We start from the raw sequence: 60765 nt of genomic DNA, 5'->3' as shown, positions 1-60765 counted from the left end.
CCAAACCATGTCATAGATACGGTTTTGGACAGAAGGACAACACCAAAAGCTATATCCCTCTGCCTTTGGCATGAGATAAAAAATTAAATTTCTGGATACTTCCATGATATTTAAGCAAATTGTTATTTCTATAATTTTTTCAAAATATGATTGTGCTTCAGGACTTTTCAAATACTGTGTGAACTCAAATTGATATTGAAATTTTTTGTACTTGCAAAAATCTGTTAAATTCAAACCTTGTACCACACTTTTCTTCAATATATATAATGAAAAGTCAAAATATTTTATTGTGTACAAGTTATCTTTAATTAGATTTATACCAGTATTTATTTAACTTATTCACAACTGTAATGTGGTTTGTCACAGCATGCATATACTCTTGTAAACAGGCAAAAGCTGCAAGTACAATATTTTCAAAATCTCAGATAAATGAGAACACAAGAAATATATATTGTTTTCCATTTGGTCCAAAGTTTCATTTTTTAAAGTAAGTCTTGTTTCCATAAAATGATATTATTATTATATATATATATATATATATATGTATATATATTTCTACACTGCAGATCCATCTGGAATATCACCATCAAATCAACCAGTAGATGATGAGCTTCTAAGCTTCAAAACTCTGGATAAATAGATTTATGTGTTTAGCTTCAAAATTTGGATAATAGACTGTGTTCAGCTTTAAACTTTGAATAAATATATGTGTTTAGCTTCAGGATTTGGACAAATAGACTATAGTATGCATTTAGCTAAAAGCTTTAGATAGATTGATAGATATAGAGAATCTGTCATTGGTGTTCGGTTAAGATCAGAAAATCCCAACCCGAGGGTGCACTGCTCAAGGCTTAAACGAGGCTGTGCCGAGTTTAAGACTTGAGCGGTGGGCCCGAGGGCTGGGATTTCCGATCTTCACCGAACACCAATGATGGATTCTATTTCTCACTTACCACAACAGAAACAATAAAAACAAGCATGAAAATATGAAACTATTTAAAACGCGGGAAATTGACGTCCGTAAGCAGAAGTGACGTCATGACATTTCAGTGACGCACAGTAACAAAGTTCCGCCTTAGTTTTATCGTTTGTAGCGTAATGGTACATTTTTGTCATAAAGTAATGAATTTTGAATCGAGAAATACAGTATAAGGAATGGAGAGAAAAGATAAAGGTAGCTGATCTTTAATTATTTTACATAAATAATATGTATATTCAGTGCATGAAGTAGTCCGTCACAGGAGTGTGGGATAACCCATGTGAGATAAGATTTTCCAGCATTTCTAAAAATAGAGATTTTTCTGTCCGATAAGTGAGAAAGATATGTATTTAGCTTTGGATTTAGATTTGGATAAACAGACATAGTCATAGATATGTGTTCCACGGTATGTTTTCTTATGACCACCAAGTAAATGTAGCAATATTTAATTTCTGCTTGTTTCTTGTGAGAGGAAGAGGATACACACATGTACAAAACATTCAGGAACAAAGCATTTATGTCCAAGCTAAAATTAAAGCATTATTAACTTTTTTTAATGATTTGACCTACTGACCTTGTTTTTCACCGAAGTGGTCAAGTTAGTTAAACAGGCAAACTGTCTGAGACCAAGTAGATAATGCCACTAGACATTGAGTTAAAAGATTTTTCTATGACATGGATTTTTTATTCAAAACATATGCCTTTAAAATTTTACACAGATTTCATAGAGACAAACATTCTGACAAAGATAAATGGTGATCCAGTTGAAAATGTGGCCTGTAGAATGTAAGATTTTTCAATGATTTGACATTGTGACCTAGTTTAGGATCCCAGATAACCAAGTTCTAAACTTGACATAAATTTCGTAGAGACAAACATTCTGGCAAAGCTTTATGAAGATCAAGTAGAAAATGTGGCCTCTAGAGTGTAAACAAGGCTTTTCTGATTTGACCTAGTTACCAAGTTTAAGATATACATATCATACATTTTGACACATTTAAACACTGTGGCTTTAGAGTGCTTTTAAGGTTGCTCTATGATTTGACCTAGTGAATTAGTTGAACTTGGATAAACCAGTTTTAAATTTGACCTAGACTTTATAGAGACAAACATTCTCACAAAGTTTTATAAAGATCAAGGCTTATTAGAAAATGTGGCCTAGAGGTTTTCAAGATTTTTCAAGGATATGAGCCAGTGACCTAGTTCTTGACTTAGGTAATCCAATTTTGATTTTTGCCTTAAACATTCTGACAGATATGTCTGATGATCAAGTAGAAAATGAGTGTTAATGGCCTAGTGACCTAGTGTAAAAACTAGAAATGTGTCCATGGGACACAGATGCCCCAACTATATGACAAAGGACACAAATTTTTTCCTAGGTCAGGGGCCATAACTCCTACAATACTGAATGAATCCTGACGCACAACCCCAGATACACAACTGCACATGCTGATCAACATTCCTGTAAACTTTGGTGATTGTAGGTCAAATAATTTTGGAGCTACGCTCGACGCAACATTAAAATGACCAATTTTTAACTAAGTCAGGGGCCATAACTCCTACATGACTGAATGAATCCAGAAGCGAAACCCCAGGTGCACAACTGCACATGCTGACCAACATTCCTATAAACTTTGGTGACTCTAGGTCAAATACTTTTGGAGCTATGTGCGACACAACATTAAAATGACCAATTTTTTACAAAGTCGGGGCCCATAACTCATACAAAACTGAATGAATCCGGACACGAAACCCCAGGTGCACAACTACACATGCTGACCAACATTCTTGTAAAGTTTTGTGACTCTATGTCAAATACTTTTGCAGCTAGGCACGACACAACATTTTCGGAAGGACGGACAGACGGAAAGACGGAAGGATGGACGGACAAGGGCAATTCTATATGCCCCCCCCCCACAAAGTGGGTGCATAAAAATATATTTTTTTGTTAATCCATGTGTAAAGCCTGCCTATATAATGTACATCCTAAATGGGTGTGCCTAATCAGGTAAGATTTTCACATGCATGAACCAAAAAAAAATTAGTTTAATCCTTACGGTTCCAACCAACCATTTGATCCACCTTTTCGATACCACCATTATAGTTTTATTACAACTGCAATCAGTTAACAACAGTGCAATCTACTGGGTCATTTCTATATTTACTGTGCTATTTTTCATATTTATGTATTAGCAAACATCTAGTCCCCGTTTTATTTTGCATATTCTATAAATGACTGGAATCAATCTACTTAAATTCAGCATCCTGTACACATTAAAAATGTTTCAAAATGTGTTATCAAAGTATGTAAAAGCTTTTATAGCTTATACAGGCCAACTTTTAATGTAAAAAACTGATGAATTTCACAGAAAAGAAGTTTTTCATGAGCCATCATTTTACACATAATCATAGAAATTATGTTTTGGAAATAAAACTGAAATTATATAAAATATCTTTTTAATTCAGAAAGTTCCTTCTATTTATAAAAGTACTAAAAGGGTAATGAAGCAGCTTTTTATTCAAGCAGATTTTTTTCATACAAACCTTAATATTAATAATATCTGTCATGTGTTTACGAATCGGATAGAAATATCTGTCCCGAGGGCACCTGCGCATTGGTCGGTAATGAGGCTTGCCGAATTACCATCCATGCGCAGGTGGCCGAGGGACAGATATTTCCATCCGATTCGTAAACACGACTGATATTTTTTCTTGCATATCGTCTACATGTTAGCATTTTATTCTGGCAGATTATTTTTCTTGCATGCCGTATTTTACAAATAACGGGTAGAAATATTTTCTTTGTAGCACTCTTTCTTTAGTAGAGCGCGGGAAATTAACGTCCGTAAGCAGAAGTGACATCATGATGTTTTGCGTTACGCACAATAACAAAGTTCAACTTAAGTTTTATCGTTTGTAGCGAAACGTTATGTTCTTATGGTGAACTAACGTATTTTGAATCGAGAAATATACTATAAGGAAGGGAGAGAAACTATCACGGTACCTGCTTTTTTTCGTAGTTTACATAAACAATATATTATCAGTGCATGAACCACTAGTTGTCATTAACAGCACGAGAGTCATCTGGCATGGGGATGCCAGATGGGTTTTGCCGGCATGGGTAAAATCACCGGAAACGCCAGTCCGGTGTGCAAGAAATTATTGTGTTCATGTCCATATTTTAGCCATTTAAGTTTGGAAGATGTTCTATAGTGCTGACTTGTCAGACAAAACAATATCTCATTAAAGATAAATGACCCCTATTATTCTTTGTATTTTATGTGGTTAATAGGTCAGTTAGTAGTTAGTACTAGTCTACGGACAAGAAACTTAAAAAATTTACTTGTCAGTACTGAAAATTTGCTTGTTTGTGTTTGAAATTTTTATGTTGATATTAATTTTGTTTAATGATAACTTTTAATCAACTTTTACTGTTGATATTTGATTAATTTTATTTTGCTTTGTACAAATTTTCTACTATTTGCAATAAGACAGCTTTATTATGCCATAAAAAAAAAAAAACAGTAATGAAATCAGTGTTTTTATATTTTCTGGTCCTTTGGGATCAGTGAGTCCATTCAATAGATGTATAAGAGTCAGGGACTGCGTTTTGGGCGAAGTTGAGTGATAACTTCACCTTAAAATATTTCACTTCACCCTTCCTGTCCAGAAAAGCAAAGTTCCAGTCGCCCTAATATTGGATGAAAGAAAAACATAATCGGCAATAAAAAAAGTGTGCTGAGATTATGATATGTCTTGGTTATGTAAAGTCTGTAATCACAATATGCAATACACCGTGAGGCACCTGCGGCGAAAAGTGTCCATGACAACAAAAGATGATCACTCAATTTCAGGTTGATGCTGCTGGATTAGCTGCTAATTGTTTGCAGTTAGTGTGATTGCCGTAAACGATGATAAAAGAATAAAAGAGTAGTAATTAAAGTTGACCGAAATCGGAGATCAGAGAGCCTGAAAAATTTGTGAAACGGAGATAACTTCCAAATTAATCACAGTGTCAAACTCAGTACTTAATAACGTGTCAGTCAGCGCATGGCATGATTGACATCTGTCAGTAGCTAATCAATATATACGATGCTCTGCCTAATGCTATACTTCTGCTTGTGGTGGCAAACAATATTGAAATTCACCGAGATTTTGATTGATAAGGGGCAGAACTTTCGAACTCGAGACGCATCAAAGAAAATTCCTGTGGGTCAAGCCAACGCATGGGACATTTTTCGTGCAGGTCGATTACAAGTTTTTCTCGATGTTCGCAGGTCAAACCTCAGAACCTCAGGTCAACCTAACTCCGACTCAGTACTTAATTACTGAATTAGATATCCTATCCAGTAATCATGGTTTGGGAAAATAATTGTTTCGAAATTTTGGTTGCCGGGTATAGATCTAGAAAACAATGAAGACTACCCATTACTCCAGACATTTATTTCTCCATCCGGATCTGCTTACTAACAATTTTTTATCTTTATTTTTCGGTCTGTATTTCTTTCATCAAAAACACATAAGTTAAATATAATGCCGTTGACAAACTATTAAATTTGTTGTTTGATAAAATTAGCAGATGACTCTTAAAGTTCATTTTGATATGTATAAAGGGAAGTAATACATTTAACTAATTATTAGATTTTTTATGCTGTTTTCAAAAATATTGCCCCTGATTTTTAAGTCTTTATCTACTGACCAATACAAATAATATTTCACTGAAAGTTCGATAAAACTCCCTAGTTTGTCAAATTAAAGGAAGTACATAAAATAATTTTTAAACTTTTTTTAAAAGGTAGCATGGTACACTTAGATTCGAAAATTTTGGGCTTGGACAGTCTTACATGTAGCGAGTCGCAATATTGCACTTCCCTTATGAGCAGAATCAGGGGGGCCATTTTATAAATTGCGTGCATGTTTTGTGCTTTTAATTAATGGCACAATCAGGATTCTCACACAAGAATAAAGAAAGTTATCAAAACGAAAGTTTTACATCATCCATGAAAAACAACATGCCAAAATCATCAATTTTGCACTTTTTGAACAGCCTGCAATGATCCTGCTGCAAGAACAATGCCCAATTTTATTGCATTTCTCAATTTAATAGTCCTTACTGAACTTCAGGATATCAAAGGAATGGGGGCCCATCCAGCTTGTTTTTTCACAAAATAGCTAAAATGTTCCCGAGTATCCATCAACAAGCACAGAACCCTTCTGTGGTTTGAATTTTCCGCGAAAAGTGCCGCATTGATTCATACAAAGCTACCAGCAGTTAGTTTTACAACTGACATCAGAATTTTACATGTGTCAGTTGTATACATTTTCTAAAGAATTAACAATCATTATCTCTCACCTTAATTTACAGACATCCAAAATCACGAAGTTCTAATTATTACAAATATTGACAGGGGCCAAAATTCGAAGTGTACCCTGCTACCTTAAGATTTTTCAGTTAATGAACAAAAGAGGGTTTTACTAGTTCTGAACTTTTACATGTCTTTCACAAATTAAACCATATAAAAATGTTTTCAATAGCATGAAAAGAAGTCTGTACGAGAGTCTAAACTTGCCCACCCCTAATGCGCAAATTTAGCCAAAATTTACAAATTGTCGCCACGAGACAAAGAACGTAAAATCATCCATTTTACGATTTTCTGGCATGATTTAACGTATTTTGTCATTAGGAATGATATAAGGGCAATTTTATATCATTTTGCGAAAATAAAATGTCCTCACCCCCTATTTTCCTATTTCATGGGGCCCAACAGTCCAAACATCCCCCTGATTGACGAAATGCATAGCTGGTGGGCCAAATATGCGCTGTGTGGGTTAATAATGATAAAAATGCTGTTTTTACTGTACCAGAAACCTGTTACTGGAGCTAGAATCTAAAAAAATTGTATGCATGTATATTGACTTTTATGCTTTTATGTGTCCCCACCTTAACATTTTTCAGCTGCTGTGCTGTCAGGTAGCGTTTTAAGTCCCCAGAAAGTTTAGAATATCGAAGAAGAGGTTCTAAACCATGTGAAACTGCACAAATTTAAGAGTTCTTTCGAAATTTAATTTTGGCAGATTTCCCTTAAGGTAGCAAGGTACACTTAGATTCGAAAATTCCGGGCACGGACAGTCTTACATGTAGCGAGTCGCAATATTGCACTTCCCTTATGAGCAGAATCAGGGTGGCCATTTTATAAATTGCGTGCATGTTTTGTACTTTTAATTGATGGCAAGATCAGGATTCTCATACAAGTATAAAGAAAGTTATCAAAACGAAAGTTTTACATCATCCATGAAAAACAACATGCCAAAATCATCAATTTTACACTTTTAGAACAGCCTGCAATGATCCCGCTGCAAGAACAATGCCCAATTTTATTGCATTTCTCAATTTAATAGTCCTTACTGAACTTCAGGATATAAACGGTATCTGCATTCGGGTAAGTATTCTCCATCCAAAAAAAGGTTGGTGCAAAATATGTTAAAGATTTTTATTTCTGTAAAAAGAAGCATGAACGAAGAACATGCCATGCCCTTCCCGTTTAAAAGTAACCTATATTTAGTAAATTATGACGAGTGTGATTTTGTTGAAAAAATGTGAAAACGAAAGTTTATCACGGAATATTTAATTCACTTTTCAACTTAGGTCTATTGTATTAACGTCAACCTTTAAAATGATGTTTGCCCTGAATATTGTCCAATTTTTAAGCAACAAAACGCAATATATAACGAGTTTATAATAGACATTCAAACATGACATGGTCGAAATAAAGTGTGGTGGCATTGCACAGCTCAAAATTATTTGTGTGGCGAGCAAGAGCAGTCCTGTGTCTTTTGTAATTTTACTTTAATAAATGGTCTAAATAGTGACATCAAGCTCGTAAGTCTTAAAAAATAAAGTTTGTAATCAGACAACTGGAATTTACACTAATTTTTATTAACAAACAGATGTAAATCAAAGCATATATGAATCATACAACCGCCTAACAATGCAATATATCATCAACACGTCTTCCTACATTTTTCAATTATGTTTACAGTGGTACGGTAGTTTGATGTGATGCCTTCCCATTTAGGAACGTTCCACTTACTTTATTATATCATTTGTGATTTCTTTCACGATCCCAATGCATATGTACCTGTGCTACTACTGCAATGCAACAGCTGACGTATTTTATCCGTTGATGAAAAAAATCAGTTACACATATCTCTTCTTGAAGAAAACAACACTGAAAATTCTTTTTTATCTGAAGTAGCAGAAGACAATCTTTCTCTAAACGTTTACGAAAACAAGGAATTAGGAAACACTTTAACATTCAAATTAGAATTCTCTCCCTGTTTTTCAGAAGAAACAGACCCACCTGAAGTAAATTTAACTGATATTTATAACAATATACCTAAGGTAATAGAAACATTACATGAACATGGTCAATTAGAATTATATAAACAAGAGGACCATGATGGTCCTGAATCGCTCACCTGTTCCCACATGACCCAGTTTTGAGTATGACATCGTTTTTTCTATTATTTGACATAGTGACCTAGTTTTTGAGCTCATGTGACCCAGTTTTGAACTTGACCTAGATATTATCAAGATAAAAATTCTGACCAATTTTCATGAAGATCCATTGAAAAATATGGCCTCTAGAGAGGTCACAAGGTTTTTCTACTATTTGACCTAACTGACCTAGTTTTCGAAGGTACGTGACCCTGTTTTGAAGTTTATCTAGATATCATCAAGGTGAACATTCTCACTAATTTTCATGAAGATCTCATGAAAAATATGGCCTCTAGAGAGGTCACAAGGTTTTTCTATTTTTATACCTACTGGCCTAGTTTTTGACCGCACATGACCCAGTTTCGAAACTGACCTAGATATCATCAAGGTGAACATTCAGACCAATTTTCATGAAGATCCATTGAAAAAAAATGGCCTCTAGAGAGGTCAAAAGATTTTTCTAATTTTAGACCTTGACCTTGTTTTTGACCGCAGTTGACCCAATTTCAAACTTGACCTAGATATCATCAAGATGAACATTCAGACCAACCTTCATACAGATCCCATGAAAAGTATGGCCTCTAGAGAGATCACAAGTTTTTTTTATTATTTGACCTACTGACCTAGTTTTTGATGGCACGTGACCCAGTTTCAAACTTGACCTAGATATCATCAAGTTGAATATTCTGATTTTCATGAAGATCCATTCAAGGGTATGGCCTCTAGAGAGGTCACAAGGTTTTTCTATTTTAAGTCCTACTGACCTAGTTTTTGATCGCAGTTGACCCAGTTTCAAACTTGATCTATATATCATCAAGATAAACATTCAGACCAACTTTCATACAGTTCCCATGAAAAATATGGTCACAACGTTTTTTCATTATTTGACCTACTGACCTACTTTTTGATGGCACGTGACCCACTTTCGAACTTGACCTAGATATCATCAAGATAAAAATTCTGACCAATTTTTATAGAGATCCATTCACAAGTATGGCCTCTAGAGAGGTCACAAGGTTTTTCTATTATTTGACCTACTGACCTAGTTTTTGAAGGCACGTGACCCACTTTCGAACTTGACCTAGATATCATCGAGATGAACATTCAGACCAATTTTCATGAAGATCTTGTGAAATATATGGCCTCTAGAGAGGTCACAAGGTTTTTCTATTTTTAGACCTACTGACCTAGTTTTTGACTGCACGTGACCCAGTTTCGAACTTGATCTAGATATCATCAAGATGAACATTCTGACCAATTTTCATAAAGACCCCATGAAAAATGTGACCTCTAGAGTGGTCACAAGCAAAAGTTTACGCACAGACGCACGCACGGACAGCGGACGCTGCGCGATCACAAAAGCTCACCTTGTCACTTTGCTAAAAATGGCTATCACTAGTCGCTAGTAAACAGTTCCAAGTGGAAAACATATGAGCTGCGCCATGAGAAAACAAACATAGAGCGTTTGCGACCAGCATTGATCCAGACCAGCCTGCGCATCCCAAAGTCTGGTCAAGATCCATGCTGTTCGCTTTTAAAGCCTATTGCAAGTAGAGAAACCAGTAACGAACAGCATGGACCCTGAACAGACTGCGCGGATGCGCAGGCTGGTCTGGATCCATGCAAGTCGCAAACGCAGTATGTTGGTTTTCTCATGGTGCGGCTCATATATTTTTTGTTGTTCCTTGATATTGTAGAATGGTTTTCGAAATCCTCTTCATCCAAGATGAGATATATGCACGAAAAAGCTTTAAATTTTTGGGAAGTTGGTTACAAACTGTTCCATGGGAAAGTTTGCGCTCCCGAAATACAAGTTGTAAGTGGGCAGCAAGTTCCAGGTGATTGTTCTATACAAAACTCAAGTATAAACTTTGCAGTGCCTTCTAAACCAATCATAGCTCAGGAAGCATTGGAACCAATTCTACAAGGTGTTTTTGTAGACACTATGAAGATGTTTGCAAGCTATGTAGGGGAAAAACCTAAAATTGCAAGGGGTAAAGGCAAAACAATGGGAGACATAGATTGCTGGGGGTTCAAGCCTGCTCCAACACTAACTGACAGAAAAGCCCGATTAAAATCCCAAAATATGTTTCTTATACAAAATACATGTGCTGGTTTAATAGTGCCAACTATTGATTGGCGATATGTATAATCATTATACGCGTATTTTACATCGCTATATGCATACGAATTGCATCATTTTATCTCCGTTGAATTTTCTGAACATTGCTCTGCTAGTACCACTTGTTTTTGTCAGATTACAATAAGTAACAAGGCAGTCTGAAAGACAGCTAAATCCCCCGCAACTGCTATGGATAGTGAAAGGGTAAACCTTTGACCTTTAGCTTAGACCTTGACCTTGAACTGACATGGCTGACTCATGAATTCTGTACAATGTCTTGATGAGGTGATCATTTGACCAAAGTTTCAAGAAAATCCTTCAAGGGGTTTAGGAGATACAGAGCTCAAACCTTTGACCTTGAGTTGTGACCTTGACCTTGAGTTGACATGGCTGACTCATGAGTTCTTGATGAGGTGATCATTTGACCCAAGTTTGATGAAAATCCTTCAAGGGGTTTACGAGATATAGAGTGGACACAAAATGGAAGGCTCAAACCTTTGACCCTAAGTTGTGACCTTGACCTTGAGCCGGCATGGCTGACTCATAAGTTCTGCACATCGTTTTGATGAGGTGATCATTTGACCCAAGTTTTATAAAATTCCTTCAAGGGGTTTAGGAGATATAGAGCAGACACAAAATGGAAGGCTAAAACCTGTGACCTTCAGTTGTGACTTTGACCTTGAGCTGGCATGGCTGACTCATGGGTTCTGCACATCGTCTTGATGAGGTGATCATTTGACCCAAGTTTCATGATTATCCTTCAAAGGGTTTAGGAGATACAGAGCGGACACAAAATGGAAGACTCAAACCTTTGACCTTGAGTTGTGACCTTGACCTTGAACCGACATGGCTGACTCATGAGTTCTGCACATCGTCTTGATGAGGTGATCATTTGACCCAAGTTTCATGATCATCCTTCAATGGGTTTAGGAGATATAGAGCGGACACAAAATTGAAGGCTCAAACCTTTCACCCTAAGTTGTGACCTTGACCTTGAGCTGGCATGGCTGACTCATGGGTTCTGCACATCAACCTGATGAGGTGATCATTTGACCCAAGTTTTATAAAATTCCTTCAAGGGGTTTAGGAGATATAGAGTGGACAAGAAATGGAAGGCTCAAACCTTTGACCTTGAGTTGTGACCTTGACCTTGAGTCGACTAGGCTGACTCATGGGTTCTGCACATCGTCTTGATGAGGTGATCATTTGACCCATTAGTTTCATGAAAATCCTTCAAGGGGTTTAGGAGATATGGAGCGGACACGAAAGTGTTACGGAAGGACGGACGGAGACCATTCCTATAACCCCCCACCATTTGTGGCGGGGGATTAACAAGCTTGATATCACTATGTTTTTTTGTTTGATATGAAATAAGTAATAAAATGCTATTTTCACATGTATTTCAGTGAAGAAACAGTGGTCAATTAGCCAATGCAATGTTCTTGTATTCTGTACCACTGTACAGTCTTGCTGACCATTGTCTTAGAACAATCAGATTTATAAATAAAGTCTTCAGTACATGGATTATTTTATTAAAATATTTTTTTTTTATTCTAACAACACAGTGTATACCCATATCGGATCCCTCTCTGTAGAAAATGAGAAATCGGATCCCTCTCTGTTCGCGCACAGGACACTCTGTGCTAAACAATGAACTCCAACGTCAATCAGCTCGGAAAATCAAATTTTTCAACCTAAACACATTTTTGTGTATAAAAACATATGGCCCACAGAATGGCGTAGCTATATACCATTGCTTTTTTATTGTTAAATTTGTTTAATCAGTTGACACAAGTCCAAATGAAGATGGAATGTAGCCGGAAGGTACTGGCTTTGATGAACATCGTGCGATATTTATGAAACTTAAATACAACTTGCTTAAATATAGCAAATATCTGGTACCTTAGATGTGAAGTCGTTGATGACCCATCTTACTTGTAAACATACTTTATATGCTGCACATGCTGACCAACATTCCTGTAAACTTTGGTGACTCTAGGTCAAATACTTTTGGAGCTATGTGCGACACAACATTAAAATAACCAATTTTTACTAAGTCAGGGGCCTAACTCCTACACAACTGAATGAATCTGGACGCAAAACCCCAGGTGCACAACTACACATGCTGACCAACATTCCTGTAAAGTTCTGTGACTCCACATCAAATACTTTTGGAGCTAGGCACAACACAACACTAAAATGACCAATTTTTACAAAGTCAGGGGCCATAACTCCGACATGACTGAATGAATCCAGATGCAAAACCCCAGCTGCACAACTACACATGCTGTCCAACATTCCTGTAAAGTTCTGTGACTCTTCATCAAATACTTTTGGAGCTAGGCACAACACAACATTCTCGGAAGGACGGACGAAAAAGAGCAAATCTTTATGCCCCCACCACTCATGGGGGAGTGGGGGGCACAACTAGGTAAGGCAGCTATTCTTCTTTGATACTGCACAATTTTTTTGTCTCATTGGACTCTATGATTATGTGAAGTTTCAATCAAATGCCATTAATACTTTTTTAAGTTATACTCCAGACAAAAGTTTGATGGACGGACTGTGTAATATGCATTTTCAAAGTATTTGTGACAATTACCAAGACGAGTATAAGTGTAAAACAAGCAAATTCGATGAATTGGTATCCCCCGCCGAAAGGGCTTGAGGTGAGAAATGGCAAAAAAATAATTCTGGCAAAAATTTAAGGATGTTACTTAGAAGCAAATAATTTCATTAGTCAAATTCATTTTAACAGAAAATGAATGTTTTTTTTTGTGGGGGGGGGGGGGGGGCAGGTGGGCAGCGGGGGTGACCGGGTGAGGGCACAAAATTTCACCTGTTGATTATAAATATTGATGGAAAAATTAATATGAAAAAAAAACCAACAAAACTGGGTGGGGGATGGGGACGCATGATCGGGGTGGTGGGCAAGACCGAGTGGAGAGTGAGGTGGGGAAATGGTACAACTTCATGCTAATAAATATTCACAGAAGGTTTGAAAGAAAATAATAAAAAGGAATGATTTTTTTATTATTTTTTTTTTGGTGGGGGGGAAGGGGGGGGGGAAAGAGAGAGGGGGAGGGTGTGTGGCCAAGGCAAGGTGGTCACCAGGTATGGGTACAAAACTTCACATGTTTATACTAAATGTTCATGAAAAAGAAAAGAAGTTTAATGAAATTCTACCAATGGGTTGGTTTGTTATGTACAAATCTGTAAATTAAAAAACAAGTAAAGGGCAATAACTCTATGGAAAATTGACCAATTGAAAAAAAAAAAGACCAGCATCATCGAAGTATGTTGGTTCATATTATTTACAAGTTTCAAGATATTCTACTAGTTTGTTACTGAGAAATGGCTGCAGATGTAGATTTTTCATTAAATCATGGGCAATAACTCTAAGGGAAATTGACCAATCCGATAAAAAATTTGATGGGCATCATCGCAGTATGCTGATGCATGTTTATGTCAAGTTTTATGAAATTCTACCTGATAGTTACTGAGAAATGGCTGCGGACAGACATTTTTGATTAAATCAAGGGCAATAACTCTAAGGGAAATTGACCAATCAAAAAAAAACCTTGACGGGCATCATCGCAGTATGTTGGTTCATGTTTATTTGAAGTTTCATGAAATTCTACCTGCTAGTTACTGAGAAATGGCTGCGGACGGACCGACTGACAACGCCATTTCAATACCCTCCTCCCGATTTCATCGGCGGGGGATAACAAATGGCTTACAGTCAGTAGCTGTGAGTGAATACAAACACAATAACCAAAAACATCAAATTTACTGAAGCTCCATCAAGCAGTTCATCTTCAAGGTCTTTAAGAAGTTGTTAAAGAAGCCCAAAAGGCTCCTTAAAGCAGTCAAGTTTTTGTGTGTGTGTGTTCGGGTTTAACGTCTTTTTCAACATTTTTTCAGTCATATAAACGACGGTGTTTACTTGTAGCAGTGAGCACAGTGCCCAGCTTTATAGTGCTGCCTCACTGGAAAATCATGCCATAGACATGATACCCCATCCAGTCACATATACTGACATCAGGTCGACCAGTCCTTTAAAGCAGTCACGTGAAAGTGAAACAATTTACACTTACTGCAGCCCTAGAAACCACTGATTCTGAGGAGCTAAAAAGAAGTTCTAAGGAGGCCTTTCCACTTAAACATGAAAAATATGTGACAAAATAAAGTAACTGAATCTTGTAATGATCTGTCAAAAAAATCTTTTTAGGTAGTCAATCACATTTGAGTAACATTTTGTGGCATTTTTTAGTTTTCATATATTCTGTTAGAGATTTATTTACGGAACAAAAATACCCATTCTAGCATAAAACTGATGTTCTTGTCACTTTTTAGGAGTATTTTAACAGGAGAGAAAATGTGTGTTAACAGAGAGATTCTCACGCTCACATGCAGTTAAAACATCTTTTATACCTGCATGCTCCGTGGCAAAGCGTAAAACCATTACGATCCCGAAACGGATAATTCAAAAGGAAATGATGTCAATGTGAAAAATAACGCAGACGTTACTGCGTATTTAATGGAAATTTAATGATGTTAAGGGATAATTAATTTGTTTATTAGTTTTTTTACACATTTTATGCTTGAATAGCTTTAGCTCATGTTCATTTCTTGTCATAACATCTTCAGAATCCCTCGGGATATGTTGAAACCCTCTCCCTAATGGGCTCGGGCACCAACTAATCCCTTGAAATTGTGCAGATGTTATAAACGAAAAAACATGATAAAATATTGGGATATTTCAGCTACCTCAAACAAAAGGCATGTTTTAAAACTGTTGCAGCTTTGGAGTTGAAACCCTCTCCCTAATGGGCTCGGGCACCAACTAATCCCTTGAAATTCTGCAGATGTTATAAACCAAAAAACATGATAAAATACTGGGATATTTCAGCTACTTCAAACAAAAGGCATGTTTTAAAACAGTTGCAGCTTTGGAATTCATTTATTTTCAATCTATATTGCATGCATAACCAAGATGGGAAAAGGAAGGCAATTTTTATATTAATTCAATAAATTAACATTTCTTATCAATTGTGGAGAAAATATAATTGTCAGTGCAAATAATAGTTTTTATATTCATGTTATTCCCTTAGCAAAAAATGTTTATTAAATTTATGCTCATGCTAAAACAATCTTGGTTGGACAACTAGGATAGGAAAATTGCATTTTAAGAATACTTCCACTGAAAATTAAATATGTATTACAAACTCACTGAAAACAAATAAGCGTAAAATATCAGTTGCTTAAGTTTTGAACAAATCTATTACTTGACCAAAATCTGATTAACCACCTTTAAAACCAAAAAGTAATTGTACAAAGTTAAATTGTGAATAGTTTAGATATACATGATTGTATAAATTTGTCATATCTATCTGTCTGTAATATTTTACACCCAATTGTTAATACAATTGTGAATAAGCCCATACAAAAAAATTTGGAAATGGCATGAATAAGTAATCTGAGACATACCTTTTACAAAATACATAGAGAATATATAATTGATAATTATGACAAGCTTTTTGAAATTGAATAAAGAGGCATATTCAAGTCTACTGAACTTCAAAAGAAACACAGGGGGGTCCAATTGTAGAGATATTATTGATATTTTTAAGGTAGCTCCACAAGCAGTGGAAGTACCATATGTTAAGATACACCTGCACAAAAATAAGAAGTTCTATAGCAGTCAAATAACAGCACTATAAATAGAAGTTAGTGTGTAAAATGCCAATTAAAAGTTTATAATGAAAAGTGCTATATAAATCAGTACAACATAATAAACATACAAAACATTTAAGCAACAAGATTGCTAAAAAAATACTTTGTGGACAGACCATCAGGACAGGTAACTCAGGGCTTTGGACAAGGCTTTACCCAAGGGTGACCCATGCACCACACATGTTCTGCTCACATCATGGTTCCAGCTCATGAAAATATATGTTCATTTCAGGGAAAGTATGCTGAATGAAACACTGTTCTTATTTCTTTAGTTTGGTTGGTTGTTTCATGACACAAATTATGTACACTAAGCTTCAGATATAAATTTCTATAATAAACTCTTCCATCTTTCAATTTGGACAGTAACATTAACTGTTAAAAGGTGTGCATAACAAAAAGATAGTGCAGATCATGATCAGACTTCACAGATGTGCAGGCTGATCATGATCTACACTGGTTGCAAAGGCAGAATCAATCGTGTCCAGCATGATAAGGGTTAGCTAAATTTTGTTCTTCCTTTCTTAAAACAACAACAAATCTGATAAAACTGCTTAATTTTGTTTAACCTACCAACTAGTATTTAAATTTGTTCATATTTATAGGTTATTAGATTTGTATCGAGAAATATGCACAAGTTTCGCAGCTGAAATATTGCACGACTTTATATATAACAGAAGCACAATATCAAACAAGTGTATATTTCTCAATGCAAATCTAATAATCTTTTTATTTCATACACATACTACACTTATAATTAATATATAAATAATACAAATTTATTTTTAGCCCGAGTAAAATTGAAAATATTGTCGTTAAAGAACTTTTAAACACGACGTCATATTGCATGAAACTGACATCACAAATGACGTCACGCACCGATATGAAATTTGGACATCAATATGGAAAAATATTGACACTTTAGGTTCCACTGTAACTCAACGAAGTTTATGAATGAGTATGTTATAAGCGCTTATAGACTGCAGCACAATTCCAATCATATGTATAACCACCTTAATGTTCTTCAATTTATACTAACATGAGTCAATGTAATTCCTGTGACAACCTCTCTACATACAAGAACAAATGAAATCAAACTTGGAGTCTGGATGTTGAACTCATGGATTAAGTTTTTGGCAAACAAGAATAAAAAGGTATTTTCCTACTTTTATAAATATGTACTTTTATAAATATGTCTTATGGGTTTCCATTATTAACTAAAATAAATAGATACTCATTTGTACAGTGTTCTGTTTGGACCATTGCATTTTTAGCTCACCTGTCACAAAGTGACAAGGTGAGCTTTTGTGATCGCGTGGCGTCCGTCGTCCGTCCGTCAGTCCGTGCGTAAACTTTTGCTTGTGACCACTCTAGAGGTCACATTTTTCAAGGGATCTTTATGAAAATTGGTCAGAATGTTCATCTTGATGATATCTAGGTCAAGTTCGAAACTGGGTCATGTGCGGTCAAAAACTAGGTCAGTAGGTCTAAAAATAGAAAAACCTTGTGACCTCTCTAGAGGCCATATATTTCACAAGATCTTCATGAAAATTGGTCAGAATGTTCATCTTGATAATATCTAGGTCAAGTTCGAAACTGGTCACGTGCCATTAAAAACTAGGTCAGTAGGTCAAATAATAGAAAAACCTTGTGACCTCTCTAAAGGCCATAATTTTCATGGGATCTGTATGAAAGTTGGTCTGAATGTTCATCTTGATGATATCTAGGTCAAGTTCGAAAGTGGGTCACGTGCGGTCAAAAACTAGGTCAGTAGGTCTAAAAATAGAAAAACCTTGTGACCTCTCTAGAGGCCAAACTTGTGAATGGATCTTCATAAAAATTGGTCAGAATGTTCATCTTAATGATATCTAGGTCAAGTTTGAAACTGGGTTAAGTGCGGTCAAAAACTAGGTCAGTAGGTCTAAAAAAAGAAAAACCTTGTGACCTCCCTAGGGGCCATATTTTTCAATGGATCTTCATGAAAATTGGTCAGAATGTTTATCTTGATAATATCTAAGTCAAGTTTGAAACTGGGTCAAGTGCAGTCCAAAACTAGGTCAGTAGGTCTAAAAATAGAAAATCTTTGTGACCTCTCTAGAGGCCAAATTTTTCAATGGATCTTCATGAAAATTGATCAGAATGTTCATCTTGATGATATCTAGGTCAGCTTCGAAACTGGGTCACATGCGGTCAAAAACTAGGTCATTAGGTCTAAAAACAGAAAAACCTTGTGACCTCTCTAGAGACCATATTTTTCAATGGATCTTCATGAAAGTTGGTCTGAATGTTCACCTTGATGATATCTAGATCAAGTTTGAAAGTGGGTCACGTGCGATCAAAAACTAGGTCATTAGGTCTAAAAATAGAAAAACCTAGTGACCTCTCTAGAAGCCATATTTTTCAATGGATCTTCATGAAAATTGGTCAGAATGTTCACCTTGATGATATCTAGGTCAAGTTTGAAAGTGGGTCACATGCTGTCAAAAACTAGGTCATTAGGTCTAAAAATAGAAAAACCTTGTGACCTCTCTAGAGGCCATATTTTTCAATGGATCTTCATGAAAATTGGTCAGAATGTTCACCTTGATGATATCTAGATCAGGTTTGAAAGTGGGTCATGTGCGGTCAAAAACTAGGTCAGTAGGTCTAAAAATAGAAAAACCTTGTGACCTCTTTAGAGGCCGTATTTTTCAATGGATCTTCATGAAAGTTGGTCTGAATGTTCACCTTGATGATATCTTGGTCAAGTTCGAAAGTGGGTCATGTGCGGTCAAAAACTTGGTCAGTAGGTCTAAAAATAGAAAACCTTGTGACCTCTCTAGAGGCCATACTGTTCAGGAGATCTTCATGAAAATTGGTGAGAATGTTCACCTTGATGATACCTAGGTCAAGTTCGAAACTGGGTCACGTGCCTTCAAAAACTAGGTCATTAGGTCAAATAATAGAAAAACCTTGTGACCTCTCTAGAGGCCATATTTTTTCAAATGATCTTCATGAAAATTGGTCAGAATTTTTATCTCGATGATGTCTAGGTCAAGTTCAAAACTGGGTCACATGAGCTCTAAAACTAGGTCACTGTGTCAAATAATAGAAAAAACGACGTCATGCTCAGTTCAAAACTGGGTCATGTGGGGACAGGCGAGCGATTCAGGACCATCATGGTCCTCTTGTTTATTTTTCTTTCTAAACAACTATTCTTCAAACAATTACGATGAAAGTTGAAACCAGTGAAAACTCAATTATACCACAATCATTTTTTTCTTTGTTTTTTTTATTGCTTTAAGGTTTAGGAGTACTGTGAAATCATTTAATTTTGTCGGCACAAAATTTTGTGGTTTGGGCCAAAACATCTGTTTCGTGGGGATGTAGTCGTGGATTTTCAATTTTTGAAATTTTGTTTTCATAATTTCCACAGGATTAGATCTAGTATATCATTGTGTTCTTACATGTGAAACCTAAACGTGTTAAACAGCGCTACCATGGTTACCGAATTTCCTATCTAAGCCGCAGGAGATTAGCGAGTGATCATGACAGTGCCAATTAACGACTGCATTATCCTAATTTGCAAATCTTGGTGAAACTGAGAAATGTTCAATAAGGAAAGTCAGCGCCAATTAAAAAGTGTTAAAACTAGACTTTCATCCGGATGTTTTTTGCAAAATGAATGCGCGTCTGAATCTAAAATTACATACATGTGTAATTTCCTGCCGAGAAATGTGTAATGTGAATTAGGTAATAATGCATCGGACGCAAATCTAGCAATTAATTTATAATACTAGAGATGCTTTTGAGAAAAGCGCATGTCTCCCACAACTGCCCCTATGAAAAATGTTAGTTTCTCTAGATGTTTTAGACGAGTGGATCCAAAATTAGATGGTCTGGATGAGTGGATCCAATCAGTAATTCAAGGGCGATAAATCAAAAGTGCCTGGGCGGATTTGGCTAGTTATCGAACTTGGGTAAGGTCTTATGGCCAAACACATTTTGTTCAAGTTTGGTGAAGATCGGATGAGAAATGTTCGACTTAGAGTGCAGACAAGAGTAGAACTGGCAATTTTCGATAATTCAAGGGCCGTAACTCCAAAATGCACACCTTGCACGACCTGTATCGTATTATCTGCAAATGACTGACCTGAAACACATGCTAATCTTTAAAGCATGAAGATTCGGCCCAAATTGTGACCTCTAGAGTGTTAACAAGCTTTTCCTTTGATTTTGACCTGTTGACCTGGTTTTTGACCCCAGATGACCCAATATCAAACTCTTCCAAGATTATATTAAAGGTAACATTCTGACCAAGTTTCATTAAGATTGAACCAAAATTGTGACCTCTAGAGTGTTAACAAGCTTTTCCTTTGATTTGATCTGGTGACCTAGTTTTAAACCCCAGATGACCCAATATCGAACTTGTCCAAGATTTTATTGAGGGTAACATTCTGACCAAGTTTTATTAAGATTGGGCCAAAATTGTGACCTCTAGCATGTTAACAGTCAAATTGTTGACGATGACGGACGGACTGACGACGGACACAGAGCGATCACAAAAGCTCACCTTTGAGCACTTCGTGCTCAGGTGAGCTAATAATTCCTAGAGGTAACTGACTGCCAAGCACCAGCCTATCAGTACTCTCAGTACTTTGATTGAACATTATATTCATATGATTGTAAGGTTACAACACACTAAATAGCTGTTCTTCTATATAAAATTGACATTTTTCCAATGGGTGCTGCACACATCAGGACCCCTTTTATTTGTTTGTTTGTTTGTTTTGGGTTTAACGCCGTTTTTCAACAGTATTTCAGTCATGTAACGGTGGGCAGTTAACCTAACCAGTGTTCCTGGATTCTGTACCAGTACAAACCTGTTCTCCGCAAGTAACTGCCAACTTCCCCACATGAATCAGAAGTGGAGGACTAATGATTTCAGACACAATGTCGTTTATCAAATAGTCACGGAGAACATACGCCCCGTCCGAGGATCGAACTCACGACCCCGCGATCCGTAGACCAACGCTGTTACCTACCCAGCTAGCAAGCATACATGGGACCCATATGGGTTCCCATATGGGATATACTATATGGGCCCCTTATGGGTCCCATATCTTATAACCCATGTGGGACCTTTCTGGGTCCCATGTCATATATAGTAAGGGCCATTTAGGGGTGTTCTGGAATTGTATGGGTCTTATTGATTGATTGATATTGTCAACTGTCCGAAACATTGTAGCTGCCCATGTAGTTGTTTCAGAATCACTATGGACCTTTTCATCTTGATCTATTGCATTTCCAACTCACTTCATCAGATTCTTTATAAAGGCATTCTGTAAAGTAGAAAAATAATGTCAGTCTGAGCATTTGTCCATAAAAATTATGACTATTTGCAAAATATCATGACATATTTGTAATCATTTTACATGTTTTTTAATAAAATAAATGACAAATACCAGATAACTGTAAGCACGCGTCTGAAAGACAGGTTTGTACAGAACAAGAAAAAGGGTATTGACATATCATGAAAGTATAAAGAAATGCTTTTTAGACTTTGGACATAAGATCTGTGATCGTATTTTATCTTAGTAATATAGAGCAAGTCCAATAAGTAATCCAAAAAGTGAGTCGTAATTTATAGCTTTAATATCACCTGAAATATATCAAATTCGAGTTTTTTTTATAATTATCATTCACCATTTTACCGTAAATTAAATAGAAATGCAAAAACAGTTTTGATAAATAAAGTACTGGTTAAACATTTAATGGAAACTATTAACAACATTTTCTGAGATGTCCTCTCTAAGTTTGTAGTATGAGATATTTTTAAGGAAATAGAATGCAGATTAAAAAAAGGCTAATGATGTTAAAATAGATATCTTATAAATACGCCAGTTATTGACGAATAATTATATAATTATTATGTTATAATAATGTTTAAAGTATTGTACTCACTTTTTCTGCATCGGTCCCCTCTATACATAATGAATAAACTTGTTCTATATTGCAGCTTAAACCTCTATCAAATTAACAGAATAGTGTGTAAACCATTGGCGTGACTAATAGATAACATGTGTAGAGAGATGGACCCTTAGTTACCATGGTTACAAACATGTATTATAAATGTTCCCATTGTCCAGTATCACTTTCCTGAATATTTTAAAATGAATGAATGTTATTATTAAAAGTAATTACACAATTTAGAAATAGCTTAGACAACAGTCGAATTTTAATAACAATTAGGAATAATTTCGAAAGTGCAAAAAAATCATTTACTAGTATTAGTCCATTTTCATGATTTTGTAACCCTAGTAATTGTATTTTGAAAATACAATAAAAATGCTATACCCGTCCTTTCTATTATGAAGTAAGAAAATTATCAAACCTTCGATCCAACATACCGGTATGTCTAATAGCATAGTTTTTTTCTAACAGTTTGTATTGTAAATGTTATTGCAGCTAAGAAGAACCGAAACTTGCATTTTCTTATAGACAGAGACGTTTTTATCACGGCTTTAAAACATCTTTTAAAAGTCGTCTTTATTTCGTAGGTAAAACAACGAAAAAGGGCGTCTTTTTCTGGTCACAGATGTCATGACCATAAAACAACCAAATAAAGACGTCTTCAAGACGTCTTTTGTTTGCTGGGATGGGACCCATATGGGACCCTTCTGAGAAACATATTTTTTGAGACCAGAGAAATGTACATGTACTAGAATTCAAAGAAAACTTAGAAAAAAGGATTGTTATACTAGTGACAACACTTATAGTCTTAAAGTCAAGACGTTGATGTATCACTTCAATGGGTCCCATATGGCTCTGATGTGTGCAAATACTTACAATATAGGACCCAGATGGGACCATTCTGGGAAACGTGTTTCTTTTTGAGAGAAAAGAAAACGTAGAGACATTCAGAGAAACCATAAAAAACTAATTTCTATGCTAGAGACACCACTTTTAAACTTAAAATGAATGCATTGGTATATCCATCGCTGAGTTATTGTATATGGGTCCCATATGGGTCCAATGTGGGCAAACACTTACAATATGGGACCCAGATGGGACCCTTCTTGGAAACATGTTTCTTCTGATACTTCAAAAAATGTACAAATATTCGAAGAAAACTTAAAATATGAACTTATATACTGGTGACACCACATATAAACTTAAAATGAATACATTTGTAATTCACATCGCTGGGACATTGTATATGGGTCCCATATGGGTCCAATAAGGGCAAATACTTACAATATGGGACCCAGATGGACCCTTCTTGGAAACATGTTTCTTCTGATACTTCAAAAAATGTACAAATATTCGAAGAAAACTTAAAATATGAACTTATATACTGGTGACACCACATATAAACTTAAAATGAATACATTTGTAATTCACATCGCTGGGACATTGTATATGGGTCCCATATGGGTCCAATAAGGGCCAATACTTACAATAAGGGTCCCATATGGGACGGGCATGGTACATTTGCCCAGATATAGCCCATATGGGCCCCATATAGGCTTGCGTGCTGGGTACTGAGCTAAGCGGGCGGGCCAGGACCCCTTTTAAATGTCTGTAACTGTTATTTTGTTGAAGAATATTGTCAGTGCTGAATAAAAATCAAAAGAAATGTAGGGGTCATTTTTGATGCAAGAAAAATATTTTTTAGTCAAAAAAAAAAACAACAACAAAAAAAAACAACTGCAAAATAAGCTAAAAATTGAGACCCCAAATTGAAGTGGTGGTGTATGACCTAAGTTTCCATGAAAAATTCTGTCATGTTATTTCATTATGAAAATGCTACCTACATGTCAAGCATAGATCTGTCATGTGATTTTAGAAAAAAAATTGCAAAGAAAATAAGCTTAAGGAAAATATCTCTACAGAGCAAAACAAACCGAGGACTTTTGTATCCGCCATTATGCAACTACCATTTTTTTGTGCCAATTTCCTATTTAGTGTCTGAAATACCATAATAATCAATCGGAAAAATTATTGATTTGCTTCTATTCATTAATCTGATTTTCCAAATACTAATTATATCATATTACGATTTTCAAAGGGTACTATTTTTTTTAAACTATTTACCGCCTGAATTCAATCGCCATTTTGGGTTACCATTTTATGACTCAAGCGAGCGTGATAATTCAGACAACGTGGCAAACGAAAAAACAAGGAAATAAGAATATATTCAAAATAAATAAATAAAATATGGAGTCTCAAAGGTATCTGGGTTATGTGTTATGAACAAGCATGAAAAGATGAATTTGATTTAATATACATAATTATTAAAATGTACAAAATAATTAATTAAGCAAGTGAAAGCAAAACTTAAACGTGATTACACCAAACAATAACTAGAATGTGTCTGTAGGACACAAGGTATGCCCCCACTGGTACATTTGTCACAAATAAGGGGCAATAATTCAAATGTTTGCCAGTCTTTTGCAGTTTTAAGCCTCAACAAACATTTTATATAAAGGATTCATTATTCTAGGTCATGAGCTATGAGCATCACAAACAAAAAATCCATAATTTTGGCTATTTCAAGAGCCGTAATTGTGTAATTAGTGCTAAAATCTCAAGAAGAATGCCAAATGTGCAAGGTCACATCATGCAAGATTTCATGAATTTACATCAAATACTTTTTGAGCTAGGCACGTCTTAGGTGAAAATATGCATTTTTGCCTATTTCAGGGGCCATTACTTTGGAAATAGGGGGTGGAGCCAGACAAAAAATAGGAGGTGTGCAAGGTTATATTATGATAAAGACTCATGCAAGTTTTCATCAATTTATATCAAACACTTTTTGAGCTAGGCGTGTCACAATGTGAAAATGTGCATTTTTGACTTTGCCATTATTAAAAGTAGCACAGTTAACCTCGGCAATTTCAGAACTACTGTTTGCAGTGTGTACATCTGAGGATATATTTTGACATAAGTAGTAGAGATAGTACCTAAGTTTTTCAAATCATAGGTATGAAGTTAAAAAGCTTTGAAATGAAGACATATGTACATATATTTCTCAAAAATAGATACATTAACAATATTTTAACCAGAAGCATAGAGTCATGAGCATTTAATATTTTCATGTAAAAGAAAATTTTGTGATAAAGGAAATGTAACTTTTCTTGGACCTGGAGAGCAGAAACATCAAAGGGACATAATAAAGCGAATATTTTCTACTTGGGTACATTTGAGTTAACATTCAACTGTGATCTGGATTTCTAAATAATGATCCATGATACTGTGTCCTAAAAATATAGAACAACTGGAACAGTCCTTTAACAGCAAAAAGATGCTGTAGCAGAATGAAAATTGTTAATCTTTAACTGGGACTCGAACTCGAACCCAGGACCTCTCACTCCTAAGGCAGACACTCTACCACTTCCCTATAACAGCAGTAGCTATAGCTAAGCAGTTAAAGTGCACCAATTACATTACGTGAACTGGAACAGTTTTGTGACAATAACACATAATCGGCCTACTCCGGATTATAGGCGTAATTGCTTTATTACCTAACAGCAATTTTCATGTAAAGAAAAAATATAATCTAATGCTGCAAACATTTTAATCGGTCAAAACGTGTTTTTTAGAGTATGAACTTACTAACTGGTAGTACCAGTGAAATATAACTTACACTTAATCTTATATATTTGCCTCTTTAGCAGCTGGCGAACGGCAAAGACAGCGGGCTTTGTTCAAATATAAGCAATTAGTTTTCAGTTTCGACAGGATATCAATTGATAGGAAATTACAGTTACAAACTAAATGCAATACATGGAATCATTAACATTCAATGTAAATCAGTATTATGACTAAGATCGACGATCATTTATTCATTCAAATAATTTATAGACAGAGTCTGTTGTTTACATTTTTAATCGTAACCGGTGCTCTTGTACCAACCACTTCTTTTGAAAAATTGAAGAATGCGAAGAGCTATCGTACGGTCTCTACAAGTAGAGGAAAACTGAAGAAAATACTGTAAGTTGTAAAAGTGGTGCCAGTTAATAAACAATGCATCCAGCTTCGTACTTTAATCTTTATCAGGCACTAAGTATTAAAATTACCAGTGTCTCTTATTAATTTAAAGTGAGAATTTCAAATGCATTTGTAGATCCAGTACTGTTGCTTTTGAAATTACTTAAGTATAAATTGTTACATTTAACTGTTTTCCATGTTATTGATTGTCATAAATACATGATGGGTCTGGTGGTAATATTACTGTCTGTTACTGGTCCAGATTTTTGCAGCACATGACAGTCAGTCAACCCATCCCGTCCCCTTGACTTCATGTGTTGTTCATAAAGCATTGTGATATGTGAGTAATCATCATTAGCAGGATGTATGTCACTGCAGTCCAATCATCCTCAAGTTATCGATGGGGAAGAGTTTTACATGTTCAGGCCCCTGTTGACCTTGACCTTTGCTAAAGTGATCCAAAAAATGAAAAGGGTCATCTACTCTGTAAGCCCTATCATCCTATGCAGTTTGAAGCTTCTGGGTCAAATGGTTCTCAAGTTATCAATCAGAAGCCATTTTCCAAGTTCTGGTCCCTGTGAACTTGACCGTTAATCAATTGACCTAAAAATCAATACGGGTTCTCAAGTTATTGATGGGAAAGAGATTTCCATGTTCAGGCCCCTGTGACCTTGATCTTTGATCCAATAACACCAAAAATAATAGGGGTCATTTACTCTGTAAGCTCTATCACCCTATGAAGTTTGAAGGTTCTTAGTCTAAGGTCAAATAGATCTCCAGTTATTGATCAAAAATGAAGTGTGGCAGACAGATGGCTCCTGTGACCTTGACCTTTAATGGAGTGACCAAAAAAACACTGGGGGTCATCTACTCTGCAAGTCCTATCACCCTACGAAGTCTGAAGGTTCTAGGTCAAAATTTATGGTTCTAAAAGTTACTGATCGGAAATGGATTTCCATGTTCTGGCCCCTGTGATCTTGACCTTTAATAGTGACCCCAAAATCATTAGTGGTCATCTAAGTTGCATGTCCAATCATCCTATGCAGTTTCAACTTTCTGGGTCAAGTGATTCTCAAGTTATAGATTGGAAATGGTTTTCCATGTTTAGGCCCGCAACCTTGACTTTTGACTGAGTGACCCCAAAAACAATAGGGGTTGTCTACTCCATAGGCCCTGCCATTCTATTAAGTTTGAAGGTTCTAGGTCAAATAGTTCTCCAGTTATTGATCGGAAATGAAGTTTGACGGACGGACAGACTAACAGAAGGACGGACAGGGCAAAAACAATATGTGTCCCTCAGTAACCATGTCAATGTGACCTTCACCTTTCACTGAGCCATTGGCCCAAAAATCAATAGGGATCTTCCTCTAGTGATTCTAAGTCATTGTTTTAAGACTGAAAGCTGTAGCTGTTACATTCTTATGGTTTACAGTCTGGAAACCTTTTTCAGGTTTCAGGTCATTTTGACCTTGACCTTTGAACTACTGACCCACCATAAAAAGAGATTCTCCTTAAGGAGGTAGGATACCTTGTTACCAGGGTAAATTCCAATTAGTTGAACCGCAGCAATTTTTTGTATTCCGTGTAATATGATATATGATGTTTTAACTGCTTCAATCTCAATTTCGTTTATCTCTGACCCTTCAAGTTCAAGTTTTATTCAGGTCTGAAGAACATGACCCTCCACAGGTATTTTATATTGAAAGAAGAAGGAAAATACGGATATTTAACACTTTTCATTGTATTTTAGTTTCATTGATATCCGTAGAAGTCTGCATAATTGATAATTTTACTAGTATGCGCGTTAGCTTTCTAATAAAAGCTTAAAATGTATATGTCGCGGGGCTCGTGTTTCCATGGTAACGCATTTTCTCTCATTTTTAAACAACTATGTATAAAAACGGGGTTTTCGACGGCTCCAGTGCCATTCTGTTAATGACCAACATGGAATATTTGGGTACTATTATTAGCAAAATACCAAGCACTTTACATGGCACCCTATTTTTCTTAAAGTTTAAAGTAACCATGGCAACAGAGATGTTTAAAATAGCTTATATCTTGCTTTTTGTCGTAATTATTCTTATAAAAAATATTGAACAAAATTATCTTTCTTGTTAATGTAGCTTTAAAACATATTATTTCTAACGTTAGTTATATTTTCGTGTTATTTGCATTTATTCAAACAAATTTCACAGCTTAAAATACTTAAGCAGTACCCTTCGTCTGGCATTTTTCATGGAAAAATAGTTTGGCATGCTGCTATTATTCTCATGGATATTGTAGAAATGAAAATGAAAAGCCGAAGCTGAGTTCCTTAAATAGACCAGTGTCAACGCTTTTGAATTTTATATTTAGATATATAGGTCACGGGCTTCGTTTCCATGGTAACATCAATTCAATTCAAGAAACCACAATTTTCTACTGAAATTTGAACAATATTATAACTTAGTTTTAGTATATAAGTAACAAATTATCAACGGAAACTGGAAAATAGGTATTACAAATCAAACTGCCAGAATTTTTATTTGAAAATGGCCGTAACAAGTAACCTTACACCCAACTATATTCCAAATAACATTAGTTACCATCATCCATTTTCTTACATTCCACATACCATTTCAATATAACTAAATAAAAGAAGCAAAATATTGATTATTATTCAAAGCAAAAGACTCATAAAAAATATTTCAGCAAATAATGGCTGTTTGTAAATAGTTTAAATAAAGAAAATGCACAGAAGTACGTACTTTCTAAATAAAAGCTATTAATTTTGCACGGTAACTGACACGTAACGTCATGACGTTAGTGACGACATTTTAAGGCAACATTGTTTTGAAGCGTTTCTGCGGCAATTTATTCATTATTTATGCATTATCAAATCATAAAGCATCAGATCGGAGACAGGTTCATAATTTGTTTTCAGAAGAATGGATATACAAATACATTTAGTTTGTTGTAAACGTCATCGTAAATCGTCACGTTAGCTTCCGGTTGGACATGCGCACATGTGAATATTAAGGTAACCTACCTCCTTAAGTGGTGCTTTTTCATCACAAAGTTAAAAGCTATAGCTTTTCTACCTTCTGGAAATGGGAACTGTTGACTGATGGACAGACAAGGCCATTCTATTATATTTAAAGGAGATGATTCAAAATGTAGATAAGGTAGAGTTATGATTTTGGTACATTGGACTTCCTCTCAATGATCTCTGTCATTGTATGAAGTTTTAACAATATCCCTCCTACAGGTTCAAAGCTGGACAAAAGAGAAAGAATAAATCATGGGAAGGGAGATAGTTTAAAAAAAGTTATAAAGATAAAGTAGGTACATGTACTTCCTCTTAAAGGCCTCTGTTATTGTGATAATTTTAGGCAAATCCCTTCAATTGTTTTGGAGTTGTATTCAAGACAAAAGTATTACAGATGCACGTACACACAGATGGACAAATGGAGACTATTACCATATCCCATTTGTCTTTTGTGTGTGGAGAGATGAGGGGAGGGGATGGTGGGGGGGGGGGGGAGGTAAAGAGTTAAAGGGAATTTATTACATTATTACAACTACTTTCTCTTGTTTTTTTCAGCAATGGCAGAAACTCAGCAAATTTCAAGGTAACTACTTTTCTTATTATTTAACTCAAACAAATATCCAGATTTTTTCATGTCTGAAATACTGGTAAGAATGAATCATGATAATTATTTAAACTTTAAAGATAGCCAAATACGAAATACTCAGTGAATGAGATAGTTACATTCTGTACTATCAAGTAATATAAACCCTCCTCCCATTTAGCTCAATTGGGAGAGCACAGATCTATGGGTCGCGGGTCATGACTTCGATCCCCAGGCGAAGCATAAATATGTTCTCCATGACGCTTTGATAGAAGACATTTGTCCTCCACCCCTGATTCATGTGGGGAAGTTGGCAGTTACTTGCTGAGAACAAGCACTGGTACAGAATCCAGGAATACTGGTTAGATTAACTGCCTGTCGTTATATAACTGAAATACTGTTGAGAAATGGAGTTAACCCGTCCCCCACCCCAACCCCCGAACAAGAAGGCAAAGATGGCCCTTAGTGGCTCACCTGAGTAACACACAATAACAGTGTAAACATGTTTTACCTAGTGTTTTCATGGAGACAAATATTCTGACCAATTTTCATTAAGATTGGACCAAAAAACATGGCCTCGAGTGTAAACAAGCTTATTCTTTGATTTGACCTGGTGACCTAGTTTTAGACCCTACATGACCCAGATAAACATTTATGCAATATTTCATGCACACAAACATTCTGACCAAGTTTCATTACACATCAAATGAACAAGAGTGTTAACAAGCTTTTCCTTTGATTTGATTGGGTGAACTAGATTTTGACCCCATAAGACCGAGTTTCGAAATTAGCCTAGGAATTATCAAGATAAACATTCTGACCAAGTTTCATGAAGATAGGGTCATAAATGTGGCCTTAAGAGTGTTAACAAGCTTTTCTTTTGATTTGACCTCATGACCTAGTTTTTGATCCGACATCACCAAGTTTTGATTTTGTGCAAGTTTGTTTCAAATCAAAGCATAAATGAAACCTCTATATGGCTGAAAGCGCCAAACTAGAAACTTTTGCCCCTTTCAGGGGCAGTAATTCCAGAACACATGATGGAATCTAGCTGATTTTCGAAAGGAACTGAGATCTTATTGTGACTTTAGCTGTGTGTAAGTGTGGTTAAAATTAAATATATAATGTTACTTCTATCGTGTTCACAAGGTAAAAATGTTTGGCTCTTTCATGTGTCAATTAGGGGCCGTAACTCCGGAACCTACAATTGGATCTGACAGATTCATCACGGAATCCAAGATTTATTGTTGTTGAAGATATTTTGAAAGTTTGTATCAAATCAAACTATAAATGAAGTCTCTATATGGTTGCAAAAGCCAAAATAGCAAATTTTGGCTCTTTAAGGTTCATAACTCTGGAACCCATGATGGGATCTGGCCAGTTTTCGAAAGGAAACGAGATATTATGCCAATACAAGTTGTGTGCAAGTTTGATTAAAGGTGATTGCAAAATATGATCTCTATTGTGTTCACAAGCCAAAAATAGCAAATTTTAGTTTAAAACTAACATGTTTCTTCCATTGGACTTAATCAGAGTCAAAATTTTCAAAAATATCGTCTGGTGTTCAGAATTTGGATGTTCCGGTATTACAAGTACCGTCTATGTAGAAAATAGGAGGAAAATTCAGGACCGAGAAAAGATTTTCAAAGTTTCCAGTTTTTGGAAGGTCCAGAAGTTCCACTGTATAAGAAAATGTTTTCCAACCCAGGAATGAAATGGCATTAGATACCAAGCCTTAGTAAGGTTTCATATGGCACTGCCCTGTGGGTTTGGACATGTCACACTCAGGCAAACATGTAATATCATTTTTCTTGCATATCTTTAACATTTTCAAGGATTTCCAGTTTTAGATGATTCATGAGACCCTGTTTAAATATTTTAGAATCCAAATCATACACAGGAACAAGTTGTTCCCTTACCACCACTTGGAACTCGGCAGAGACAGCAGCCAGTATATGACAACAGGCCAAGAGTAAGTAGTCCAGTAAAAATATGAAATTTAGGGGGAAACTAGAGCTATCACTAAAGGTGATGAATGTACCCCCCCACATGCACTGACACAGTACATTGCAATTTGACGCACACAAGATTGCATAATTATGTGGACTGTATGAATATAGACTGTATGTATACAGTATAGTAACAAAAAACAAACTCCCATAACTATGCAGAATATTTATCTAAAAGAACGTAACATGCACCATGCACAACTAGGGTTGATACTGATCACTTGTGTGAAGTTTCATTAAATTGTGTGCAAGGGTTCGGAAGATTAGGCGCGCACAAGATTGCATATGCAGTCTGTATGTACATAGTATGTGAACAAGAAACAAAGTCCCGTAACTCTGCAATTTTTGTCGTTGAAACAACCTAACATGCCCCATGCACAAGTACTGTTATTACTGATCACCTGTGTGAAGTTTCATTATATTGTGTCAAGGGGATGAGGAGAGATGGTGCGCACAAGATTGTGTCTATGTATATAGTATAGTAACAAAAAACAAAGTCCCATAACTCTGCAATTTTTTTTTCTGAAAGAACCTAACATGCCCCATGCACAACTACTGTTGTTACTGATCGCTTGTGTAAAGTTTCATTAAACTGTGTCAAGGGGATGAGGAGAGATGGTGCGCACAAGATTGTGTCTATGTATATAGTATAGTAACAAAAAACAAAGTCCCGTAACTCTGCAATTTTTTTATCTGAAAGAACCTAACATGCCCCATGCACAACTACTGTTGTTACTGATCACTTGTGTGAAGTTTCATTAAATTGTGTCAAGGGGATGAGGAGAGATGGTGCGCACAAGATTGTGTCTACGGACAGACAGACAGACGGACGGACGGACAGACAGACAACCTGAAACCAGTATACCCCCCCTTACAACTTTGTTGTCGGGGGGTACAAAAATGCGCAGAAATGATATTTGGCATGTATGATGTATAACATATCAGGAATGACATATCAAAAAGCTACTAAAATCCAATAATGCAAACACCCTATTTTTTGGGTTAAATGCTGAAAAAATGAAACAAAAGTGCAAATTTTTGGAATTCCCTCAGAACTTCATAATATATACTTATCTGAACATGTCAAAATTTTAAAGGATAAGAGCAGAGTGTATTACCAGTCATCGAAAATTATATATGAAATAATATGTATCCAATATGGCTGCCAAATTCAATATGGCCACCAAAACATATGGGGATTTCTGGCATTGATTCATAGTACATGTATGTTTTAATTTATACTGCATCTGAGTGTATCAAATATCCATATGAAAACAGAAAAGTATAACAACATTCACTTGACATAATCACTAAAGCATTTTAATCCAATATTGCATCATAAATCCAATATGTCCAAAAGGGGGCATGATTTGGCCAAAGTGCATGTCAGAGTTATGGCTCTTGATGCTATCATCTTGTTTTATGACCCCAAAGACACAATCATATGAAGTTTCAATTCATTATTCTGCATTGGTTTTGGAGTTTTACATGCAAGTTACTAAGTTCAAAGGCTGGTGTGGCCAGAGGTGGGAGGGGGACATAATTTGACCAAAATACATGTCAGAGTTGTGGGACTTGACCCAGTGAGGTTGGTTGGTAATTGACCTTAAAAAAGAAAATAATAAGTTTCAAAGCTATATGCCTTTAAACAATAGCAATATGTACTTGCATGCAAAACTTTTACTAGAATTTTCTAAGTCCAAAAGGGGAATTAATCTGGCCAAAATGCATATCAGAGTTATGGCTATTGATGCTATGACTTAGTTTTATGACTCTGAAGACACATGTGAGGTTGGTAAATGACATAGAAAAGGAAAAAAAAAGTTTTTAAGCTATATGTCTTTAAATAAAGAGCTATATGTACTTGACATGTAATATCATTTTTCTTGCCTATCTTTAACTTAATTTTCTTGCCTATCTTTAACATTTTCAAGGATTTTTCAGTTTTAGATGATTCATGAGACCCTGTTTAAATATTTTAGAATCCAAATCATACACAGGAACAAGTTGTTCCCTTACCACCACAGGGAACTCCGCGGAGACAGCAGCCAGTATATGACAACAGGCCAAGCGTACAGGTAAGTAGTCCAGTAAAAATATCAAATTTAGGAAGAAAAAATTGCACAGAAATGATATTTGGCATGTGTGATGTATAACATATCAGGAATGACATATCAAAAACCTACTAAAATCCAATAATGCAAACACCCTATTTTTTGGGTTAAATGTTGAAAAAATGAAACAAAAGTGCAAATTTTTGGAATTCCCTCAGAACTTCATAATATATACTTATCTGAACATGTCAAAATTTTAAAGGATAAGAGCAGAGTGTATTACGCGTCATTGAAAATTATATCTGAAATAATATGTATCCAGTATGGCTGCCAAATGCAATATGGCCACCAAAACGTATTGGGATTTCTAGCATTGATTCATAGTATGTTTTAACTTATACTGCATCTGAGTGTATCAAACATCCATATGATAATAGAAAAGTATAACAACATTCACTTGGCATAATCACTAAAGCATTTTAATCCAGTATTACATCATAAATCCAATATGACTGCCTTATTTCCAATATGTCCACCTAAAAACAACATGATAACCAACAATTTTAGCATTTATTTATCTTTACGAAATGGTTAACAAGTACCTCTTCATAAAATGTTCCACTCTATATAACTACTAAAATTAACAAAAATGATATTTTAAGAAGTTATCACACTGTATAGATATTGTCTAAGAATGATAGAAGTCAGACTTATGGCATGTATTAGCTTTTTGTAAAATATCACATCTATCAATTAGTATCTCTACTAATACAATATCAATACAAACAAGGCAGTCTAAAAGACAGCTAAATCCCCCGCCACTGTTAGGGATAGTGAAAGGGTAAACCTTTGACCTTCAGTTGTGACCTTGACCTTTAGTTGACATGGCTGACTCATGAGTTGTGTTCTTGATGATGTGATCATTTGACCCAAGTTTGACGAAAATCCTTCAAGGGGTTGAGGAGATACAGAGTGGACACAAAATGGAAGGCTCAAACCTTTGACCCTAAGTTGTGACCTTGACCTTGAGCCAGCATGACTGACTCAGTTCTGCACATCCTCTTGATGAGGTAATGATTTGACCCAAGTTTGATGAAAATCCTTCAAGGGGTTTAGGAGATACAGAGCTGACACAAAATAGAAGACTCAAACCTTTGACCCTAAGTTGTGACCTTTACCTTGAGCCGGCATGGCTGACTCATGGGTTCTGCAAATCATCTTGATGAGATGACCATTTGACAAAAGTTTTATAAAATTCTTTCAAGGGGTTTAGGAGATATAGAGCAGACACAAAATGGAAGGCTAAAACCTTTGACCTTGAGTTGTGACCTTGACCTTGAGCCAACAAGGCTGACTCATGAGTTCTGCACATCGTCTTGATGAGGTGATCATTTGACCCAAGTTTCATGAAAATCCTTAAGGAGTTTAGGAGATAAAGGGTTCATCTACTCTGTTACGAACTCCTATCACCCTATGAAATTTGAAGGTTTTAGGTCAAATGGTTCTCAAGTTATTGACTGGAAGTGGATTTCCATGTTTTGCTCATTGCAACCTTGACGTTTTACAGAGAAACCCCAAAAACAATACGGGTCATCTACTTTTTAAGTCTTATCACCCTAAGAAGTTTCAACATTCAGGGTCAAGTGATTCTCAAGTTACTGACTGGAAATGGATTTCTATGTTCTGTTTGCTGCGACCTTGACCTTTATTAGAGTGACCCCAAAATCAATAGGGGTCATCTACTCTGCATGTCCAATCATCTTAGAAAGTTTCAATATTCTGGGTCAAGTGGTTCTCCAGTTACCGACCTGAAATGTTTTTCCATGTTCAGGCTCCTGTGACCTTGACCTTCATTAGAATGACCCCAAAATCAATAGGGTCATCTACTTTGCATGTCCATTCATCCTATGAAGTTTCAACATTCTGGGTCAAGTGGTTCTCAAGTTATTGATCGGAAATGGTTTTCTATCTTCAGACCCCTGTGACCTTGACCTTTGATGGAGTAACCCTAAAAACAATAGGGGTCGTCTACTCCATAAGCCCTGCCACTCTATGAAGTTTGAAGGTTCTAGGTCAAATGGTTCTCCAGTTATTGATTGGAAAATGAAGTGTGACGTACAGACGGATGGATGGACGGATAGGGCAAAAACAATATGTCTCCACCAGGGGGGGGGGGGGGGGAGACATAATTATGGGTGGCAGTTTGGAGGAATTTAGTAGAGGGTCATCAAAGAAACATCTGTGTGAATTGTTTTACAGTCATACCATCAGTTTCAGAGGAAAAGATTTTCAAACTTTTCTGACCCAACCCCTAGAGTCCATTTTAAATGAAACAATGATGTGAAGGAAATATAAAGGGTCACACAAGGAATATTGCTGTCAAATCATTTTAATATCAATTTCCATACAGCCATACAACCTCAGCTGGGATTTCCTTATCCTGCAAACTCAAACAGTGAGGTAGATTCACTAAATCCAACACAGAATTCAAACTTACAGCATCTAGATTGATATTTTGTGTTGTCCCTTATTTCAGTTTTGTGTTGCTCCTTATTTCTAATAATAACAGACATGTTTTTTTTGTTGTTTTTTTCAGACGTGTGACCCGCTTGGACGTATCTTACAAGTAATGATTAAGATACATGCTGTTTTATTCATTGACCTTGACAATTACTCTTCATTTTTCTCTGAATTGGAGTTCAAAGTCCTTCCGGAAAAACTTTTTATTATTGGCTTCTCTGGTGGGACAAGTAAATGGAGACCACCACACTCATGCCCTGCCTTCAACAATCACCTAGGAAAGGGCTTATTTTATCTTCAAAACTGTGGGATGGAAAAGGAAGCCACAGATGAAAAACTTTTATATATGGTAAGCATGATACATTTTTAAGAAACAAACTGGTAATTGGTAACCACATTTTATATCAAAAGCTGTAAGATTTCACAGAATGCAAAAGTATTTAAGATTTCTGTCTGTAAATTTGAAGCATTTACAATTGAATCTTTAAATCAAAAGAAAAAAAAATGGGCCTTTTCATTTCAGGCAAGAAGACTTGGGGTGTATCTTCCTCCTAACAGAACTTTCCTTATTATATCTGGAGATGGAGGATTCTACAGATACATAAAACATGCTAACAGACATGTACAAATAATAAATCCTCACCAGAGAGGTGCCAGAGAAGAGATGTACTATGTGATTTTAAACCATTTAAAGCGCTAAACATACCATAATGAGACTAATCTATCTCCTACTTGTATAAATTGTATGGTTAATTTTGTGCAAGAGCTATGTTCCTTGTGTCATATGATATGAATGATGACAAGGAACAATAATTTTTGAAGCAAATCAATCACGTAACAAGTACAAAAGTTGCTGCAAGATGCAGGAAAAGGAAACTCCGCGCCAATCAAAGCAGTGTATGTAGTACTGATAGAACAGGAGATGATATAAAGATACTTGTGTCTTTGTTGCAGACCCTAGGCAAACAGACACTCTGATGGGGTTTCATGAATGTTGGAGAAAAAACATTGTCTTTATAGTCACTGTGTGAGCAGGATTTGTATTGTTGTATTTAGTGTCCTAAATATTCAATAATCATGACCTATATATGCGAAACTGACTTCTAATTCTTTGTATATGGAATCAGAAAGGTCTAATACTTATCAGTTGTTCCAGATGGAATGAAATGTATTGTATATACAAGGTTGTGCTTAAATTCAGACTTACGTAGTTGTTCATCGAGAGTGACTGAGTTTCAAACTTCTCTCAGATGTTATCAAGACCATTATTCTGATAAATGTCTAATCAGGAATGTGAATTCTGTACGATACTTTCAAGTTAAACAAGAGCTGTCGGAGGACAGCAACGCTCGACTATTCAACAGCCTTGTCGATTGAACGAATAAGAAAGTCGAAAAAGGAGCATAATTTAGTAAAAAAAAAGCAAAATAGGGTTATGGAACCTGACAGTAGACATGTGTGTGAAGTTTCAATCCATTCCCATAAGTGGGTACTGAGATACTAGCTTACATATAAGAATTTAACCAAAACCTCCTAAGTTGAAAAAGAGGCATAATTTTGTAAAATGCGAAGTTGAGTTATTGACCCTTTGCACTGCATGTCATATCATGACAGTGAACAAGTGTGTGAAGTTTCAATCCTTTCCCATTAGTGGATACTGAGATACCAGCTTACATACAAAAACTTAACCAAAAATTTCTATGTTGAAAAAGGGGCATAATTTTGTAAAAAAAGCAAAATAGAGTTATGGGACCTACTTTGTGCATGTCAGATCATGACAGTGAACAAGACTTTGAGTGTGTGTGTGTGTGTGTGTGTGTGTTGTTCGTTTTGTCCTGATGTGTAAGCTTTGAGTGTGTGGTGCACAAGTTTGCGTGCTGGGGGGTTCGTTTTGAGGAGGCTGCGCTTTTGGTGCGTGGCATTCCCTGTTTGATATTTTTCTTTGTTTTTAGTGTGTGAAGTTTCAATCCATTCCCATTAGTGAGTACTGAGATACCAGCTTACATACAAAACCTTAACCAAAAATTTCTAAGTCGAAAAAGGGGCATAATTTTGTAAAAAAGCAAAATAGAGTTATGGAACCTGTGCATTGTAAGTCAGTTTATCACAGTTAATTTCAATCCATTCCTACAAGTGGTTACTGAGATACCAGCTTACATACAAAACCTTAACCAAAAATTTCTAAGTCAAACAAGAGGGCCATGATGGCCCTATATCGCTCACCTGTTATCATTGCACTTGAGGACAAGAAGGTCCTCAGAAAAAATACCTAAGTCCAAATGACAGTAACAACAGAGGGAAGAAATTTAACCAAAAAAAAAAAAAAAATTCTTACAAGGTACAGATATGTCAAAATATACCTACAAATTGGAGGTACCATCCATGTTGTACAACAGAAAACTGGTCTCGATTTTTCCCAACGGCCAATAATAAAAAAGTTACTAAAAATAAGCTATTTATAGTAACGTAAAAGGGAAGTAATTAAAAAAAAAATTATTGTAAGTGAAGAAAGAAGGATCTGCCAAATAAATCTGTTGACATAAATGAAATTTCAGATCAGTATCTTCATTAGTTACGGAGATATACCCATTTTAATTTGAAATAAAGGGAGGAAATTTGACATAAAATCAGTCCATAGTTATCTACCCTGATTGGCTCAGTCCAACTAATGACAATAATGAAATTTCAAATAAGTACTATAAGTACTTACTGATATACAGTCGAGTCCACTTAATACGAACTCGCTTGATAAGAATTTTCGGCTATAACGAACAAAATCCAGATTCCCCGGCTCAGCCCTCCTATTTCTTTGTAAAATTACTTCGGTAATAGCGAACTCGCTTCATACGAATTTTCGGGAGATACAAACACATTTTGGAAGTCCCAATGAGCTAAAATGTTATAAGTTTCCATTTTTTGATACGAACTAATTTTAGAAGTCGGTGGCCATTTTTTTTTTTTTGCTACGCTTGATCTTTTAACAGTTTGAATCTCTACAATGCTGATATTTAGTCGGAGTGATTATCACCTCTATTCGATAAATACATACCGTAATAAAGAGATTAACACTATGTATGCAGTTATTTTATTCATCACAGTCGAGTCCAAGTAATAATGTCTTTAGCAGTTCAGCCATAATTACTTTTATTTGTACACGTCTCCATGAAAATATAACTTCATTATGTTTTAAGGCTATGTAGTGTACTTTTAGTATCAAAAATACAACAAAAAATTACCTTTTTTTTTCAAGTAAGGCCAGCATTTTTTTATTTTCTGGTTTACAGGAGATTTTTCAAAAAGTTTGGGTCAGGGGGGACAAATAAAAATAAAAATAAAAATCCCAATTTTGAGCAGTCGACCAATTAAATAAAAATAAAACGTCCAAAAGGATACAATTTTTTTTATTTTTTGTACACCACAGAAAACAAAAGCTTGCAAGCTTAAATTGCATACACACTCACAAATGAACTATTCTGAACTGGTTTATATCTCATCATCTCAGTATACTGTTGTTTTCTTTATGTGTAGCTTGTATGAATAATGCAATTTTCAAAGTCACCAAGATATGTATTATTTGTGTTTTTGTATGTATCTATTTTGTAGTAAAAATATACTAAGTCTTGTGGTTTTTCATAATAAAATATACAGATACCACAGTTGACATATCATAAGAACATTGCATAATGTTTATTATATAAACATGAATAAGAACTGCTATTAGAATGGGGATATGCAATGACTACTTTAGGTCTGCATCCTGCATATTAATTGGCCTTAGATAAAAAGTCTTAAAAGACAGGCATGTCATACTAGAAAGCAAAAATTACAAATTGATAAACTGGCTTTAAAATTAAATGGCTTTGGTTAAGTTTCAGTCCCTTAAATATTGTTTTATATTTTGCCGATTGTCAGTGCCACCTATATTGTACGACAAGTCAAAACAATTTGAATTTTGGTTCAGCTAAAATGTGTACAAAATAACAACCTTATCGGTAGATGTTCAAACAACAGTATCGGATATTTATAAGACTCTTCACTGAGATGGGACTTGGACTTAGTAAGTTATGAGTCCGAAAAAACATTTATTACTGAATATGTGATTGTCATTATGTGTTCCTCAGTGTCTAAGGCACATGTGGCATACAGTGTCTGAATGTTTGTCCAAAACATACTTTCAAAGGGTCTTCTTACAGATTTTATCGGTATACTTCAAGTGAACAGGACTCATGAGAATATTGCTGAGAGTTTCATGTTTGATAATTATCTTTCGAGTTACAGTACCTGGCTAGAACTTTAGTCAAACTTAAATTTAACATGATCCTAGGAAATATTGAGATAATCTTTTCATATGAGAAATATCTCCACTCGGATTAGATTGCCTGTAAAAAATATTAAACAACCATTAATCTGACTGTCCAATTATTTCGATTACATTTAGTTTGAATTTTTTATCACATGTACATTTTGTATCTTTGTCAAGCATTTGCAGGGACATGTGTCATTTTAGATTGTGTTTAGCAAGTTGATACTCACTTTTTCTCTTCCATTTTGCCATTTTGTTTCTTTGGTTTCTTTCCTTTTTATCAGACAACAAATCTCGTACATGTGATACGCCAGATCAAAGAGCTATAAAATAAACAGATCGGCAACTTGAAAGGCATATAGAGCAAATCTCGCCAACATCCCGTGCATACATGCCATATCTCCCGCCAGGAGACTTTTTCTCCCGTATTTTCAGTATATCTCCCGGTCTCCCGCCGGGACATGAAAACCTCCCGTAAAAAAATAAATTTCTGTCGAAAAATCGTATCTCGGACCACATGTAGACCTTTAGAAAATACTTGAAATTCAATATCGAGTAGCCCAGAAATACTCTTCAAACATAATTTTCATAGTTGTCTATAATCCCTAGCTTAATTGTTTATCGGGAGATACACGCCTGAGGCATTAATTATCTTACCACCTACTGTCACCATCTGCAAACAATTAGCCATTTAATCTTACCCGTAGGCAATTGTAAACATGGCATGCGAGATTTTAAACTGATTCAATAACATCAAAGCCACTGATCCGTAGTTTTTCAAAACAATATGTAAACCAGTCTTAAAATTACGTCATTTTACCGCCACCTGCCAAGGTGTACTTTCGTTTTCGCTGACCTCAATATTTATCAGGAAACACTCTTTTCCCATATTTATCGAGCCATCAGAGGATGAGACAGGTTAGTGCTAACACCGAGTTTATGTTTCTCAATTAAAATACTTTCACAACATGCAAAAAATCAACAACGACTTAACAAAATTGGCGAGTTGATGTCAGACTACACAGAATTTCGGACAAACATGAATTCGGATAAGTGAATTTTATGAAATAAATTGCAATTCATACTTCCCGAATAACTGACTGCCATTCCTTTGTGATATTGTCATGTTGCAATAATTAACCGGAGAAGAATTCCCAGGTTAAATACATGTAGTTTTAATCTAAATATGGACAGTCCAGCAAAAGAACGACTTTCATTTTTGTTTTAACAACTTCATTTATGAAAAGAAATGACTGCCCTTAAAAGGCTGTTTTGACATGATATCTCCGCAATCTTTTGAGTATTGTATGCTTAAACATGTCAAAAAGACCACTTTTTCCAGATGCAGAAGCATCAACACATAAAGCAAAAACAAAGTTCCTGGTTCAATCTTTCATGGAATTCTGAATTTCCTTGGATTAAGTTAAGTGCTATAAGTAATAATCATGCATTCTGTACACAACTGTTGGCTCCACTCATCAATTAACTTGATGATTTTTTCATGAAAACGGCTATTTAGCACTTAAAAAATGAGCGAATAAAAGTCTCCCTTATTTTTACCCAAATCTCCCTTAAAAAAAGCCCTGCTGAGGCAAATCTCCCTTATTGACCGTCTGAAAATATGGCATGTATGCCCGTGACAACTGAATGAGATCTCTTTGTAAGCGTCTGTTGAACATGATTGATCAAGTCAGCTAACGCTTTGAAATAAGGTTACTTTCGGATCATTTGTTTATCATAATAATGGTGCATTTTTAATGTAATTAGTATTTTCTACACGGGGAAGGAATAAATTTATGATTGAAAGTCTGAGACATCAACAGTTTTCGTTTGAAAAAGGACTCAAATTGGTTTATTACGTGCTGGGCGTACCACCAGTTTTATACTTCAGTAAGCGTCTGTTGATTTGATCATGAATGATCAAGTCGGCAAACGCTTTGAAATAAAATAACACGAGATGACGCGGGATTATCCCAAGTTGCCATTCTGTGTATTTTTTAGTTCTTTGGCCAGATTTTTCAACATCTGGACAGCGTTGATAGTGAAGGTCATTTTTCGTATGTGATTATTCCTAATGTTGAGCTTTAGGTTCTGTAATTTCTACTCAGATCCCATTTGCTTACAATACTTGTTATCTCTGCAAACTTATTCCAAAGATTATTGTCTGTTAACTTGTATATATTTCCTGTTTAATTTCACACAGTTTACATTCATGGAGGCCGCCATTTTTCATGCGTCTGCTGATCTTGATTAAAAACCTCTACCTTACAGTTAAACTTTTATTTTTGGCAGCAGCAATTATGGACGGTCGGCGGATAAAATGAAAATAAAAGTACTGAAAATCACTTTTATTTTTATTTTGTTTTGTCAAAAAATAGGGTCGGCGCTCCCGTAAACCAGAAAATTAAAAAATGCTGGCCTAATTGATTTGCACAATGGCTTCTTATAATCACGATAATATTATGTTCTAAAAGGCCTCGCATATACTATCTATTACGGTGTTCTGTTGGGGCCATCGCAGTTTCGCGTTGTCGTCCTAAGGGCGAAATCACGAAAACGCGAGTTTTGACGCGAAAACACGACGCTATAACGCAAAAGCACGATGCAAAATATATCGCGATTTCGCGCTGTTAATATCCTGTTTTCGGGATTTCGCCCTCGATCTGCCATCGTCTTTTCGTGTTTTCACCTTTCGGGTAAGTAGGGCAAAAACACAATATTGATGGCGCGAAAACGCGATATTTTTTTATCGTGTTTTCGCAATCTTTTATCGTGTTTTCGCCTTCTCAGCTGCAAAGGCGAAACCGCGAAAACACGATGTTTTAATATCGTAATTTTGCCTTCAAACGCTTGCAAGACATTTCAATGGACAGTAAATTCGAGAGACGCGTTCTTAGGATATTTGGAGTTTTTATTCGTTTCGTCAATAGATCCACTTTTCCAGTCACAAATGTAACATAGCATATTATTTATTTGGTATTAAAATGTGCATATACATAGCCAAACTATTTTAACATAGATGAAGTATTTTTAAAGATGTTCCATTCGGTAGGACATGTGACCTTTTCAGAGAAAATTGTAACATGACTGAAGTATACATGTATACAAAGTAAAACACAAGATATTCGATAACATTTTTGCAAACAGAAAACTTTCTACTTTGCAGATTTTATTAAAACTTCTTATCACCATTTTGAATTATGTACATATAAAATGGAATATATAGCCAACTAAAATGTATATTTCTATATTACTTTTTTAGATATTATGATATATGTCTAAAAATTCTGTCTGATTTGAAAACATTATTGGAATTATTTCATTTGTCAACATTTCAACAATTAAATTTTTAGAAAAAAAGTGACAATTTCATTTAAATTATCATTCGCATGAACACCAGTAATTCATACATAGATTTTCGATCATATATGACGAGTCTAGGTTTTATTTTATGTTATCCAGAACAATGAGGTTACTTCATTACTTTCGGTTTATAAAATTGTGCAGAACTAGTTTATGTAGAACCATGCTTAAAATTGTTCATTTGCATATTCAAGTGTTATAATTTCATTCAAACATTACAAAAACAAAATAACTCTGCCAGTACCCCGACATCTTTCCAAATAAGATCTGAACTTTTAACTGAATTAAAGTCACTTATTTATAAAACAATGCAATTTTACAACGGTACCCAGGCATTGTCTTGGAATTGAAAATGTCTCAAAATTCAAATTTTGCTGCACTTATGATTGATTAACAATGGATTGAACTAGCTAGGACTACGCCAACAACAATCAAATAAATAATGAATAGGATGAACTTGAATAATTAATTATTATTATATGTTTATCTTAAAATCACGTTCACATTTCTTTCGGTCATTTTTTTTCCCGAAAAGGCCGAGAAGGATACCAAATTTCCACCAATGTTTTACAATAAAACAGGAACAATAAAACAGTTAGTCCTATTTCAAATGTGTTTTCACCGAAAAAGTAATCACATAAAATATACAAATATATATACACGCTTTTACCATTTTTTTCAAAACGTTTGCATACTCTTTGATTATATACACACATACACATTTTGAATTTGAGAATGATGTTGGGTTTTTTTTAACTTTCCTTATATGGAACTTCTTTGGTCCAAACCTTTAAATAATGCTCCACAGACTTGTACATGGTATATTTTATGCATATAATAAACAACATCTGCCCCAATCTGACATTGCTTCTTTTAGCTCCCGCTAGTTGTCACAGGACATTTTTTTCACTTCAAGGACAATGTATCGCAGATTCCATCTGTAGTATATGACATACGAACATGCAATTATATATATATAGACAGACAGACAGACAGACAAAACGACACACAATATATAGAAATATTATAGAGAGAGCATTTTATGACACTGGGCTTATTCTCAACTGATCACGAAACTCAAGCCGACGTGCTATTTACATTTTTTGCAAATAAAGTATTGATGCGATTTGGGTGGTTATTTTATTTCTATCAGTAGTGTGAAAGTTTAAAAGAAACAAGTTTTATTTCGCATATTAGCAAAATATTGAATATTTTTATTATTGTTGTAAATCTGAATATAGCGCCGTATGGAAACTATAACTGACTCCCGGCATGCAGAACTTTACCAGTTTCTATCTTTTTCTGACCTTGTAGCTATCTGAGAAGCGGTATGACTTTAATTCACAACAATGTAAAAGTGTGCCATTGTGTTTCTTGCCAATCCAAATGGGGGAGGGGGAGGGGCTTAACTTGAAATTTTGACGATGACATCTTAAAGTTGATAATTTGATTTGTTATTCTATTAGTATGTTACCATTTTCTAAGTGCAGATGCGGCAAAAACATTGCCGTTTTATACACTTAGTGCGTGTTTTTCAACAAGAGCATCGCCTAGATTCACACAGTATTTTTATATATATATACCTACAAAAAAGAGGAATACATTTAGAGGCATGTCACTGCTCTTTCGCCCTACCTACCACGAAAGCGAAAACATGAAATGACGATGGCAGATCTAGGGCGAAAACACGATATTAACGGCACAAAAACGCTATATTTTTGCTTCGTGTTTTTGCGTTATAGCATCGTGTTTTCGCGTCAAAATATCGTGTTTTCGCCCTTAGGACGACAACGCAAAACTGCGATGGCCATGCAGTCAGTAAATTGGCTATTAGTTAAATCTTAGTTCAGTGTTCAAAGGCAGTCAGGCATGCAAAGAGTAAAAGTTATTCAAAATGGTATGTCTGTGTACAATTTCTGACATTGACTTTTCTTAACATTATTTGCATGTGTATCAATAATGCAGTTCAACAACTTTAGTTTTTCTTGAACATCTCAGTTTTACTAACAGGAAATATATGTGTTTTGTGCTTTTAGAATATAATGACGGCTATGAAGTCGATATTTACTGTATAGAATGTCAATTGTTCAGTGATAGTGAAGAGGTCGATTTAGAAAGTAAATTATTACACACAAAAAAGGAAACCTTCATTCTGGCGCAATCAACAAACTGAAAACGAAAGGAATTTCCAAAGTGATGTACGACACAAATTGCTTTCTTTTCTGCACTTTTTCTCTCCTGCTTCTTTATTCTTGTGAAGCTTATTTTTCTCGGTTAATTGTGTTGTTAAATCTGAGTCCATTTATATTGGCCAGAGCAGACATTTCAATAAATCTTTGAGAAAAAATTGCAAATAGAAAGGGAAAAATTTTCATTTACGACATACACTGCCCACTGCACTCAAATAAAGCCATCACAAATACTCCACGCCTGTGGGCGCAAAGAATAACAATGATAACTAGAGCTTTTTTGTTTTGTTTGTTTTGGGTTTTAACGCCGTTTTTTCAACAGTATTTCAGTCATATAACGGCGGGCAGTTAACCTAACCAGTGTTCCTGGATTCTGTACCAGTACAAACCTGTTCTCCGCAAGTAACTGCCAACTTCCCCACATGAATCAGAGGTGGAGGACTTATGATTTCAGACACAATGTCGTTTATCAAATAGTCACGGAGAACATACGCCCCGCCCGAGGATCGAACTCGCGACCCCGCGATCCGTAGACCAACGCTCTTACCTACTGAGCTAAGCGGGCGGGCGATAACTAGAGCTATCACTAAAGGTGATGAATGTACCCCCCCGCATGCACTGACACAGTACATTGCAATTTAACGCACACAAGATTGCATAATTATGTGGACTGTATGTATATAGACTGTATGTATACAGTATAGTAACAAAAAAACAGTCCCATAACTATGCAGAATATTTATCTAAAAGAATGTAACATGCACCATGCACAGCTAGAGTTGGTACTGATCACTTGTGTGAAGTTTCATTAAATTGTGTGTAAGGGTTTGGTAGATTAGGCACGCACAAGATTGCATATGCAGACTGTATGTACATAGTATGTTAACAAGAAACAAAGTCCCATAACTCTGCAAATTTTTGTTGCTGAAAGAACCTAACATGCCCCATGCACAACTACTGTTGTTACTGATCACTTGTGTGAAGTTTCATTAAATTGTGTCAAGGGGATGAGGAGAGATGGTGCGCACAAGATTGTGTCTATGTATATAGTATAGTAACAAAAAAACAAAGTCCCATAACTCTGCAAATTTTTTTTCTAAAAGAACCTAACATGCCCCATGCACAACTACTGTTGGTACTGATCACATGTGTGAAGTTTCATTAAATTGTGTCAAGGGGATGAGGAGAGATGGTGCGCACAAGATTGTGTCTATGTATATAGTATAGTAACAAAAAAACAAAGTCCCATAACTCTGCAAATTTTTTTTCTGAAAGAACCTAGCATGCCCCATGCACAACTACTGTTGGTACTGATCACTTGTGTGAAGTTTCATTAAATTCTGTCAAGGGGATAAGGAGAGATGGTGCGCACAAGATTGCGTCTACGGACAGACAGACAGACAGACAACCTGAAACCAGTATACCCCCCCTTACAACTTTGTTGTCGGGGGGTACAACAAGCAAATTTGATGAATTGGTATCCCCCGCCAAATGGGTTTGTGTTGAGGAACGGCAAAGAATTTTATCCAGCAAAACGTTGAGGACGTTACTAAGAAGCAAATAATTTCATTACATTTGAACTTTCTAACTTGATGACACTGATGAAATTTCAAATCAGTCTTGTCAGAAATATCCATTCAAATTAAAATAAAGGGAGATTATTTGTCAAAAATTCACTCTGGAGTTGTCTTACCTGATTGTCTGGGTCCACTTGATCGCAGAAAGTTTCAGTTTTATGATTGCATATGTCACATTTTGTGATTTTCCTACATATCTGTGATATGTCACATGTTTAATTGTCAGCACCCTTGAACGTATATTTCTTATGAAAAGTGCACTAAACAAATCTGGTATTATAATAATAATAATAAATGAAATTTGGAACCGATCATGCAAGTAATTACCAAAATATGTTCATTTTAATTTATCCCCAGGGAACCATCCCCACCAGTTCCTATTCCAGTACAGCCTATCCCTAGGCACGAACAGGAAGAATGGGTACTCAACTGGGTTGTGGAGCAAGACCCAGCGGTGGGCCTTCAGTCAGTGCCGTGTAATGCCCCCTCATGACGATGATGCTGATACTCCTAGCATATTTAGTGGTATGACAAGTGTAACTACCCAGGGGTGCCTGACCCTCATTTTGCCACCAAGTGTAACAGGACTCGGTGGCAAAATGAGGGTCAGGCACTGCTGGGCAGTCGAAATTGCACTGGTGGTTGCCACCTGCCGTAAGCCAACAATTTCCAGCATCAGATAAAAACTTCAGCAAATGGAGAGCGTCCGTGAGAGGTGGACTGCATTGTCGGTTTATCACATCAGGGACAAAGTGTGGGTTGAGGCTCTGCCACCACCAGTCGGGAAAGCTCTGCCCCCTAGGGGTAAGGAAAGACAAAGGGAGGTAATTTGAAATCAAATCAGTCCAGAGTTATCTACCTTGATAATCTGAGACCACCTGAAGACTAATACTTGAACTTAAAAATCAATCACATGCACATGATTAGGACTGGTGAAGAAAGAAAAATGCAAAACAATGTGAACTAGAAATTGCTTTTGTAAAAAAGCGCATGTCTCCCCCAATGCAAAGTCCTATAGGCAAGAAGTCAATATGGGTCAGGAGCGAAGGTCAAAGAGACACTGATGGTTGGCTGCAATAGGGATCACCTACTTGGCATGTCCAGTCATCCCGCTAAGTTTCACCACTCTTGGCCTAGTGGTTCTCAAGTCACTGTTCAGGCTCCTGTGACCTTGACCTTTGATCAAGTGACCCCAAAATTAATAGGGGTCATCTACTCTGCATGTCCAATCATCGTATTAAGTTCCAACATTCTAGGTCAAGTGGTTCTCAAGTTATTTTCTGGAAATGATTTTACATGACCAGGCCCCTGTGACCTTGACCTTTCATAGACTGACCCAAAAATCAATAGGGGTCATCAAACTCTGCATGTTCAATCATCCTACGAAGTTTCAGCATTCTGGGTCAAGTGGTTCTCAAGTTATTAATCGGAAATTGTTTTCCATGTTCAGGCTCCTGTGACCTTGACCATTAACAGAGTGACCCCAAAATCGATAGGGGTCATCTACTCTGCATGTTCAATCATCCTATGAAGTTTCAACATTCTGGGTCAAGAGGTTCTCAAGTTATTGATCAAAAACGGTTATCAATGTTCAGGCCCCTGTGACCTTGACCTTTAAAGGAGTGACCCCAAAAACAAATAGGGGTCATTTACTCTGCAGGAACAATCATCCTATGAAGTTTCCACATTCTGGGTCGAGAGGTTCTCAAGTTACTGACTGGAAACGGTTTTCGGTGTTCAGGCCCCTGTGACCTTGACCTTTAATAACTGACCCCAAAATCAATAGGGGTCATCTACTCTGCCTGACCAATCATCCTATGAAGTTTCAACATTCTGGGTCAAGTAGTTCTTAAGTTATTGATCGAAAATGGTTTTTGATTTTCATATTCGAATAGTCGACCGATTTTCCAAATCAAGGGTCCATAACTCTGGTCCTACTTGTCTGATTTTGTTCAAAATTGAACTTACCCAAGATCTTATAGCAATACATATACTATGTAAATATATTTTGGAATGGATAAAAAATGAAGGTGCTAGAGTGTAAACAACATAAAATATATACATATATAACTCTAGTCCTACCGGCCCGATTTCGCTCATAATCAAACTCGTCTAAGATCTTGAAGTCATACACATACTATGTAAATATGATTAGGATTAGTGAAGAAATGAAGATGCTGAAGTGTAAACAAAGTGAAGTATAACAAATTTTGTCAATCAAGGGCACATAACTCTTGTCCTACCAACCTAATTTTGCTAATAATCTAACTCATCCAAGATCTTAAAGTCATACACATTCTGCATAAGTATTGATTAGGACTGGTGAAGAAATGAAGATGCTAGAGTGTAAACAAAGTGAAATATAGCAAATTTTGTCAATCAAGGGAAATAGCTCTAGACATACTGATCCGATTTAGCCTATAATCAAACTCATCTGAGGTCTTGTGACTAGAAACATTGTGACTAAGTTTGATTAAGTTTGCTTTAAAATTGTGGATGCTAGATTGTAAACAACCTAAATGTGAACGGACAGGTGACAGGCATTTATCGATCGTAATAGCTTACCATGAACCTTCAGCTAAGGTGAGCTAAAAATTAGTGACTTCTTTAAGAATGTTAGATTAAACACCACAACAACAGTCTGCAGTGTTACAAAGTATAAAGCACACTGGGAGTTGTTTTGGTGAAATCTGAGATAATTTTAAATTTTTTAGTGACTGAAAAAAGACTCTTAACTTTATGACGTGGATCACATTGTTTTAATTATTATTATTATTATTACACCAGAGTTATATAGCGCCCTTTTCATGATAAACACGTTCAAAGGCGCTTTACATATAGCAAACGCAGCCACATAGGGCGCGAAATTCATCCTCTACTAGTACAGACACAGAGCGATCTGACAAGAGGGACAGAGTGAGATAAAGCCCCCAGAACAGACAGAGAGAACAGAGAGAGATATAGGCCTGTCCGGCAAAATTAGCCTAGCTCTTTGTGAATAGACAGTCTGGTTCTTTAACCTGCCCCGTGTATAGCATCGATACACGCGAAGCCGTCTTTCCTGGGAAGAACCAGTACAGGCCTCTTAGTCGGTTGGGAGACACTCAAGAGCATCTCAGAAATTTCCAGTTCCTGGTCCGGGATTTGAACCCCAGACCTCTGGGTTGGCAGTCAAGCATGTTACCACTAGACCACAAAGCATAGGAATTATTTTGTTATTATTTTTCTGAGGTTTGTTACACATTATGACATGGAATATTAGTAACATGTATAAACAAGAGCTGTCACTAATGATGACAAATGCCCCCACAGCGCATTGACCTTTGACCTGGTGACCTTGACCTTTGACCTGGTGACCCCAAAGTCAGTAGGGGTCGTGTACTCAATAAGTACTATCAGAATGTGAAGTTTGAAGGTCCTGGGTGCAGTGGTTCGTGAATAAAGTGCCTTCATGCAAAAAGTTAACGTCGTGATGAACGAATGAACGGATGGACAGTTGAAAACTAATATGCCTCCCTTCAGGGGCATAAAAATACATCTACAAATTAAATTTTTGAAATTTTTTATTTCTATTATTTTTGATCTCTTATTTAATTTGGTGATGATGATGATATTTATGATGATGGTGATGATGATGATGATATCCAGTTGTATAGACATACGTACAAGCTGTAACATTAAATTTCTATACTGTCCAATTTATAAGCCATACAGTTTGATCCTTAATCCCACTAGGTGGCTGCCCCTCCAATCAGTGATCACCTGGCTTAAGCAGCCATATTGTCTGTTTCCCCTGGCTGGCTGCTTAAGACAGGTTAGACTGTATACAAAAAGTGAATAATGTAAAAACAAAATGTTGCTTAAATCTGATGGACAACCTTAAATTTAGCTTGTAAATCTAGTAAACAATATTCAAAACATGTGTTAAATGTTGATTTGTTTGTTTGGTTTGGGTTTAACGCGGATGTTCAACAGTATTTCAGTCTGAAGTAATGGACAGCAGTTTCCTGGATTCTGTACTAGTACAAACCTGTTCTTTGCAAGTAATGTATATAAATGACCTTGACCTCTTATTACCTTCAACTTTAAACCTGAATAAACAACTTTTTTGGTCATAGAGCCCACAAAAAATGACTCAATAAACCTTTTGGCCAGTCCTACAAACTGACTTACATGTAAATGGTCTTGGCCCTCATATGACCTTCATTTTCAAACTTAAAATCTTTATAAACTAGAGCTATCACTAAAGTAGAGATGGTACCTACCCAAATAAATCAAAGGGGGACAACTCTGAATTGATCAATAAACTGAAGCCAATATTAAACACTGATCAAAAGTGAAAGAAAAATCAGATAGGTCCTTTTTCAAACAACTTATCAGGCAGAAAAAATATGACCTACATTTGTTTAAATCCCTTTGTATTCAATATACAATATGCACGCTTTTCTCATGACTTACACTGACAGTTATTTTGTAAGTTGTAGCGAGGCCCTGATAGAAAGTTTAGTAATGCATGAAGATTATTTAGAATAATGCATACATTCCTTTGAAGAAAATTAACAACATTAATTAAGAAACGTTATTAAGTTTCGATCTTTTAGCCAAAATTCTTTATTTATTGTTCTCAATGGTGATACATTGGTTTACACAACATTTATATATCAAAATGTAATATGTATATATCCAACAATGAGAAATAACAAAAAAAGTTAAATTGGTAACACAAAAATTCATTCCTGTCAAATATAATAACAATGTTTTAAGGTAGTGGTTGTAATTACTACATGTTAAGGTAGCTGACAGGTAATGACTCTATGTAATTTATTTAAAGCATTTCTCAATTTAAACATTCTCTGGAGGGAACTAGCACAATCATTTGCTTTCCTTGAAAAATGAATAAATGCTGAAAAAGCATATGGAGATTACTCTATTTGATGATTTTCGTTACAGGTCAACTACCCTAAACAAACTAAAAGATGTTTTATTTATTGTTAAAAACAAAGTAATCAGATAATTTCAGATATCAACATTAATTTAAAACTTATACTGTTTACACAACTTGAAAAAAGGTTTTTGTTGGGGCCTCTCATTTACAAATATATCAACAATTATCACCTGAATTGAGTGCATTCATGAGTGGAAAATATTGATGGCAAAATGGTGTAGGGGTTTGTTTACAATATAAAATCTTTAATAACTTCTTATAGGTACATTTTTGGTATGGTTTTGGTAAGCTTATAATAAAGAGCATGTCATTCTCTTTCACTCAGAATTTTTTCAAGCGTTTTAGACTCTTGGCTAGTCTTGGAATTTGACTTTATTAAAAGACAAAAGGAAGTTCAGTATAGGCTCTTTCAAAATGTTGAAAGTAGAGTAAACTTACTTTATACTCTATTGAATTTATTTAGCTGCGGGAGCTTTTGATATAGACTATAATTGGGGAAGTCCTAAAACCTTTGAAAAACGGTCAATACAAGAGTTGTACATTTTGCTTCAGATATTTTGAGAAAGTCATTTTTTAGATATCAAATATTTCTATTTTTCACATGGAGAAGAGGAAAACCATAAATATATTTAGAAAATTGGTGCACTTAACTATCATTTCACTCTGAAAAAAACCTATAAAGATGAATTTGAATTTTTTAGGTACCATCTCTAACTAAAGGTGATGAATGTACCCCCCTCATGCACTGACACAGTACATTGCAATTTGACGCACACAAGATTGCATAATTATGTGGACTGTATGTATATAGGCTGTATGTTACTATATACATACAAAGTCCCATAAATATGCAGAATATTTATCTAAAAGAATGTAACATGCACCATGCACAACTAGGGTTGGTACTGATCACTTTTGTGAAGTTTCATTAAATTGTGTGCAAGGGTTTGGTAGATTTGGCACACACAAGATTGCATATGCAGACTGTATGTACATAGTATGTTAACAAGAAACAAAGTCCCATAACTCTGCAATTTTTGTCGCTGAAAGAACCTAACATGCCCCATGCACAACTACTGTTGCTACTGATCACTTGTGTGAAGTTTCATTAAATTGTGTCAAGGGGATGAGGAGAGATGGTGCGCACAAGATTGTGTCTATGTATATAGTATAGTAACAAAAAAACAAAGTCCCATAACTCTGCAAATTTTTTTTCTGAAAGAACCTAACATGCCCCATGCACAACTACTGTTGTTACTGATCACTTTTGTGAAGTTTCATTAAATTGTGTCAAGGGGATGAGGAGAGATGGTGTGCACAAGATTGTGTCTATGTATATAGTATAGTAACAAAAAAACAAAGTCCCATAACTCTGCCAATTTTTTTTCTAATAGAACCTAACATGCCCCATGCACAACTACTGTTGGTACTGATCACTTGTGTGAAGTTTCATTAAATTCTGTCAAGGGGATAAGGAGAGATGGTGCGCACAAGATTGCGTCTATGGACAGACAACCTGAAACCAGTATACCCCCACTTACAACTTTGTTGTCGGGGGGTACAATAACCTTTTTTGTCCTACAACCAACATAAATGACCCAATTTCAGTGCTAGCCCTGGCCATTATAAATTAATAGCCACCTTTTTTTTTTCAGGGAAAAAAATTAATAGACAAACTTGGCGCACGGAGCTTACGCATTTCAATGAAAAACGTAAAACAGGGTATTTATAACTATTCAATTTTTTAAACCTAGCCTAAGATTTTAAGGAGAAGTCACTTCTCCTTCAGCTAAAATTTTAAGGAGAAGTCACTTCTCCTTCAGCTAAGATTAGGGAGAAGTGGAGAGATTTTAGGAAGAAGTGACAAGAATTAGCTCCATGACATGCAAGTTGAAAAAGGAACTAAATATGCTAAGTTACTATTTCTGTTATTACCTGTCGTTGTTTAAGTCTATTAATTTAATGTTAGTAACAAATTCACTAAAAATGTCAGTTTCTGTTTTCTTATCCTTGTAAACCTTGTGGATTTAAGGAAATTACTGAGCCAGTCAAGGTAACATACTTTCTAAAGGTCAAAAAAGAATATATATGTAAGCTAATGTAATATAAGTCCCTACTGTTAACTTGTGCTCGTCCGTGGACAAATGGAATGCAAAAACGCACTTGCCCGCCATCAAAAAGTCTCAAGTCAGACATAGAAATTCCAGCAGTTTATGGACAATTTTGCAATATTTTTTGTAGCATTTTAAATTTTTTATAAATTAATCGCCATTTTCTATCACCAAAAAATGTGTTTTAATCAACATTTGAATAAAATAATCACCATTTGGAGATAATGTTGAATGGCAGCGCAAGCACGGTAATTTAGTTCATGTTCAAACTTAACAAATTTTATTACAAACTGACCTATATACAGATGACCTTAACTGCAAACTTCTCCACATGAATCACAGGTGGAGGATGAATGATTTCTGGCACAATATCTTCAATCAGTTTTCATGATTTATGGCATTTTTCAGATCAAGAGGGCCAATGAAGGCCCTGTATCACTCACCTGACCTATTGACCTAAAGATCATGAAGATTAACATTCTGACCAAGTTTCATTAAGATATGGCATAATTGTGGCCTCTAAAGTCTTAACTAGTTTTTCCTTAGATTTGACCCGGGGACCTAGTTTTTGACCCGACATGACCCAGATTCGAACTTGACCTAAAGATCATCAAGTTTAACATTCTGACTAAGTTTCATGAAAATACAGTCATAAATGTGGCCTCTAGAGTGTTAACAAGCTTTTCCTTTGATTTGAACTAGTGACCTAGTTTTTGACCCCATCTGACCCAGATTTGATCTTGACCAATAGATCGTCAAGATTAACATTCTGACCAAGTTTCATTACGATACGGTCATAAATGTGGCCTCTAAAGTGTTAACTAGCTTTTCCTTTGATTTGACCCGGTGACCTAGTTTTTGATCCAACATGATCCAGATGCAAACTTGACCTAAAGGTCACCAAATTTAATATTCTGACCAAGTTTCATGAAGATACAGTCATAAATGTAGCCTCTAGAGTGTTAATAAGCTATTCTTTTGATTTGATCTATTGACCAGTTTTTGACCCCACCTGACCCAGATTTGATCTTGACCAATAGATCGTCAAGATTAACATTCTGACCAAGTTTCATTATGATATGGTCATAAATGTGGCCTCTAAAGTGTTAACGAGCTTTTCCTTTGATTTGACCCCGGTGACCTAGTTTTTGATCCAACATGATTCAGATGCAAACTTGACCTAAAGATCATCAAATTTAACATTCTGACCAAGTTTCATTAAGATATGTTCATAAATGTGGCCTCTGCAGTGTAAACTAGCTTTTCTTTTGATTTGACCCTGTGACCTAGTTTTTTATTCTACATGACCTAGATTCAAACTGGAACTTGAGATCATCAAGATTAACATTCTGATCAAGTTTCATGAAGATACAGTCATAAATGTGGCCTCTACAGTGTTAACAAGCTTTTCCTTTGATCTGACCTGGTGACCTAGTTTTTGACCCCAGAAGACCCAATATCAAACTTGTCCAAAATTTTATTAAGGATAACATTCTGACCAGGTTTCATTAAGATTGGGCCAAAAATATGACCTCTACAGTGTTAACAAGCTTTTCCTTTAATTTGACCTGGTGACCTAGTTTTTGACCCCAGATAACCCAATATCAAACTCACTCAAGATTTTATTGAGGGTAACATTATGACCATGTTTCATTAAGATTGGGTGAAAATTGTGACCTCTACAGTGTTAACAAGCTTTTCCTTTGATTTGACCTGGTGACCTAGTTTTTGACCCCAGATGACCCAATAATAAAACTCTTCAAAGATTTTATTGAGGGTAACATTCTGACCAAGTTTCATTAAGATTAGGCCAAAATTGTGACCTCTAGAGTGTTAACAGTGAAATTGTTGACGACAATGGAGGACGGACGACGGACACAGGGTGATCACAAAAGCTCACCTTGAGCACTTTGTGCTCAGGTGAGCTAAAAATAAAAATGAATGGAACTAAATCATGTAAACTGAACAGCAAATAAAACATGTTTATTATGCTAACTGACATATACCAAAGGACTCCTGGAAGGAATTTCACTCCAAGATATTTTCAAGTTTTAACTTTAGGTCTAGAAAACTAATACAATGTACATCTGCATGTATTTACAATAATGTACAAGTCCTAAAATGATAATGGAGTAAGTTTTTCATTTTGCAGTTCAGACTAAGGGAAACAACTCTTGTAAAGAAATTAATATCCACTGAGAGGTTCATTAGAAGATAAAAGATTTGTTTCATTTTTAGCTCCAGTGACCCATTAAAGGGACCTAAATTACAATCTGAACAAATTTGAAAATGATTCAAACAAGGATGCTACAGACCAACTTTGGTTAATATCCATCAGGTTGTTAATGCAAAGTTTCTCTATTTTTAGCTCTAGTGGTCCCTAAAAGGAGCCAAGAAAAACCACTTAAAACAGTGTTGAGAGAGGACTACACAAACATGAGCTACAGACCAAGTCTTTTTGAAGATCCATGGTGTAGTTTATGAGAACAAGTTGTTTAACTGTTTCTAGCTTTGGCAATTTTAACAAATTAGAGAGGGCTTCATATACAGATGTTTTGTTGAAGATCAATAAAGTAGTTCATGAAAGTTGTTGTTAAACATTTATTCCATCTGTTTATAGAGTGAAATTATTGAGTGAATCTTCATCCTGTCCCTGTTGTATCAATGCAATGGAAAAGTAAGCTGCTATACATGATAACACAGTCATGCATCTCACTGTCCTGAAATTTTTGAATTGTATGTTTATTGATATTTTTCCAATACTTTGACAACTATAAATGGGAAGCAGAGATTGTTTTCTTTCCAGCAGTAGCTTTTTGTACCCCCCGACAACAAAGTTGTAAGGGGGGGGGGGGGGTATACTGGTTTCAGGTTGTCTGTCTGTCTGTCCGTCCATCTGTCTGTCTGTCTGTCCGTAGACACAATCTTGTGCACACCATCTCTCCTCATCCCCTTGACACAATTTAATGAAACTTCAACAAGTGATCAGTAACAACGGTAGTTGTGCATGGGGCATGTTAGGTTCTTTTAGAAAAAAAAATTGCAGAGTTACGGGACTTTGTTTTTTTGTTACCATACTATATACATAGACACAATCTTGTGCGCATCATCTCTTCTCATCCCCTTGACACAATTTAATGAAACTTCACATAAGTGATCAGTAACAACAGTAGTTGTGCATGGGACATGTTAGGTTCTTTCAGAAAAAAAATTTGCAGAGTAACGGGACTTTGTTTTTTGTTACTATACTATATACATAGACAATCTTGTGCGCACCATCTCTCCTCATCCCCTTGACACAATTTAATGAAACTTCACACAAGTGATCAGTAACAACAGTAGTTGTGCATGGGGCATGTTTAGTTCTTTCAACGACAAAGTTTGCAGAGTTACGGGACTTTGTTTCTTCTTAACATACTATGTACATACAGTCTGCATATGCAATCTTGTGCGCGCCTAATCTTCCGAACCCTTGCACACAGTTTAATAAAGCTTCACACAATTGATCAGTACCAACCCTAGTTGTGCATGGTGCATGTTACGTTCTTTTAGATAAATATCCTGCATAGTTATGGGACTTTGTTTTTTGTTACTATACTGTATACATACAGTCTATATACATACAGTCCATATAATTATGCAATCTTGTGTCAAATTGCAATGTACTGTGTCAGTGCATGCGGGGGGTACATTCATCACCTTAAGTGATAGCTCTAGTGCAACATATTTTACCTTGTAAAATTCTGTGAGTTTTGAGTGGTCTGTTTGTTGACAAGTTTCACCTCAAAAAATGTCACACTTTACCCTGGAAAACTTGATTTCATCTTTACAAAGTTTTTTTTTCAAACTGCTAATCCTTGTAGTAATTATGCATGCTTTTTTCATGACTAGAGGTAAAAAATGCATGGTTTGCATGAGGTACTAGGTCAGTAGTCACATAAGCCTATAATAAAGTCTTTGCAGAGTTATCTCCATTTTTTCCAAATAATTTACCCAGGATCATGTTTTTTCAGCTCAAATAACTCTTTTTCATAAAATAATATTTTTCAATTATTTTTTCAGAATGTGTACTTCGGTGCAGTTAGCTACACATGTATCTAAAATAGGCTGTGCCTATTTGAAGTTTGTAGTTTTAGTTCCGCTGCCTAAAAGAAGTAAACTAGGACACGTATTAAAGAGTATAAGCTCTATTACAAGCCATATTTTCATGTAAACTTGAGGATTATTTTTCTGGATTCTATACCAGTGCTAACCCATTTTCCATATCTCAACATGGATAGAGGTGGAGGACTAATGACTTTGGACCAAATCAAGGAGAACATTAAATCACCTATGTGTGATCTTTAGATCTGTGCTTTCCCAGTTAGGCTAAGTAGGCTGGATTTTTCAAAACTGGCAGCAAAATTTGAATGTCTGAGCAGAAAGAAAACCTTGTCCCTAAAATCAGCATTAATAAACTGCAATTATTTTAATAACTTCTGTAACTATAGTAAAGCAAAAAAGTTCGGAGTTCATCACTGGCAGGGTTTTAAGAGAATATTCTGCTATGGTTTCGTATTCTATATATGTAATACACTGTTTTGCGTTAACAAAAATCATCTTTGTGGAGGGGGGAAACAATGAATGTAAAACAGCTGTTGAGTAATAAAGTTGTTTAAAATAAAAATAAAAAACTTAACTTATCAAGAGTTCCCCAATCCCATTATGCCATTAATTACCAGAATACCAATAAATATTAGTCCTTTAAAATCTCATCCCCAGCCTCTGAGATATACTGACCTCCTGGAAGGTGTCCCTAAGGACTTTCCAACTAATGTTCTTGTTTCTAGGAAGCCAAGTTATTTGGTCATGATAGCAATTACTCTGCCTGTCAGCCTATCCATCCGTCTGTCCGTCCGTCCGTCACTCAGTTTGATTTTTGACGTAGTGCAATATCTTTAATCTGTTGAGAAAGTTTTCAAAAATGTCAACTGTAGAAAAACTCTGATAACTACTGTCAGTAAGCTATGTTGATGCTAACCACCCTTTGATGATATTGCAAGTAATTTACCTGACATCATTTGACTTTTGTTCCTACAGTAGAATATGTACATTATAGATTTATAAAGCAAAATAGCTTCAATCTGTAGCATCATCATTCAATTTGATCAAGGTAAATTTTACCTTACACCCAACAATTTGCTGGTACCTATCTACAGCTAAGTGGACTGCAATTGTGGTAAGTGCCTTGCCTGAGGTAACACTGCAATGGGAGTAGCAAGGAACCGAATCCAGAGCCTACACTCAAATGGAAAGCGACCTACTCTCTCGACCAATGCATCTGTGTTTGCCAGGCACATGTCAATGGTCATATATGAGCAACTCAATATCAAAAGCACAGTCAAACCCTTCAGCAAGACAGGCTTTTGAACAACTCAACACCAAAAGCACAGTCAAACCCTTCAGCAAGACAGGCTTTTGAACAACTCTACTTTGTAAGCACAGTCAAACCCTTCAGCAAGACAGGCTTTACAATTCTGAGAGTCATGACAATGACCACAGTGAAAATCATCCTTTTTTCGCCACTTTAACTGCTTTCTATTGGTATGTGCATATTTATGCCTCCCAACTCTTATGTGAGCTCCAAAATGACAACTTTGCTTTATAAATCATAATAGAACATAATCTTCTGTGGATTATCAACTGCATTATAAATACTGTAAAATGTTTTGGCATCATTATGAACAAAGAGTAGATAGCATCAAAAACATAACCATGGTAACTATTCAAAATATCAAAT

General features: G+C 35.7%; 1 protein-coding gene across 1 annotated transcript; it reads left to right on the top strand.

Moving 5' to 3' along the window:
• Positions 1–10203: 10203 nt before the first annotated feature.
• On the top strand, positions 10204–40116 carry LOC123545499 (uncharacterized). Its single transcript, XM_053534440.1, has 7 exons — positions 10204–10508; positions 17463–17486; positions 29888–29915; positions 31798–31887; positions 33907–34002; positions 36575–36847; positions 37022–40116. The coding sequence occupies exons 1-7, from the start codon at positions 10204–10206 to the stop codon at positions 37196–37198; spliced, it is 993 nt and encodes a 330-aa protein (XP_053390415.1). The 3' UTR covers positions 37199–40116.
• Positions 40117–60765: the final 20649 nt, after the last annotated feature.

This window comes from Mercenaria mercenaria, unplaced genomic scaffold, assembly GCF_021730395.1.
Source record: "Mercenaria mercenaria strain notata unplaced genomic scaffold, MADL_Memer_1 contig_3697, whole genome shotgun sequence".
Lineage (NCBI taxonomy): Eukaryota > Metazoa > Mollusca > Bivalvia > Venerida > Veneridae > Mercenaria > Mercenaria mercenaria.
The sequence above is the reverse complement of the archived record's forward strand: the minus strand, read 5'-3'. Positions and strand labels throughout refer to the sequence as shown.

Coding starts and splice junctions, on each gene's coding strand:
- LOC123545499 (XM_053534440.1), top strand. CDS start 10,204: ATGAGATATATGCACGAAAAAGCTTTAAATTTTTGGGAAGTTGGTTAC. Junction 10,509..17,462: donor GGAGACATAGATTGCTGGGG/GTTCAAGCCTGC, acceptor TCATGGATTAAG/TTTTTGGCAAACAAGAATAA. Junction 34,003..36,574: donor ACAACAGGCCAAGCGTACAG/GTAAGTAGTCCA, acceptor TGTTTTTTTCAG/ACGTGTGACCCGCTTGGACG.